Raw genomic sequence first — 71,889 nt, 5'->3', positions numbered from 1 at the left:
GAAAAGAAGGGAAGGTGTTTTTTCGCTTTCGGCTCAAAAAAGATAATTTCGTCCACAACAAAGCACTTCACATACATTAATGGAAGGGTAAGAGCATAATACAAGGTATGAACAGAACTCATTAAAGACAAGTTTAGTTACATTTACAAAAGTTATCTCAAAAGTTTCCTGAATCTGTCTACAGTATACTCCTATTTAATCTTCGAGGGATTTTAGCTTCGGCGTCATTCTTTTTAATCATCGACTTCGGCTTCGTCATCCTACATGAATTAAGTTGTTGTAAGTCAAAATCGAGCTTGAAGGAAGAGGTAAGCACAAGGTATGATTTCTTACTGGTTCAAGATGACTCCGAGCTTCGTCTCCAGCCTTTTCTCGCCCGCCTTTTGTCCATATCATTTTTACAAATCTATTGGAAATACTTCGGGCGAGATCAGGAATGTCATCTAGGATTGATGGTGATAAAGTGAAATTGGGCCTATTGACAATCTTTCCATGATCGCAGCCAGCTTTTAGGAAAGCTGCAGCAGTGCCCCGAGAAGGTACCCAGGCGCAGAAGTCACCATGCCCAGCTATAACTTCGTCAAGCTCATCAATTTCACCTTCGATATGTTCGAAGGTCTTTGGTAAATCTTCAGCTGACGGGGTGAATTTTTCATTGCTAGCTCCAACTGAGTGGAAAATTTTTCTCAGTCGTTGAATGCATTTGTTGCTAAATTCCAAACATTTTTCTTGAAGGATTGCCAATAATTTTTTCAAATCTGAATTTTGTTGAACTTCGGCTTCAAGTTTCATACTAAGTTCTTGTTTTTCCTGTTCAAATTGTTCAGATTGATAGAGAAGCTTCGAATTCAATTCTGCTATTTTAGCTTCAGCTTCTGTCAATAAACCTTCAGTTGTCCGAAGCTCGAAGTCTTTCTTTTCAACAGTAGCTGATTGCTCTTTTATTTTGCTCTCTAAGCTTTCAATTATAACTTCGTGTTTTTTGTCTTCTAAATCTTGCTGCATTTTCAAAGCCTTGCTCAGCAGCATACTCTACACGTAAACAATCTTCGTTAGACATGTATTTATCATTAAAAACAATAAAAGACAAGGGAAAAGTAGTTCACCTTGAAATTAGAATAAAATAAACTACCAACGATATGTTGTCGTCGGTAGCGGCTGATGTCCGTTTCCAGCTTCGGAAAACCGATACTCTTTGATAGAGTACCGATGATCTTAGCTCCAGTTTGGTCTCGGATACAGTTCAATTTTTCATCGTCAATTCCCCCGAAGAGGAGTGCTCCTGGCTTATAACCGCAAGACTTGGCATATTCTTTAAGCTCTTCCACTTCGGCCTCTGACAATTCTTGTCCAACTAAATTTTGGAACATGAAGGCTTCGTCCTCTAAAGCTTCGTCAGCAATTTCCTTTTCTTTCCCAGAAGTTGCGGCCATGGCCTCTTCGGCGGCAGTGGTAGCTTCTTCTGTGGCCATGTCTAGTAGTATTTTATCGATATGCTCAATTGTGCTTTCCAAGTTCAAATCTTCAATTGAGGTAGCTTCGGCAGCCGCGACCTCCGAAGGTGTGACTTCAATATTTGTTATTTCTTCATCTGCTGGTATCTTCTGAGCTGAAGCTCTCGGTGGTGTCTTGTCAATGACTTCTGTTACTGCGATGATTCTTTGTCTTTTAGTTTTAGTTGATTTCTTCGTTTGTTCGGGCTCCTTTTCCTTCTGAAAAAACTTCGTCAGTTGAGGCCCCAATGGACTTATTACCTTCAAAATCTCTTCCACATCAGTGGCAGAGGGTGATGTGGGGGTCTCCTCTTTGTCGGATATCTTTCGCTTCGGAGATAATACTTTCTTTTTCTTCGGAATATTCTTCTTTTTTGCTGGTTCCTTCTCATCTTTATTTGAAGCTTCGGCTACCCTTTTTCTTTTCCGGCCTTCGACACTTTTATTCAGATTTTCGTAGTCAGGGTATTCAAAACCCAAGGCATCCAACACTCGGTTCAATCTTCGCTTCGGACGGGTGCCGAAGGCTGCAGTCATCAACTGATCTTCTTTTTTGGAGTAATTGCCGAGTATTTCATTACACATTACTTCAATTGTATCCAGCCACTCTTGGCAAGGTGTTTTAAAGTATTTCTTGAACTTGAAATAGTAAGGTAATCGTACAAGTTCTCCCTCTTTTTTCTCCCCCTCTAGCTTCGGCATTTCCCATTCTTTTAAACTAGGAAAAACCCTGAAAGCCAAAAACTCCTGTACCAGGTCTCTTGTACTGATATGCTCTGAAATAATTCTGAACTCATCCAACGCTTGTTGGGTTGGACCTTCTGGTGTCATGTTGCAACGAGGTCGGGTTTCTCCGAAGATTAGTTCAAGTGGACTTTGCACGAGCTTCTCCTTGTCATCATCAACCTTGACATAGAACCACTCCGACTTCCAACCTGCTGCCCATTTGCTTCGGTAGCTGATTACAGGAAACTTTGTGGTTTTCCGATAAGCAAAATTATAGCAACCAAAGTTGTCATGCAATCCATCTTTTCTAGCCTTCGTCTGATAGTGCAACTCGTGAACTCGGCAAAAGCTATCCGCAAACGGTTCCACCGCTTGGCTTCGGAGGGCCCAGATATAAACATTGAGCCTAACGATGGCGTTAGGAGTCAGCTGATGAAAGTAGATTCCAAATCTATTCAATATTTCTGCAATAATTCCATTCAGGGGGAATCTCAACCCAGCCTTTAGAAAGCTCTTGAAAATAACTATTTCATCTTTCTCTGGCTTCGGGGTAGTTTCTTCCCCCCCCCCCCCCCCGAAGCGAAGTAACTTCTTCTGATTTTCACTGAAAAAACCCGACTTTACCATCTTGGAGAGATCAGCCTTCGAAACAGTAGACTTTCCGAAGTCCAAGTGGCTGGGCTTACTTGGCATGGCAATACGATAATCGTCTTCGGGATCAGTTTCCTCAATATCTTCTTCTTCTGCTTCGGCAATTGCTTGTTCTGCTTGTTCTGCATCATCACTGGGGATCCTTTCCGAAGTTACCAGTCCAGATCTTTGCATCGCTTCAGAGATGGGAACAGTCTCCGAACCTTCAGTTTCGCCCCCCTCACGCTCAACCCTAGCGGTAGAACGCACTCTGGCCATTTAATTCTGAATTTGTGGAAATTAAATACTTTTTTCCGAAGTTTTTTCTTCTGACGAAGCAGGCTTCAAGTTGGAGCTTCGTTCGATTCCGAGAGTCAAGCTTCGGCGATGGTTAAAAATTTTGGCAGCAAAACAGTGCAAATAGCAATGAATGATGTGGTAACTTCACACCTACTCGTCTGTTTATATAGTACTGCAGGAAAGAAGGCGAAGCGCCAGGATTTTTACACCAGACGGACACCCGCTTGCACTCGCTGCGTGGTGGACCGCAGAGACAAACAATAACTCTGCAAGGTGGGACCGCTACGCGCTGGGAAACTGAATCGTTTCTCGACAACGAGCTCAGGGAAGGTGTTTTTTGGACCTTCGGCTCCCCGAAGCTTAAGAGACTTTTTTCACGGATCAAGCTCGTTACGAAAAACGATCTAGCACCGCGAAAGGGGCTACTGTTGGGACTATGCTTCGTCGCCGAAGGTCTTGTAGGAAGAAGCGGCTTTCGGCTGAAGCTGTTTGTATGGGATGGCCGAAGGTTCCTCTTCATGAAGCTTCGGTATTGCAAACCGACTTAAAGATAGAATGACCTTTTAGTCCATAAGGGTCTGAGTCAATGTTGTAAACTTTTATGAGGGGCATAATTGTAATTCTTCACAGGCTGTGTCCTGTGTCTATAAATAGTGAACAATATTCCTTTACTGTTCACGGATTCTGGTAATTGCAATCGCGTCTTTCGGGAACCAATCTTTGCCAAGGCAGAGGTATAACTGTATTCAATAACTCAATATATTGAATAAATATAATATAATTCGTTTATGATTCATTTACCTTTTTATACCCTTTATTTTATGTTATCTTATACAATCTACTAAAATATAATTACGAAGATTTAACCTTCGTAATTATATTCTCATTAACCTTCGTCCAAGGTTCATTATCCTCAAGGGAATAATGTTTCATGGACGAAGGACGTTAACATTTAACATTTTATGTTGCCTTGTTCTTAATTCATAGCATTTGAGAACAAGTCCCCAACATCTAGGTTTTGTGTGTGCGTATTTGTTGTGATCTTTGTGTCTTGTGTGAGTTGCTAATCCCTCCCTTGCTCAGTGCTTCTTTGTGAACATCTTTTGTAAGGGCGAGAGGCTCCAAGTTGTGGAGATTCCTCGCAAACGGGATTAAGAAAAGCAAAGCAACACCGTGGTATTCAAGTGGGTCTTTGGACCGCTTGAGAGGGGTTGATTGCAACCCTCGTCCGTTGGGACGCCACAACGTGGAGTAGGCAAGCGTTGGTCTTGGCCGAACCACGGGATAACCACCGTGCCATCTCTGTGATTGATATCTTTGTGGTTATTGTGTTGTGTTGAGACTCTCCTCTAGCCACTTGGCGATTATTGTGCTAACACTTAACCAAGTTTTGTGGCTTAAGTTTTAAGTTTTACAGGATCACCTATTCACCCCCCCCCTCTAGGTGCTCTCAATTGGTATCAAAGCCGTTCTCTTCAAGAAGGGACTAATCGCCCGAAGAGATGGATCCTAAGGGAAAGGAGATGGTGGTCAACAACGAGAAGGAGTCTATCTTCAACGAGCCGAAAGATGACAAGCCTACCGACTCGGGCTCGGGCCACAAGCGCAAAGATGGGAGGAAGAAGAAGACAAGACGCATCAAGGAGATCGTCTACTACGACGACAGCGACGAGTCCTCTTATTCCCAAAAGGACAACGACGACAACGACTACGAGAGAAGGAAACCGGTTAATTCGAACTTTTCTTTTGACTACTCTCGTATTCCGCAAAATACAAATGCTCATTTATTATCCATTCCACTTGGTAAACCTCCTCACTTTGATGGAGAGGACTACGGATTTTGGAGTCACAAAATGCGTAGTCACTTGTTCTCTCTCCATCCAAGCATATGGGAGATTGTAGAGACTGGAATGAAATTTGATAGCTCGGATAATCCCATATTTATTAATGAACAGATTCATAAGAATGCACAAGCTACTACTGTGTTGCTAGCATCTTTGTGAAGGGACGAGTATCATAAGGTGAGCGGCTTGGACAATGCCAAGCAGATCTGGGACACCCTCAAGATCTCTCATGAGGGGAACGACGTCACCTTGCTCACCAAGATGGAGTTGGTGGAGGGCGAACTCGGAAGATTCGCAATGATAAGGGGAGAGGAGCCAACCCAAACATACAACCGGCTCAAGACCCTCATCAACAAAATAAGGAGCTACGGAAGCACGTGATGGACGGATCACGACGTCGTCCGCCTAATGCTAAGGTCCTTTACTGTACTTGATCCACATTTGGTGAACAATATCCGTGAAAATCCTAGGTACACCAAGATGTCGCCCGAAGAAGTTCTTGGGAAATTCGTAAGCGGGCGAATGATGATCAAGGAGGCGAGATATGTTGACGACGCGTTGAACGGTCCAATCCATGAGCCTCAACCTATTGCTCTCAAGGCAACAAGGAGCAAGGAGGCGCTACCTAGCAAGGTGGCGCAAATTGAGGCGGCCGGGCTCAATGATGAAGAGATGGCCCTCATCATCAAGCGCTTCAAGACGGCGCTTAAGGGTAGCAAGGGACAGCCAAGCAAGACCAAGACAAAGGGGAAGCGCTCATGCTTCAAATATGGTAAGATTGGTCATTTTATTGCTAACTGTCCTGATAATGAGAGTGACCAGGAACAAGGGAGCAAGAGGGAAAAGAAGAAGGCATATAAGAAGGCAAAGGGCGAGGCACATCTAGGCAAGGAGTGGGATTCGGATTGCTCCTCTTCCGACTCCGACAGTGAAGGACTCGCCGCCACCGCCTTCAACAAGTCATCCCTCTTCCCCAACGAGCATCACACATGTCTCATGGCTAAGGAGAAGAAAGTAAGTACTCGAAACTCTACATATGCTTCTTCTAGTGAGGATGAGTCTAGTGATGATGATGAGATAGATTACTCATGCTTATTCAAGGGATTAGATAGATCTAAAATTGATAAGATTAATGAGTTGATTGATGCTTTGAATGACAAGAATAGATTACTAGAAAAACAAGAGGATCTTTTATATGAGGAGCATGATAAATTTGTTAGTGCACAAAATTCTCTTGCTCTAGAAATTAAAAGGAATGAAATGCTCTCTAGTGAATTATCTACTTGTCATGAATCCATCTCTAAATTAAAAAGTGTTAATGATGATTTGAATGCTAAGTTAGAGATCGCTAGTAAATCCAACTCTTGTATAGAAAATGTTGTAACTTGCACTAGGTGTAAAGACATTAACATTGATGCTTGTAGTGAACACCTAGCTTGCATTTCTAAATTAAATGACGAGGTGGCTAGTCTTAATGCCCAACTTAAGACTAGCAAGAGTGAATTTGATAAGTTAAAATTTGCAAGGGATGCCTACACGATTGGTAGACACCCCTCAATTAAGGATGGACTTGGCTTCAAGAGGGAAGCCAAGAACTTAACAAGCCATAAGGCTCCCATCTCCGCCAAGGAGAAAGGGAAGGCCCCTATGGCTAGTAGTGTGCAAATGAACCATGCTTTTATGTACCATGATAGGAGACAACCTAGAAATGCTTATAGGAGTTGTAATGATGCTTTTGACTCTCATGCCATGTTTGCTTCTAGTTCTTCCTATATGCATGGTAGAAATGTGTTTAGAAGAAATGTTGTTCATCATATGCCTAGAAAAAATGTTGTTAATGTTCCTAGGAAAGTCAATGAACCCTCTACAATTTATCATGCTTTAAATGCTTCCTTTGCTATTTGTAGAAAGGATAGGAAGATAATTGCTAGGAAGTTCGGGGCAAAATGCAAGGGTGATAAAACTTGCATTTGGGTCCCTAAGAGAATTGTGACTAACCTTGTAGGACCCAACAAGAGTTGGGTACCTAAGTCCCAAGCCTAAATTTGCCTTGCAGGTTTATGCATCCGGGGGTTCAAGCTGGATTATCGACAGCGGATGCACAAACCATATGACGGGGGAGAAGAAGATGTTCACCTCCTACATAAAAAACAAGGATTCCCAAGATTCAATAATATTCGGTGATGGGAATCAAGGCAAGGTAAAAGGGTTAGGTAAAATTGCAATTTCAAATGAGCACTCTATCTCTAACGTGTTCTTAGTAGAGTCTCTTGGGTACAACTTGCTATCTGTTAGTCAACTATGCAATATGGGATATAATTGACTTTTTACAAATGTAGATGTGTCTGTCTTTAGAAGAAGTGATGGTTCACTAGCTTTTAAGGGTGTATTAGACGACAAACTTTATTTACTTGATTTTGCAAAAGAGGAGGTCGGTCTAGATGCATGCTTAATTGCTAAGACTAGCATGGGCTGGCTGTGGCATCGCCGCTTAGCACATGTGGGGATGAAGAACCTTCACAAGCTTCTAAAGGGAGAACACGTGATAGGTTTGACTAACGTGCAATTCGAAAAAGATAGACCATGTGCAGCTTGTCAAGCAGGTAAACAAGTGGGAGGAGCGCATCACAGCAAGAATGTGATGACCACTTCAAGACCCCTGGAGCTGCTACATATGGACCTCTTCGGACCCGTAGCCTATCTAAGCATAGGAGGAAGTAAGTATGGTCTAGTTATTGTTGATGACTTTTCCCGCTTCACTTGGGTGTTCTTTTTGCAGGATAAGTCTGAAACCCAAGGGACCCTCAAGCGCTTCCTAAGGAGAGCTCAAAATGAGTTTGAGCTCAAGGTAAAGAAGATAAGAAGCGACAACAGGTCCGAGTTCAAGAACCTTCAAGTGGAGGAGTTCCTTGAGGAGGAGGGGATCAAGCACGAGTTCTCTGCTCCCTACACACCACAACAAAATGGTGTGGTAGAGAGGAAGAACAGGACACTCATAGATATGGCGAGGACGATGCTTGGAGAATTCAAGACCCCCGAGTGCTTTTGGTCGGAAGCCGTGAACACGGCTTGCCACGCCATCAACAGGGTCTACCTTCATCGCCTCCTCAAGAAGACGTCATATGAGCTACTAACCGGTAACAAACCCAATGTATCTTACTTTCGTGTATTTGGGAGCAAATGCTACATTTTAGTGAAGAAGGGTAGAAATTCTAAGTTTGCTCCCAAAGCTGTAGAAGGGTTTTTGTTAGGTTATGACTCAAATACAAAGGCGTATAGAGTCTTCAACAAATCATCAGGTTTGGTTGAAGTCTCTAGCGACGTTGTATTTGATTAGACTAATGGCTCTCCAAGAGAGCAAGTTGTTGATCTTGATGATGTAGATGAAGAAGACATTGCAACGGCCGCAATACGCACCATGGTGATTGGAGATGTGCGGCCACAGGAACAAGATGAGCAAGATCAACCTTCTTCCTCAACAATGGTGCATCCCCCAACTCAAGACGATGAACAGGTTCATCAAAAGGAGGCGTGTGAGCAAGGGGGAGCACAAGATGATCATGTGATGGAGGAAGAAGCACAACCGCCACCTCCAACTCAAGTCCGAGCGATGATTCAAAGGGATCATCCCGTCGACCAAATTTTGGGTGACATTAGCAAGGGAGTAACTACTCGATCTCGATTAGTAAATTTTTGTGAGCATTACTCCTTTGTCTCTTCTATTGAGCCTTTCAGGGTAGAGGAGGCCTTGCTAGATCCGGACTGGGTGTTGGCCATGCAGGAGGAGCTCAACAACTTCAAGAGAAATGAAGTTTGGACGCTGGTGCCTCGTCCTAAGCAAAATGTTGTGGGAACCAAGTGGGTGTTCCGCAACAAACAAGACGAGCACGGGGTGGTGACAAGAAACAAGGCTCGACTTGTGGCAAAAGGTTATGCCCAAGTCGCAGGTTTGGACTTTGAGGAGACTTTTGCCCCTGTGGCTAGGCTAGAGTCTATTCGTATCTTGCTAGCATATGTCGCTCACCATTCTTTCAGGTTGTTCCAAATGGATGTGAAGAGCGCTTTCCTCAACGGGCCAATCAAGGAGGAGGTGTACGTGGAGCAACTCCCTGGCTTCAAGGATGAATGATACCCCGACCACGTGTGTAAGCTCTCTAAGGCGCTCTATGGACTTAAGCAAGCCCCAAGAGCATGGTATGAATGCCTTAGAGACTTTTTAATTGCTAACGCTTTCAAGGTTGGGAAAGCCGATCCAACTCTTTTTACTAAGACTTGTGATGGTGATTTGTTTGTGTGCCAAATTTATGTCGATGACATAATATTTGGTTCTACTAACCAAAAGTCTTGTGAAGAGTTTAGCAGGGTGATGACGCAGAAATTCGAGATGTCAATGATGGGCGAGTTGAAATACTTCCTTGGGTTCCAAGTGAAGCAACTCAAGGACTGCACCTTCATCTCCCAAACGAAGTACACACAAGACTTGCTAAAGAGGTTTGGGATGAAGGACGCCAAGCCCGCAAAGACTCTGATGGGAACCGACGGACACACCGACCTCAACAAAGGAGGTAAGTCTGTTGATCAAAAAGCATACCGGTCAATGATAGGGTCTTTACTTTATTTATGTGCTAGTAGACCGGATATTATGCTTAGCGTATGCATGTGCGCTAGATTTCAATCCGATCCTAAGGAGTGTCACTTAGTGGCAGTGAAGCGAATACTTAGATATTTAGTCGCTACGCCTTGCTTCGGGATCTGGTATCCTAAGGGGTCTAACTTTGACTTGATTGGATACTCAGATTCCGACTATGCCGGATGTAAGGTCGATAGGAAGAGTACATCGGGGACGTGCCAATTCTTAGGAAGGTCCCTGGTGTCGTGGAACTCTAAGAAACAAACTTTCGTTGCCCTATCCACCGCTGAGGCCGAGTACGTTGCCACAGGACAGTGTTGCGCGCAACTACTTTGGATGAGGCAAACCCTCAGGGACTTTGGCTACAATCTGAGCAAAGTCCCACTCCTATGTGATAATGAGAGTGCTATCCGCATGGCGGAAAATCCTGTTGAGCACAGCCGCACAAAGCACACTGACATCCGGCATCACTTTTTGAGAGACCACCAGCAAAAGGGAGATATCGAAGTGTTTCATGTTAGCACCGAGAACCAGCTAGCCGATATCTTTACCAAGCCTCTAGATGAGAAGACCTTTTGCAGGCTGCGTAGTGAGCTAAATGTCTTAGATTCGCGGAACTTGGATTGAATTGTAGCATACATGTGTTTATGCCTTTGATCATGTTCTTTCTGCATTTTGTTGCTTATTATAGTGCTCAAGTTGTACAAACACTCCCCGGACCTCACAAGTCCTTATGCAAGTGATGCAGATATTTAGGGGGAGGTGTGTTACAACTTGACCCTTTGAGACTAACCATGTGCTTGAGTTTGCTTGATTTAGTCTCGAAGGAGAATTGAAAGGGAAAAGGTGGACTTGGACCATGCAAGACTTCCACTGCACTCCAATGAAAAGAGTAACTTTTCCAAGTTCATCTTTATACTCTTATTGCCTATTTGCTCTTCGTTGAAGATTTTGGTGAGGCAATGGGATTAAAGGGCCAAGATTGATCCCGTTTTGGTGCTTGATGCCAAAGGGGGAGAAAATAAAGGCCAAAGCGATAAATGGATCAGCTACCACTTGAGAGATTTTGAAAATAGTAGAATAGAGCTTTTGATTTGTCATAGAGCTTTTGATTTGTCAAAACTCTTTTATTGTCTCTCTTGTCAAAAGTTGGCTTCTTGTGGGGAGAAGTGCTGATTATGGGAAAAAGGGGAGTTTTTGAAATCTTGAATCAATTTCTTTTGGAATGACTCTCTTTATGTCTTAACATGTGTGTTTGACTTAGAGATAGAAATTTGAGTTTGATTTGCAAAAACAAACCAAGTGGTGGCAAACAGTGATCCATATATGCCAAATATGAATCAAAACAAATTTGAGTTCTTATTTGAATTGAGTTTGTACTTGTTCTACTTGCTTTATGTTGTGTTGGCATAAATCACCAAAAAGGGGGAGATTGAAAGGGAAATGTGCCCTTGGGGCCATTTCTAAGTATTTTGGTGATTTAGTGGCCAACACAAGTGCCTAAGTGTAAAATGGTGGACAAAGTACAAATCAAGAACAAAGGTATGTTTCTAGACTTAGTACATTGTTTTATGTACTAATGTATTGTGTCTAAGTGCTGGAAACAGGAAAAATCGAATTGGAAATGAGATGGCCTTGTTCAGCCGAAGTCTGCTCAGTCTGGAAGCACCGGACTGTCCGGTGGTGCACCAGACAGTGTCCGGTGCGCCAGACTGGCTCGGGCGAACTGGCCGCTCTCGGGATTTCACCGGCGACGTACGGCTATAATTCACTGGACTGTCCGGTGTGCACCGGACTGTCCGGTGAGCCAACGGTCGGCCGGGCCAACGGTCGGCCGCGCGATCTGCGCGGGACACGTGGCCGAGCCAACGGTCGGAAGGGGGCACCGGATTGTCTGGTGTGCACCGGACATGTCCGGTGCGCCAACGGCTCTCTAGCTGCCAACGGTCGACTTCGCCGTAGAAGGAAAGAAATCGGGCACCGGACAGTGTCCGGTGCGCCAGACGACAGAAGGCAAGAATGGCCTTCCAGAATTTCTCTCAACGGCTCCTAGCTGCCTTGGGGCTATAAAAGGGACCCCTAGGCGCATGGAGGAGAATACCAAGCATTCCTTGAGCACTCTTGATCACTCACACATCAATCTTGCGCACTTGTTCGACATTCTAGTGATTTGAGCTCCGTTCTAGTGTGCTAGTCTCTTGAGCTCAAGTCTGGGTTTTGTGTGTGCGTATTTGCTGTGATCTTTGTGTCTTGTGTGAGTTGCTAATCCCTCCCTTGCTCAGTGCTTCTTTGTGAACATCTTTTGTAAGGGCGAGAGGCTCCAAGTTGTGGAGATTCCTCGCAAACGGGATTAAGAAAAGCAAAGCAACACCGTGGTATTCAAGTGGGTCTTTGGACCGCTTGAGAGGGGTTGATTGCAACCCTCGTCCGTTGGGACGCCACAACGTGGAGTAGGCAAGCGTTGGTCTTGGCCGAACCACGGGATAACCACCGTGCCATCTCTGTGATTGATATCTTTGTGGTTATTGTGTTGTGTTGAGACTCTCCTCTAGCCACTTGGCGATTATTGTGCTAACACTTAACCAAGTTTTGTGGCTAAAGTTTTAAGTTTTACAGGATCACCTATTCACCCCCCCTCTAGGTGCTCTCAAGCAGTGTTGCCTGTGGAAATAAGTTTAAATGCTGTCAGGTTCGCCAGACAAAATGATCTAACCGTCATTGATTATTATAATTCAATGATGGATAATATTGATGAGGTGATCGACAAGAGGGTGATAGCTTTGGGAGCAATAGAAACAAGATCATGGTAGCCAGGGCCTACAACAAGAAGGTCAAAGCAAAGTCATTTCAAGTAGGGGACCTGGTGTGGAAGACCATCCTGCCTCTAAGGAATAAAGACCGAAAGTTTGGGAAATGGTCGCCGAGCTGGGAGGGTCCTTATAAAGTAAAACAGGTAATGTCTGGTAATGCCTATTTACTACAAACATTACAAGGCAAGGATTTACTCAAGGCTTTGAATGGGCGTTTCCTCAAACAGTACCATCCTAGTATGTGGCAAGATGCCTAAGAGAACCGATGTAATCACATCGAGTTAGTTGCTTTTGGTTTGCTCAGCTCCACCAAAAGGCAGGGGGCATATGTTCAGCACTAGATTGAGCTGGCGGACGGTCCGACCCTGAGACCGGACGATCCGCGGTACGGACGGTCCGCGCCTGTGGGCCGGACGGTCCGCACGTGCGCAGAGCGGTTTAGGGTTCCGAGTTTTGTGCTACGGTTGTTAGCTAGATTCACGAAATTAGCTCGGAAATTAGTTTGTAAAGGGTTCAACCCCCTCCTCTATAAATAGAGAGATATACTGCCGATTTGGAATTATCAATCGAATCAACAACACTTGTATTTCGTATTTATTTCTTGTACAATTAGGAGTAATTCTAGTCTAATTCTAGTTTAGCCTCTCAATCCCCAAATTCTCCGCTTCTATTCGACTCTATGTCGATTAGAGGAGTCTAGGTCGGTCTGCCCGAGCCTAGACATCACCTAGGATCTCTCCTCCCCGACGGGGTCCCTCCCGGGAGCGAGATCCAGGCGCTGCCGGCGATCTTCCGCCGCCCCTGCGCACGCGTGGACCGCCGGCCGTCAGGCAGGAACCCTAACCTCGCGCCAGGCCGTGGACCGTCCGGCCCCTGGCCGCGGACCGTCCGCCCCTGTGCAGAGAGCACCGCCGCTGGTTCGTGTTGAGTGATTGGCGCCCTAAAAAGGTGTCAACACATATATTAGATTTTGTCAGATTTTTGACTTTGTCTATCGGAGTTTTTTTAAATGTTTAGATCCGAAAATCTCTACTATCTATTAAGTAAGCAATAGTAGTCTGCCGTTCTGCCCTCCTCCGTTTCGCGCGCAGAAAAAAAATTAAACCATGGCTGCTCAAGAATCGAACCTTGGATCTATTGAGCAGAATACCTAGCCTTCCACCCTCTAGCCAACATGACTCATGTTAATTGTGTACAACTTCAACTAAGACATCTTTTGTGTTTAACCCGCCGTCCACTCTGTATGCTCACTGAGTCTAGAAAAACATTTATAGCTTAGCCCCTGATCTTTCTGGAATTTGGGACGCAGTCCAGGAAATAAAGAAAATAGGGAAAAGGAATTTAGAAATTGATTTTTAGTTTAAAAATAATTGCAGATTGATTTTTAGTTTAAAAATAATTACAGAAACCCATTTAATTCATGGAAATTTTATATTAAATCCAAATGAGTTCATTCCAATTTCTATAATTCTATAATATTATTTTTATCACATAATACCTCTGTTTTGTCATGAAAACAACAATAAAATTGATTTCCTAATTAATCCTATATCAAATACATAGAAACTTTGGAAATTCGTAACTTCCCCATTTTAATTCCAAATTGAACCGTTCCAGTTGTGTTAGTCTCGTATGAATATTTACTACGCAGTAACAACATTGATTATATCATGTTTCATACTTTTATAATTAGATATTTATTTATCCTATGTTAATTGGGTTAATCTATGTCTATTGGATTAATTTATTTAATATATTAATATAGTATTCTAACTTTATGGTTATACGATGTTTGACCATTAGTCTTGCAAACACACACTTACCTTTTTGTTTAAGCAAAAGCGTATGGTGGTACATGTCCGATGACTAACGATGTACGAGGGAATTTCTTCCGGTATGTGTGAAACGTGCTCTACAATAATGAGACCATGCAAATTGAGACATATATCGAAGTCTGCATGATACTGATGGTTGCAATGTAGTGATGAAACAGATAGATTATAAATAACAAAATTTATGTATGGCCAGAATCACAAATTGATTATGAAACATTTTCTCATAACGGTATAACACATATTTTGTATATAAGTTATCGTAGTATACTGGTATTATATATTCCCGTTGCAACGCACGGGCATTCAGCTATCATGTATAGAAGTCTGCACGGTACTGTTGGTTGCAATGTAATGATGAAATAGTTAGATTGAAATAACAAATTTTATGTATAGCTAGGATCACAAATTAGTTACGAAACATTTTCACATAACAGTATAACACACATTTGTTCATAAGTTATCATGATATTAAATATTTCTGTTGCAACGGACGGGCACCCACCTATATGTGTTTATGTCTACATCTATGACAGGAAACACATCTACTACATCTCTCTCCAAGCTCACATGCTACCATTGTACAATGCGTAGTAGTAGATAAGTATCACCGAGATTCTTGAATTATATTTTTGGATGGAGGTAATATTATTTAAAGAAGAGTTTGCATGCTATTTCTTTTGTTTGAATAATGCATTATACTTAAATTCCCTTTTTTTGCATGTGTGACATTTTTTCTTCGTAATATTTTTTTCCATGGATCAGACTTGTGAGTCATTTTCATAAACCAACGCCAAGCATGAATCCATGTTTCCTACTTCAAACCCCGAACAAACTCCATGAGCAGGAGGCACTCGCGTTGTCATCGCTCATCGATGACGAGAAGAAGCTTGGCGACTGTCAGTTCGATCTCTAAAAGCAGTCTTACGTGGTCGCATGCGCTGCTGTGTACGACAAGTTCCCGCGAAGCCGTCGCTTGGACGCGGTCCAGAGCAGCTGCACCACGTTGTCCATCGTTAAGCAGGGGGGGCTCATGGTTGTCGCCAACATCGATGACTCTCGGGTTGTTCTGGACACCGCATCCGACGACGACGCCATCACGCCGTCCAGCTCATCGTCCACCTAAAGCCCAACCTGCCACGTAAGTCGCTACTGACCGGACATGAATTCTTGTGCGCTGGGAAGATGGACGTTGCTGACGTTGTGTGAGTGTCCTCGAACATGATGTATGTAGTGGAATAGCGCATTTGGTGGTGCAACGGCCAGGGGTACTACCTCGCTGATGAGACCGGGGTGCACTTCGTTTGGCAGCCCAACCAAGAGTCATCGGTACTCGTCATGTCGCGTGCGTTCGATGACTACTATATCAAGGATTGTGGCGTCATCTTGGCGCCGGAGGTGACACAGAGGAGGATCGACAACAGTGACCAGTTCGTCATCCTCGCCACCGTCAGGGTAGCTTTTGTGTCGGCCTGCCTTTAATTCTCTTCGCAAACACATACACACTTACCTTTTTGTTTAAGCAAGAGCATATGGTGGTGCGTGTCTGATGACTAATGATGTACGAGAGAATTTTTCCGGCATGTGTGGAACGTGCTCTCCAATGATGAGACCATACAAATCGTGGCATATATCGAAGTCTGCATGATACTGATGGTTGCAATGTAGTGGTAAAATAACTAGATTAAAATAACCAAATTTATATATGGCTAGGATCACAAATTGATTATGAAACATTTTCTCATAACAATATAACACACATTTTGTATATAAGTTATCGTAATATACTGATATTATATATTCCCGTTGCAACGCACGGGCATTCAGCTAGTTATAGATTATGTATAAAAGAATTGCAAGGACCTTTGTTTAAAAGCGGCGTTCAAAAAAATCCTTGAGCTAGAGAAGACGGAAGACGTGTGCGGCATGACTGTATAGTGAAAAATCGGAAATGTAGTGAAGCATTACTATAATTGTATATGAGATTAGGAGCTCGATCCCTATAAATAGATAAACAGCGTGTCTATCAAATGGGTTGATCATTTCCGAATTTTATATATGATATTATTTCATGTCAACTAAGAGCTTTCGAATGTACATGTCTTTATTATTATACTAGAAAAGGGTGCGCCCTATCGAGCGCCGTACCAATCACTAATGTACAAGATCATCTCAAATTGTATTGTACATTAAAGGGAACCATTTATTATTAATGCGAAATATTCAGATAAAGGAAGGCAATCACAAACAAAATAACGACACGCATATTATCTTGTCTTTTTCTGTAGTATTTTGGAAACTAGTAACTAACTCGCGCCAACGCGAGCGCGAGTATTTGATCGATATGTCTGCACAGTTAAAAGATCTATGTAGTAGATATACAGAAGTAAAATTATATATGAATACATACACGTAGAGAAGTGGATATATACATGCACCAAAGCCATAAATAATGATCTTAGTGACTATAAAATAACGATAAGTTCGAAAAAAATGTAATGAGTTTCTGAAGCTACACAACTAAGAAGGACCAAATTAGATTTGTGATATTTATCTTGAGGTAGAGTGGGAACAAAGGAAGACAATGATGCGTATACACATAAATATACACACAGAGACAACATCCAAAGTTGCAGGTCAACGATCTTAAGTGTAGTACAATTAAAGCTGATATTATTTTATGTGTATTAGATGCATTTGGGTTCAAATTATTATTATTATTATTATTATTATTATTATTATTATTATTATTATTATTATTATTATTATTGTTGTTGTTATTATTATTATTATTATTATTATTATTATTGATAATATGTATAGCACGTACAGACACTAAGACCATCTCCAACAATGACTCAAATTGAAATATGAGACTTTATGTAGGAAAAACTACTTGAACAGTGTCTCATTTTATAAAAATTGGTCAAAAAATTATAGGACACTCTCTCAAGTGTCTCAAATATATTACACTAGAGTGGGCTGCCCTATAATCTAGACTTGAGACTTTACTGTTGGAACAGAATGTTTTGTTGGTGCCCTAAATTCTATAAAATATACTCATTTTTAAATTATATGGTATTTTTATAAGTGTTGGATCTCTAAAAAAGTGCATGGATGAAAAGGTATAGAGGAATATTTTGATTATACCTTTTTTCAAAAGGATGAACTCTGAAAAATTAGTTGTGTCGTTTCTGTACAATGGACCAACTTAAAGCTGAAAGTTTTCTTATGTGTATTAGATGCATTTAAGTTCTACTTATTATTATATTGATAATATGCATAGCACGTACATACATTAAAAAAGTTGCATGGATGAAAAAGTGTAGAGGAATACGTTGATTATACCTTTTTTCAAAAGAGTGAACTCTGAAAAACAGTGGACCGACATGTAGGAGGGTGGCAAGAAAGAGGGATGCATCATGCATCCATCCAAACACCTGAGAGGGGAGAAAAAGGTGCACAAAAAGAAGAGCAAAATACTCTTACTTTAGATTAGCTAACGGCCATCCGTAATTCCGTATGGTAATTTATGTAAGCAAAATACTCTTGCTTATTTTCCTTCTCAGTAAACGATCGGTCATCCATTTACATGGTAATTTACGTAGTAGAAATGTAGAATGGAAGGTGCATATTCTAAGAACATGCATACATTTCTACAGCGACGAAAAAGCCCCCAACCAAATCAAGGACACCCACAGATAAATCTTCCAAAGTAAAGAAGCTAAATCAAGTCTGAAAAAAATAAAGAAGCTAGCGAGGGCCGACATGTACCTTGTGTTAGTGGGGAGGTCGAGGCCGCCGAGCGGGAGGTCGACAGCTGTGGCGGCGGCCGTCGTGGGCACGAAGGGCGTTGGTGTTGGCACCGGCGCCCCCTTCAACTCCGGCGGGGAACTTGTGGCGCACTTGGAAGACGCCCGCAGCCGCGACGCCAGGGTGGAACCAGCCACCAGCAGCAGCAGACGGCGCATCAGCGCATCCTTGCGGCTACACTTGCTTTGGCTTTCGTCGAGTGTGACGGAGGCTCCTCGTCGCAACCTCCAGAACTCTCCCGTCGCTTGGAGGAGCCGAAAAGGCATCCGTATCTGTACGCTGGCTGAAATATGGCTGTAGTCGTTGGACGAGAATCGAACGGCTGAAATTAAAAACACTAACGTGGACAGTTCGAGGAGTGAGCTTTGCGGTCGCGTTTAATATATAGAAACTAGTAAAGTCCGCGTGCCTTGCGCGTGTACTATAACAATGAGTGATGAATCCTGAATCAGCAGCTACCTTAGCACAAACAGAGTAACTTTATTTATTTGATAATAATTTTTAATATATATAAATAAATATGGACCATCTGCTCTTCTAATTGGATAGACATTGATAGAATGAAATTAGTACCGAGATGTCCTAGAAAACGATTCGAGCTCGAGCACAGACAGAGTGCACGCACCTGGACAGTAGACTTGAAGGTCTTTTACCGTTGTGGTCGCCTTCACATTCTTGGAATTGATGTTCTTCATCGCGGATGCTGGGTCCGACTCCGACACTGAGTAACGCCACTTGGGAGCCGGCGAACTCGCCGCAGCTGGCGGCAGGCACCAACGGAGACAGTCCGAGGAGGCCCATGGATGAGGACACGGTAGGGCGAGCGTCGGCATCGATGTCGTTGCCTTCCTTCTGTCCTTCACCACGGGCCATATCACTTTGTCGTAGCGTAGAGAAGGGGACTTTTTTCTTTCTTTCTTTGTAGCAGAGGAAGCGATGCTCGGGTTCCAGAATACTCCATGACTGAGTCGCACGTTCAGCCGGTGACAGCTACGGCAAAGGAAACACAAAACGTTTTCTGCCGTTGAAATGTGATCGTGCGTTCTGGAAAATAGAAGACGACGTGGACACATATGGTGTAAGCTTTGTGTCCAGCTTTAATATATAGAAATATCCCAAACTATGACAAATGCCAAACCGCGCGACAAAATCTCTAACTATCAAATGTTAGCCCATGAAGTAGAGCAATCGCATGCCAAGTGACCTATTTTGATGCAGGTGTGGCACAGTGCCTCATCCTTGCACTCGGTAGCAATGTGCTCAGGCTCTTTGCAGTTCTAGCAAATTGCTTTTGAGGTGCACTCTGCTGCAAAGTGGCTGTAGAAAAAAGGGAGCATAGTTACTGTCCACTATAAACAAAACATTGGAAGAATGAAATCTGCAACAATTATTAAAGTGATACTCTGTACACCAATAAGGGGTGTTTGTTTGGGATTATAATCTGCCCAGATTATATAATCCAACAATTTTTGAACTATTTAAAAATTGTTGGATTATATAATCTGGGCAGATTATAATCCCAAACAAACACCCTTAAATAATAAATGCATCTGATTCCAACAAAAAATGGAACTAGTGCATGCGTGCGGCTATATTATTAGTGTTGCTGGTTTATTTTACCCTAGAAGGTTACAGTTATTGCACGTAACCGCAGATTGGAACACATGCTTCTGTGTTGTGATGGCAGGATGCATGTCCTTCTGTGTCGTATTATGCTCCTCTGCATGACACCTACCAAAACTAACACATAATTAATGATCAAAATAATATTCCACCCTAACAGAATGCCTTTCACTGCCACAGTAAGGTTTTAGTTTTGCACCAGTCTAGGCTATTAATCATTTAGAGCTAGCAAAATTTGGAGTCAGTTCATCGATTTAGAGCCGAAGGCCTAGTACAAGGTGGAGAGTAGCAAAATGATAGTTCAGCAGCAGGCATAGAACCAGGAGAATTCCTTGTGATGTGCACCCGTTGGGTGATTGCCCGATCTTTCGATGAGAGGGTGTGGAATAACTCGATTGGGGGAGGAGACGACGTTCACGGCCCGACTACAGCCTTCCAAAGACGCTGCGCCTTAGCAACCGATACACCACCTCCTATGGCTGTCACGATCTTGTGGAGCGTGACACCCTGGCCACTAGGGCACTCGTCCTGCAAGCAATCGAAGAACTAGCAAGAACAAGTAGAACAAGTACTGAATTACCAGATCTAAATGTAGGTTTAAAAATCAAACTCCAATATGGTGGGGTTCCGAAGACAAGAAGACGGGCGGCTGAACTAGCACGCGCGCTTGCAAGCAAGTAGCGAGAGCTAAACTTGATCTAAACAAAACCCGCTGTTCTTGGTGGCGGCTAGGGGGTTTATAAACATGGGAGGACGACCACAAGGGTATTGGGGTCGTGCTGCAACCCTAGGATGCGTCCCTAATGGACCTAACTTGATATACGACCCATTGGGCCAAAATAGGGTGACGCAGCACCATAGGCAGAAAAGGCAGGAAATGTCTCGGTAAGAAAACAATGATTACGGCGGCCTCAGAACAGATATGACTATAATTCCGGATCCATATGAAAGTAGACTTGATAAGCTTTCCATGTTGTGCTTGAACATTCCAATCCGAGCCCGCATCTGACCGTGGTGACCGTCACAAGTTGGTGTTCTTCTGCAGTCCGAATCCAGCATGTTCAAATCCTTTTCCCTTTCGGTCTTCTCCCTGATTCCTAAGCAAAACAAGAGTGCACGGGTCTCCATGGTCTAAATATGATGGACATGAACTCAAGAGTGTAATCACCTGATGGTTGAGTTGACGAGCACGAGCGCGAGTAATGGGACCAGAAATTGGTACTTGTATTGGTATAGATGCATCAGTAGTGTGGATGTCTTCATCATTCTCCCCTTCTTGCATTTGAGTCGTCCTCGACTCAAGCTCAACTTCCTCTCCCAAGTAGGGCTTTAAATCTGCAATGTTAAATGTGGGGCTAACCCCAAAGTCTGCAGGCAGATCTAGCCTATATGCATTGTCGTTAATTTTCTCTAGCACTTTAAACGGTCCATCGGCTCGAGGCAACAATTTAGATTTTCGTAATTCAGGAAACCTTTCCTTTCTCAAATGCAACCAAACTAAATCTCCAGGTTCAAAATTTATTTCCTTTCTACCTTTATCACTAGCAAACTTATATCTAGCATTCATACGCTCTATGTTTTCTTTAGTAGTTTCATGCAGTTTTAACATCAATTCAGCACGCCTAGTAGCATCAAAATTTAGTTTTTCAGAAGATGGCAAAGGCATTAAATCAATAGGAGCACGAGGCAACAAACCATATACAATCTGAAATGGGCACATCTTTGTAGTAGAATGCAATGATCGATTATAAGCAAATTCAACATGAGGCAAACAGTCCTCCCACATCTTAATATTCTTCTTTAGAACTGCCCTTAACATAGTAGACAAAGTTCTATTCACAACTTCAGTTTGACCATCAGTTTGAGGATGACATGTAGTAGAAAATAAAAGCTTAGTCCCCAATTTTGCCCACAAAGTCCTCCAAAAATGACTAAGAAATTTAGCATCACGATCAGAAACGATTGTGTTGGGCACACCATGCAAGCGAACAATTTCACGAAAGAACAAATCAGCAATATGAGTAGCATCGTCAGTTTTATGACATGGTATGAAATGTGCCATCTTAGAAAATCTATCAACAACCACAAACACACTATCACGTCCCTTCCTAGTCCTAGGCAATCCCAGCACAAAATCCATAGAAATATCTTCCCAAGGAGCACTAGGAACGGGTAGAGGCAAATACAAACCGTGTGGATTTAACCGTGACTTCGCCTTTTGGCATGTCGTGCAACGAGCAACCAATCTCACCACATCTCTTCTCATCTTGGGCCAAAAGAAATGACCAGCAAGTATGTCCTCCGTTTTCTTTGCTCCAAAATGTCCCATTAAGCCACCTCCATGTGCTTCCTGTAACAACAACAAACGAACGGAGCTAGCTGGAATGCATAGCTTGTTAGCTCTAAACACAAACCCATCACTAACGATATATTTGTTCCATCCTTTCCCATCTTTACAATGCAGCAACACATCTTTAAAATCAGCATCATGAACATATTGGTCTTTAATCGTCTTTAATCCAAAGATTTTGTAGTCAAGTTGATTCAGCAAAGTATATCTCCTAGACAAAGCGTCAGCAATGATATTCTCTTTTCCTTTCTTGTGCTTAATAACATAAGGAAACGATTCGATAAATTCAACCCACTTAGCATGTCTACGGTTCAGTTTTCCTTGACTACGAATATGTTTCAAAGATTCATGATCAGAATGAATAACAAACTCTTTGGGCCACAAATAATGCTGCCATGTTTCTAATGTTCGCACAAGAGCATATAATTCCTTATCATAAGTAGAATAATTTAGAACAGACCCACTCAATTTTTCACTAAAATATGCAACAGGTTTGCCTTCTTGTAACAAAACACCACCCAATCCAATTCCACTAGCATCACATTCAAGCTCAAAAGTCTTATTAAAATCAGGAAGTTGGAGGAGAGGTGCATGTGTCAACTTATCTTTCAGCACGTTGAAAGCGTGCTCTTGTACTTTGCCCCAACTAAAATGCACTCCCTTCTTCGTAAGCTCATTAAAAGGTGCAGCAATGGTGCTAAAGTCCTTCACAAAACGGCGATAGAAGCCAGCAAGTCCTAGGAAACTCCGCACCTGTGTGATAGTCTTTGGCATAGGCCATCCATGTATCGCTTCTACCTTGGCTTGATCAACCTCAATTCCCTGTGGAGTCACAACATAACCAAGAAACGAAACTCGATCGGTGCAAAATGTGCACTTCTCAAGGTTACCAAATAAACGTGCATCTCGTAAAGCATTAAAAACAGCACGCATGTGATCAACATGTTCATCCATAGATTTGCTGTAGATCAATATGTCATCAAAGTATACTACCACAAATTTTCCAATGAAGGCACGCAAAACCTCGTTCATTAATCTCATGAAAGTGCTAGGTGCATTAGTTAACCCAAAAGGCATGACTAACCACTCATACAATCCGAACTTAGTTTTGAAAGCAGTTTTCCATTCATCTCCCAATTTCATACGAATCTGGTGGTACCCACTACGCAAATCAACTTTAGAAAAGACAATGGCATCACTCAATTCATCAAGCATATCATCTAAACGTGGAATAGGGTGTCGATACTGTATCGTGATATTATTAATAGCCCTACAATCAACACACATACGCCATGTTCCATCTTTTTTAGGCACTAAAATAACCGGAACAGCACACGGACTAAGAGACTCATGCACGTAACCTTTGTCGAGTAGTTCTTGCACTTGTCGCTGAATTTCTTTTGTTTCCTCTGGATTTGTCCTATATGGCGCACGATTCGGCACAGATGCACCAGGAATAAGATCAATTTGGTGTTCAATCCCTCGTATAGGTGGCAGCCCCTCTGGTATCTCACTTGGAAATACATCAGAATACTCCTGCAAAATGTTAGTAATAACAGGAGGCAAAGAATGCTGCATATCTTGAATTGAAATCAAAGCATCTTTGCATACCAAGGCGTAGGCAACAGTAGTGGAAGCAAATAATTCATTAACATCAGTTTTTGTTGCAAGCAAGCAATGTCCTTTCAATTTTATCCCATCTTTGTTATTACCAACAGCTTTAATATTCTTGTTGTTCTCAGTTTTAGCTTTGGTAGCTTTAGCAACATCATCACGCACAATAGCCTCAGGGGACATGGGAAGCAAAATAATTTTCTTATCATGGTGTATGAGAGAATATTGATTTGATCTACCATGATGCATACAATCTGAATCAAATTGCCATGGTCTACCTAGCAGAATATTACAAGCATCCATAGGCACAACATCACAGTCAACAACATCACGATATGAACCAATAGCAAAATTAATTTATACCAGCTTGGTTACCTTGACCTTACCACTATTGTTGAGCCATTGAATGTGATATGGATGCGGGTGCGGTTTGGTCGTAAGTGCAAGCTTCTCCACCATGTCGCTGCTAGCCAAGTTGTTGCAGCTACCTCCATCAATGATCAAACGACATGAACGCTCCTTAATGACACACTTTGTTTGAAACAACGTATGTCGCTGATTCTGCTCTGCCTTCTCCATTTGTGCACTAAGCACACGCTGTACAATGAGGCTCTCATAATGCTCTGCATCATCTGCACCAATCTGTTCTTCGGGTGGTTCCTTAGTGCCTACATCATCAGCCGCAAGCAAAGCAAGTGTAGCTTCATCCAAATCACTAGCAGAGGAATACCCACCATCGTCTTTTACCACCAAAACACGCTGATTAGGACAATCACGCTGCACGTGTCCATAGCCCTTGCATCGATAACACAGAACATCTCTTGTTCTACCTGTGGAAGCTACTGAAGAGGCACTACCTGCGGGTTTCTGGGCAGATTTGGTTGCTGAATTTGTGGAAGATGCACGTGGTTTGTCGCCGGAGGAAGGCGTGGGTGCTGGTCGACTTGGCGAGGGAGTTGGTGCTGGTGTACGGTCGGTCATGGACGTAGTCGTGCGCTGTTGCCATGGTGTAGATTTTCCTGCAGAAACATTAGACTTTGCACTAGCACGTCGTCCCTGCACTTCCCTTTCAGCTTTGCAAGCAAGATGAAACAATCGGGTTACATTAGCATAATCTTTATAAGCAAGGATGTCCTGAATTTCCCTATTTAACCCGCCCAAAAATCTAGCCATAGCAGATTCCTCACCCTCCTCTATGTTACAACGCAACATACCCATTTGTAATTCCTGATAATATTCTTCTACACTTTTAGTACCCTGTCTCAATTGTTGCAACTTGTTTAACATATCACGTGCATAATAAGAAGGAACAAATCTAGCCCGCATGACCCGTTTCAACGCATCCCAAGTTTGTGGCATGTTATTAGGATTCTTCTTAGAAGAAAAAAAAGAATAGAAAAGAAAAAAAAGGAAAAGAAGAAGAAGGGGGCTGAATCTCTAAATCTGTTGTTTCTCTTTGTGCTGTGCTAGTTGTTCTTTTTCAGTGACTACCTTTGTGCCTAGGCTCATGTCTCTAGCATGGTTTAGCCTAGGACCAGCACAGTACCACCGTTGAACAATTATTCAGCTTGCTTTTGTAACTAACGTGGTACTAGTGTATTCCTTGCTTCAGCCCACCTACAACTCCAACTGATGTGCACCCGTTGGGTGATTGCCCGATCTTTCGATGAGAGGGTGTGGAATAACTCGATTGGGGGAGGAGACGACGTTCACGGCCCGACTACAGCCTTCCAAAGACGCTGCGCCTTAGCAACCGATACACCACCTCCTATGGCTGTCACGATCTTGTGGAGCGTGACACCCTGGCCACTAGGGCACTCGTCCTGCAAGCAATCGAAGAACTAGCAAGAACAAGTAGAACAAGTACTGAATTACCAGATCCAAATGTAGGTTTAAAAATCAAACTCCAATATGGTGGGGTTCCGAAGACAAGAAGACGGGCGGCTGAACTAGCACGCGCGCTTGCAAGCAAGTAGCGAGAGCTAAACTTGATCTAAACAAAACCCGCTGTTCTTGGTGGCGGCTAGGGGGTTTATAAACATGGGAGGACGACCACAAGGGTATTGGGGTCGTGCTGCAACCCTAGGATGCGTCCCTAATGGACCTAACTTGATATACGACCCATTGGGCCAAAATAGGGTGACGCAGCACCATAGGCAGAAAAGGCAGGAAATGTCTCGGTAAGAAAACAATGATTACGGCGGCCTCAGAACAGATATGACTATAATTCCGGATCCATATGAAAGTAGACTTGATAAGCTTTCCATGTTGTGCTTGAACATTCCAATCCGAGCCCGCATCTGACCGTGGTGACCGTCACAAGTTGGTGTTCTTCTGCAGTCCGAATCCAGCATGTTCAAATCCTTTTCCCTTTCGGTCTTCTCCCTGATTCCTAAGCAAAACAAGAGTGCACGGGTCTCCATGGTCTAAATATGATGGACATGAACTCAAGAGTGTAATCACCTGATGGTTGAGTTGACGAGCACGAGCGCGAGTAATGGGACCAGAAATTGGTACTTGTATTGGTATAGATGCATCAGTAGTGTGGATGTCTTCATCACCTTGTGACCTAGCACCATGTCGTGTTTCTGCGCTCAATGATGTTTTGTAGTGTGGCCTGATATGGTTTGAGTTACACACTGTCCATATATGTAGTATCTAGTATAGACATACTTGTGCTCACAAATTTTGGGTGAAGCAACTCATAGGTTGTTATATCATTGTGATTGAAAATCATCATCAGTTGACCTAGTGTTGGGGAGGAGGTTGTACAGGAAAGGTGTTTTAAATTTGTTGTTATTCCGCTAAAGCCTAATTGAAAGCTCCTTGGTAGCTATGACAAAGGTCAGGTAAGGTGATTCTACAACAATAATTCGTAAATATGCTCAAATATCTGTTAGAATGTCATAGATATTAGATAGTGGGGTCCTGTTTTGATCAAATGAATGAATCTATAAGTGATTTTATACCAAGAAGCACATACTAAAGATCAAAATTCACTGAAATCATGGAATGCAGCTACCTTCTCTAGCTATTGATTGTTTCTTCCATTGACTGGACAACATCCTTGAGCAATGACAGACTCACCATAGCCTTTTAGAACAAAACCCTCCAAATCATCAGGCCACTCCAGAAAACGAACCTAAACAGAACATTTTTCCATTATTTAAAAAAACAAAGCAATTCAAAAGCATTAAGAAAACAAGTTAATTTAAAGTATGTAAACATGAGCTAGGAAGCACAATAACATATTTGTTAAGAAAAAATGCTAAACCTAACGTGCATGTCAGGAACTTGTCATATGTTCTGTTCAGACACATTTTTATGTAGCACTCCCGCAATCAGTGCACAGATTGGATTCAGTGGAGTTTTCTCTCAACCAACCAAATAATTAATGGAACAACGAATTCCAGACGAGGAATGACTGAATGAGAATATTTTATTGTATACCAAATAGGGAGGTTTTATTGTATGGATAATTGAGCAGCATAAACTGCTTTACTAAGAACTTTGAATGCACCAAATAACTCATCAACATACAACTATTAGAAACATGTAAAGATCATCTATATTTTCCAAAATATAATAGCCAACACCACCTCATGAAGATGATACATTATTTGAAAATGCAATAAACATGACAAAAATGAAAACCATGAACATGTTCCCTGATGGTTTATGTATTTATAGTTCCACGGGCACTTCCCTTTCAATAAGATACACATTATAATCCTTATTGACTGCACTGAGAAGCTTTTTCCTATTTTAAGGATAAATCAAGCTGTTGCAAAATTCTAAATGTAATTACCCCTGCTCACAAATTTCAAAAAAATCAAGTAGAATTTCTAACAAAGTAATAATGGATTTGATTTTATAACTGCTTGTAACTTCAACTTTGCATGTTAGTTTGATTCTCTAATTAGCCAAACTCAAACACCTGATCTGACACATTTGGAAACAACAAACTGAGCACACGTGCAATACAAAATTGGAGGACATGTACAAAAGTTTGTTTCCTAAACAGTACAAAGGCTTGATATACCGAATATGGAATCTTTGTGTCATCTTCACCTGTTTGTTTATTTGCTCCTATTGGCACAGAAGATTCCACGTCAACGTCTTCAGTCAAAATTTGTTGTTCTTCACTTTTTATATGCCCAACATTTGCACAGATAGTTGTAAGTATGGAAAACAACAAAAAATGATAAAATACTTCAAGCATTGCAAGTTCCTTTGCCAAATGAAAGTAAAAGATAGTACATCATTTATATTTCTACAGAACTGGGGGCTTGTAATTTTTGAACAGGTCTGGGACTCACATTAGTGTCGTCATATGTTAAGGTGCCAAGACAAGATACTGTGGAGCAGAGTGCTTGAATAGTGATTATCCATCAATTCTGTTCAAGGCCACATACATGTGAGGCTGAGGCTATGTGAATGCAGGAGATATTTAAAAAATCATTGAGTAGACGCTTCCTTGAAATCCAGAGATGCACCATAGGCTGCTGCCCCTTTTGCTAAGGCCACACCAAGCTTGCTGGTCAGAACTCCCATAACAGCCTCTGTCATAGTGGTTGTACTTGCTTGTTTGGGGCTAAGTAACACGAGATTAAGGATGTACTTGGCCTCAAAACCCAGATGTCATGTGTCAATCAAAGAGATCTTGTTTTCAGGTGAAGAATCTGAATTTCAGAACCAACATTGAACAAATTGTGAACTGAAGAACATGGATACCTGAATATGGCAACGTGAGAAAACAAGGATGCTCTGCAGGGCCTAGCTGAAGACACCTAAAACACTTGACAGAAGCAGAGTGGTTACTGCACTGATGCTGCAAGACCCTAAGAACAGTGACCAACAAGTCAACAACCATGAAGAGTTGTAGTTCTTGCAGCTCCATGTAAAAAAAGGACGAACAAAAATATCTTCATAATATGGGTCCAGCACTGATGCTACTATGATTAATTAGCATCTTGTCCTTTGGGTGCTGACAGTAACAAGCAACACTGCACTCTACCAGTAGTAGAGAAATAAGCAAGAAACAATAATGACAAGATTTCTTTAACAACAATAAGGTAGTTTTAAACAAACTGTAGGTGATGCACCATATGAGTAGAAGCGCCATACTATGAATGATCAAAAAATGGTTGCAAATTCAATGAGGCAAGAATGCAAGACATCGACACATACCATAGTTCAGTTCACATCTAATGTATAATGAGAGTGTCAAAATTTAAAACCTACTGGTTGTAGCTAAAAGAAGTGCATAAAACGTTGCCTATTTGTGAAGATGTATAAATAGGACATATGAACACACCGTATAAGTTCCTACTTCAAACAAAATAATTTTTAACAGGTTTCATTAGCAGTTTCAGGTACGTGCAACATTTGCGCTTGCACATGATAATTAATATTTTCCTCTGAGCGTGGTGTCGGTCCAAACTTCACCAGGTGGCCCAAGGTGTAGCATGTTCTTGTATTTTACAAACTTCATAAGCTAACCATCGAAACACATGACTGTTTTCAATAAGTAATAGGTCAACAAGCGGGGTGGCCTCCTAATAAGGTAGAAAAAATAATGGAATAGCATATCATCAATGAACATTAAACCTAACTGATTAAATGAAGCAACACCAAAACCGCCCTTCTAGATCTACCGACGCATGGTTTCAATCTGGGCACAGACATAATCGATCTTACTCACCTCAGACCTCACGTTCGTGAGGTTCTCGCGTAGGCCCTGGAGCCGGTTGATGAGGTCAGTACACGCCACGACGAACACCTAGACGTAGTCGTCGACCTAGTAAACCTCCGTGTGCGCACCTCTATGTGGGCCGCCTGGTCGGTCAGGGCTGGCACCTCGTCCTCCTGCTCGGTGCGCGCCACGGTGGCAACGATGCAGACCATCCAGATCTCGTGTTGTGCTGCAATAAGTTGCTAAGTTGGAGACATGGCCTAGATCTTGGCGCTGTTGTGGCCTAGCTGGGCGTGGTAGGGCTTGAGGAGAGGGCTCGGGGGAGACTTGCAGGACAACATCATGAGATTGAGGAGGAGGTCGCCGAGGTTTACAGGAAAGGTGATGGGTGGACGGTGGGTGAGGTGGTGGCGCGTGGCGAGGTCGTCGGAGGTGCTCAGGTCGCCCATCACCATGTGGAAGGCCCGGAGCAGGAACGCCAGCGGCGACCGCGAGCCACGAGGGGGAAGAGGGATGCGCTGGCATTGGAGGGAGAAAGGGACCAGAAGGAGAGGAGACATGTACGACGTTGGAGAGTGTTCGGTGGGACAGACCCGTCTACCTGCGCTCAGAGCTGAAGTTTAGGAAAATTTCGGGTCCGGGCGACCGCCAGGCGTCACGCGACGAATGGCGGGGAGGCCGCCGAATGCGGCGGGCGCAGCAAAACGGGGGAGGTTTTAATATCTCCGATATCTTTTGTTACTTTTTCATATCTGAAGCTTATACAACCTTATACCATCTATTTTTTCATGCATTCATTGCTTGCCTTTAAGATTGCTCTCCCTGTAATGATTATCTTAGGAATAAAATTGAGAGCATATTATCCTGCTTAATAATCAATAAAAGAGAGAAAAAGATACTTACATCATTTTCTCTCTCTCAAATACGAAAGGAGAGTAAGAATTAACAGTGTGTTTGGTTTGAGTAATGAGATATTCCATTGTTTTCTCACTTCTCATTTTTTAGTTATATAATAGAATAAGTTGATCCATCGCCGTCTCACTCTTTACAATTAATTAGTTAGTATTAATATTAAAATAACAAATTTATAGAATAGACATATGATGCACCGTCTTATTTTATATTAAATAATTCTTTAAACCAAACATCCTTTTAAAAATTAATTATGTTACTCTGTTTTTTTTTTAGAATTACTATAGATCCCAACACAGCCGAATCTGTCCCTGTCAGTAGAGCTACCCAGAAGCTTCCTTTGTCTCTGTCGATGCTGACTCCTTCACCCCAACAGCTCCCAATCTTCCCAACGCTGCTTCCTTTCCCAGCGAGCAGTCAGCAGCACCATCGGTCTCCTCCACGACAAAAAACAGATATTCTATCGTCAGGAATCAATCAGCAATCCTGCGTTGCCTGCCCGACGGAGCTGCTTCCCTCGTTGCTGCATTGCACTGCGGCGGCCTCGCGCTTGTTGTCGATTCCAGCTCCATGCGCCCATGATTTACTTTACTTGTGTAAGATCACCAATCTCGACTGCTATTTCCCCTTTGCGTTGCTGCCTTGCTGGAAAATAATTGGTTTGTCCATTTAGATTCACTAATTTTATGCGTCTTTCCAATTCTAGGTTTTCTCGAGTCTGTAGCGGTTTTTATCAGCTGCTTGCCTTCTGCAGAAGAAAAAAAAAACAGCCTTGTTACTACTTCCCATCGTTCATCCATTCATTTTTTTTTCTTGGTTCACAAAGTAAGAGGAAGCACAAACTACTCCAACTTCATGGCGGACTTGGCGCTAGTTGGCTTAAGGTGGGCAGCATCGCCGATTGTCAAGGAGCTTCTTACTAAAGCTTCAGCTTACCTCAGTGTGGACATGGTGCGTGAGATCGAACGACTACAAGACACTGTCCTGCCACAGTTCGAGTTGGTGATTCAAGCGGCCCAGAAGAGCCCCCATAGGGGCAAGCTGGAATCCTGGCTTCGGCGTCTCAAAAAAGCCTTCTATGATGCCGAGGACCTGCTGGACGAGCATGAGTACAACGTCCTTAAGGCCAAGGCCAAGAGCGGAAAAGGTCCCCTGCTCCGAGAGGATGAAAGCTCCTCCACTGCAACCACTGTCATGAAGCCTTTTAATTCTGCTATAAACATGGCACGCAACTTGCTCCCTGGGAACAAAAGGCTAATTACCAAGATGAACGAGCTCAAAAATATTCTGGAAGATGCCAAGCAGCTTCGAGAACTTCTTGGCTTGCCACATGGCAATATCGCAGAGTGGCCAACTGCAGCACCTACCGGTGTTGCCACAACCACATCACTTCCCAATTCCAAGGTTTTCGGTCGCGACGGGGATCGTGATCGTATAGTAGATTTTCTTCTCGGCAAGACAACAACTGCTGAGGCAAGCTCAGCTAAGTACTCGGGTTTGGCCATTGTTGGATTGGGAGGAATGGGGAAGTCCACCTTAGCACAGTATGTCTATAATGACAAAAGGATAGAAGAATGCTTTGATATCAGGATGTGGGTGTGCATCTCACGCAAACTTGATGTGCATCGTCACACAAGGGAGATTATGGAGTCTGCAAAAAAGGGAGAGTGCCCACGTGTTGATAATCTCGATACTCTCCAGTGCAAATTACGTGATATACTACAAGAGTCACAGAAATTCCTGCTTGTCTTGGATGATGTTTGGTTTGAAAAATCTCATAATGAGACAGAGTGGGAGTTATTCCTTGCTCCATTAGTCTCTAAACAGTCAGGGAGCAAAGTTTTGGTGACTTCTCGAAGTGAAACACTTCCGGCCGCTATTTGTTGTGAACAAGAACATGTCATTCAATTGCAAAACATGGATGATACTGAGTTTTTGGCTCTTTTTAAACACCATGCTTTCTCTGGAGCAGAAATCAAAGACCAACTGTTACGCACGAAGCTGGAAGACACTGCAGAGGAGATTGCTAAAAGGCTTGGACAATGTCCTTTGGCAGCAAAAGTTCTGGGTTCTCGATTGTGCAGGAAAAAGGATATTGCTGAATGGAAAGCTGCTCTAAAGCTTGGAGATTTAAGTGATCCCTTCACATCTCTGTTGTGGAGTTACGAGAAGTTAGATCCACGTCTGCAGAGGTGCTTCTTGTATTGCAGCTTGTTTCCAAAAGGTCATAGATATGAATCTAATGAGTTGGTTCACCTCTGGGTGGCAGAAGGATTTGTTGATTCATGCAATTTGAGTAGGAGAACATTGGAAGAGGTTGGGATGGATTACTTCAATGATATGGTCTCTGGATCTTTCTTCCAATTGGTTTCTCAAATGTATCGTGGTTCGTACTATGTCATGCATGATATCCTTCATGATTTTGCAGAGTCACTCTCTAGAGAAGACTGCTTTAGATTAGAAGATGATAATGTGACAGAAATACCATGCACTGTTCGACATCTATCTGTTCATGTTCAAAGTATGCAAAAGCATAAGCAAATTATCTGCAAGCTATATCATTTACGCACTATTATCTGCCTCGATCCGCTAATGGATGGCCTAAGTGATATTTTTGATGGCATGCTACGGAACCAAAGAAAACTGCGTGTATTGTCTCTGTCATTTTACAACAGCAGCAAGTTGCCAGAATCTATTGGTGAGCTGAAGCACCTCCGGTATTTGAACCTCATCAGGACATTAGTTTCTGAATTGCCTACATCATTATGTACTCTCTACCACTTACAATTACTTTGGTTAAACCACATGGTGGAGAATTTGCCTGACAAACTATGCAATTTAAGAAATCTACGACATCTAGGAGCGTACTCATCGGACGCTTATGATTTCGTGAATGAAAGGCCTATTTGCCAAATTCTGAATATAGGTAAGTTAACATCGCTACAACACATTTATGTCTTTTCTGTACAGAAGAAGCAAGGTTATGAGTTGCGACAGTTGAAGGACTTGAATGAGCTTGGTGGCAGTTTAAGAGTGAAAAATCTTGAGAATGTCATTGGAAAGGATGAAGCCGTAGAGTCGAAGCTATATCTGAAAAGTCGCCTTAAAGAGTTGGCACTTGAGTGGAGTTCCGAGAATGGAATGGATGCAATGGATATTCTAGAAGGTCTGAGACCGCCACCCCAACTGAGTAAGCTCACAATCGAAGGTTACAGATCTGATACATATCCTGGGTGGTTACTAGAGCGATCCTATTTTGAGAATTTGGAAAGTTTTGAGCTTAGTAATTGCAGTTTGCTAGAAGGCCTACCACCAGATACAGAGCTCCTTCGGAATTGCTCTAGGTTGCGTATAAACTCTGTTCCAAATTTGAAGGAACTATCTAATCTTCCAGTAGGCCTTACAGATTTATCAATTGATTGTTGCCCACTGCTTATGTTTATCACCAACAATGAGCTAGGACAGCATGATTTGAGGGAAAATATAATAATGAAGGCAGACGACCTGGCATCTAAACTTGCATTGATGTGGGAGGTGGATTCAGGAGTTATTAGGAGAGTACTGTCGAAAGACTATTCATCTCTGAAGCAGTTGGTGACATTGATGATGGATGATGATATATCAAAGCATCTTCAAATTATTGAAAGTGGTCTGGAGGAAAGTGAAGATAAAGTATGGATGAAAGAAAACATCATCAAGGCATGGCTCTTTTGCCATGAGCAGAGGATAAGATTCATTTATGGAAGGACCATGGAGATTCCATTGGTTCTACCGTCAGGACTCTGTGAACTTTCTCTTTCTTCATGCAGTATTACAGATGAAGCTTTAGCTATTTGCCTTGGTGGCCTCACTTCACTGAGAACTTTACAATTGGAATATAATATGGCATTAACTACACTTCCATCAGAAAAGGTGTTTGAGCATTTGACAAAGCTTGACAGGTTGGTTGTAATAGGTTGTTTGTGTCTCAAATCACTGGGGGGCTTACGTGCTGCTCCATCTCTTTCCTGTTTTAACTGTTGGGGTTGTCCTTCTTTAGAGCTAGCACGGGGAGCAGAACTAATGCCGTTGAACCTTGATATGGAGCTCAGCATCCTTGGCTGCATTCTTGCAGCTGATTCGTTCATTAATGGCTTGCCACATCTGAATCATCTTTCCATTTATGTCTGCAGAAGCTCCCCATCCTTATCGATTGGCCACCTGACCTCCCTTGAATCATTATGTCTAAATGGCCTCCCTGATCTTTGCTTTGTTGAAGGCTTGTCTTCCCTGCACCTTAAGCACCTAAGTTTAGTAGATGTTGCAAACCTCACTGCCAAGTGCATCTCACAGTTTCGTGTCCAGGAATCGCTCACGGTTAGTAGCTCTGTATTTCTCAACCACATGCTAATGGCTGAAGGGTTTACAGCCCCACCATATCTTACTCTTTCAGATTGCAAGGAGCCGTCAGTTTCATTTGAAGAACCTGCAAATCTCTCATCCGTCAAGCACCTGAACTTTTCATGGTGCAAAACAGAGTCCCTGCCTAGAAATCTAAAATCTGTCTCAAGTCTGGAGAGTCTTTCTATAGAACATTGCCCCAACATAACATCTTTACCAGATCTGCCGTCCTCCCTCCAGCGCATAACTATATTGTATTGCCCCGTCTTGATGAAGAATTGCCAAGAACCTGATGGAGAAAGCTGGCCAAAGATTTCGCACGTTCGTTGGAAGAGCTTTCTACCAAGACCGCACCACTTTGAAATAAATGAGAAGGTACAGGTTCTACTAATTCATTTTTCCAGCACAATTGATGAGTTTCTCAATATTTAAAACATTTCATGTTCTAAACAGGCACCTTGACGTCACCCCTCTTCTCTTGAAGCTCCAGAGTTCAGGCTCAAGTCAGAAGCCAATCCGTCGTTAATTCTGCCGTCCCCGCGGTTCCCTGTTTTTGCCGCTTGTATTGCTCCGCTATTTCAGTTGCTATATCATTCATTCCTTGGTTGTGCACAATTGCCAATATGTATTTCTCTGACAGAATGGAGTAATAACTGTGGCCAGAGCTTTTGTTTTCATGTGCACAATTGCTATATCATTCATGTGGCAATTAGTATAAATACTCCAGGCAATGCAATAGAGAAGATAGCTCATTTTCCTACACTTGTGCTTGTGGATGGTGTGGCAGAGAAGTTCACCATGGAACCAGTTCCAGTAATGTGTGTGCTACAGTCAAAATAGGTCTTAATTCTCTGCTACGTACAGTCAAAATGTGTCTGCTACAGTCCGAGTGTTTCTGGAGATTCGTTGTTGGCGGATGATGAGCTACATTTGTACAGTATGGATTGAGCTCGAGGACTTGTTCATCTCCTTGCTCTATTACCAGTTAAAAGGTGATTGCTTGTTCTCTAGTACCAATTGGATTCGTTGTTGGCGGATGAGGTGCTTGCTGGTGTAAGAGATGAAAAGGCCTTGTATTTTAGTGCACCAAAACTGAAGGTTTTTTGGTGGTAAACCCTACACACAAAATGTAAACCCTACACACAAACTGATTGCACGGCGCTTCTGCAGCACCTATCTGCTGCTGCTGATGCTGATCAACCGCTGTGCTGTTCAACAGCAACGTGTCCGCACGGGCGTCAAAGCTATTCTGACTGAGCAGGCTACCATAAACATCGACATCCATCTGTTCTTGCAATGCTGATTCAGAAGAGAATCGGAAGGGATTAAATTTCTTTCTATTCAATTTTAACTAAGAGATAATTTAATTCTCTCTAATCCCTTTTTGGATTGCTCTAACCGAACAAGCCTAACACATTCGAGTAGCAGTGACGTGTTGCCGCCACTAGCTCCTCTTTCTTCTCCCGGTCTCAGTTTCCATAACTGCCTACACCACCGGCCCACCGCAAAACCCCAACCCTCTCCGCGCAACTCCAGGTCTCTCCGCCGACTCCGCCCTCTCCGACGACTCCGCTCCATCCGTCGCTCGCAGTCGATCCAGGCGCAATCGGTGATAGAGCGGCGCCTCCTTGTCGACCCCAATCCGAGCTCCTCTTTCCTCGCGTCTGCAACTTGAGATGAGAGACCAGACCAGAGAAAACCCTAGTTTCTCCGCCGACGCGACTGCTTCCACATTCTCCGTCGTCGTTCCACATTCTCCGCCGTCAACGGGTGCCGCTCCAACGGGTAGCCCTTCCCCAACCATCTACGGTGGGTTCTTCCAAACCCTAGCTTGTCGCATTACCTGGGATCGTCGTCGACCGTCAACAAAGTTAGCAAACCCTAAAAAGGTAAATCGATCTCCTGAAGTACAAATGTGTTGTTTTTTCATACTGCATTCTAATGATTACGGCAGGTGACAAATATTTATGCAGTTGCATTAATACATTTACACACATTTACACAGATGGTTACACACATTAGAATACATGTTTATGCATCTCAGTTAAAGTTATTTTTTACATAGATGATGTTCAAGTGGTAATGGAGCGGTCAACTAGTTGTTTTTTGTAGAGTATATGATTCATTCAAAAGTTCATATATTTTTAGTGACTGCATACATTTATTTATTCCATTAGTTTATAGTTAATACATTACTGTTTACAACATGTATTGTTTTATTGAATCATATCCAGTTTTTTATGATTATAAAACAGGATATTATTTATTCCATTAGTTCACAGTTAATACATTAATGTTTACAACAAGTTTTGTTTTGTTCAAACATATTCAGTTTGTTATGATTATAAAACAGGGCAGAACATGTATGCAAGTGATTTTTGTAAAGGAGCAGTCAATTAGTTGTTTTTGGTAGAGTATATTATTTATTCAGAATTTCTTATATGGTTGGTGATATGCATTAATTTATGTATTCATTAGTCTATAGTCAATACATTACTGTTTACAACAAGTTTTGTTTTATTGAAACATATTCAGATTTTTATGATTGTAGAACAGGACAGAACATGTATGCAACTGTTTTTAGTAAAGGAGCAGTCAATTATTTGTTTTTGATAGAGTATATGATTTATTCAAAATTTCATATATGTTTAGTGCATACATTTATTTATTGCAGATGTTTATAGTTAATACATTATTGGTTACAACAAGGTCTATTTTTATTGAAACATATTCAGATGTTTATGATGATAGAACATGACATTATATGTATGCAAGTGTAACTAGAGAACAGTACATTCAGATGTTTACTGAAACATATTATAAGTACCATGCAAAATTTTACAGATTGTTTTTATGCTTGGTATTTAAAACAATTAGGTTCATTGATTCAATCACCACACAATCAATACATCTGCATATTCAACATATTAATGTTTACAGTATTGTGTATTATGCATGCAGTTTTGACTTTAAAAAATGAAGCACGTGGACCGTCCTCCGAATAATCCCAAACGTATAACAATTCAATCAAGCCAGGAGTGTTTCAGTGTTGACATTCCGTGCGCGGAATAGTCTAATCCATCTACAGAAGTGGGAAATCCTCCAAATGTTGACAGTCAAACTTTGATCAATGAAACAGTACAACTGAATTCTGATGAAGATGACTTCATGCCAGCTGTTAAGAAGCGTAATATTTCTGAAAGCCATACAAGAGTTCTAAGAAAAGTTGTGACAAAGAGGATAAAAGCTGAGGATCTTCCCCGACAGGTTACTTTTATGCATACTCAACAAACAATTTCTTATTCGTAAGCTTCTGAATATTATTTTGTTTTTGATAATAACAAAATTTTTTCCAGTTCTATATTTTATAACAGAGGCTCAATGTCCGGTGCAACCCATAAGATGTCATTGCAAGCATTAACATATTGAATGAAGGACAACGTCAGGCCATAAGACGTAAAGGTTTCTCTAACATTCTTGATATGACAGTAGATGCGCTGTGTAGTAGATCACACATTCAATGGTTGATGGACAAGCTTGACCACAAGGACATGACAATTCGTCCTGGTCCAGGAAAGGAACTAAAAATCACAAAGGACATTGTGCATCTTATCCTTGGTGTACCAAATCATGGCGATGGAAAACCATTGGGGATTGACGAAGCAGTTGCAGCAAGCAACTTGAGGGCAGAGCTTGGTTTGGCTAAAGACGAGTTCAATGTGACATTGCTACATGATCGTTTAAGGAAAGGCGAGGATGATGACCTTACCATCAGATGTTTCTTCCTCATCTTATTCAACCGTCTATTGTTTCCAACTGCTAGCTGGGGCATAACAAACCATGAAGTGCTTCTGACAGAAGAAATGCACCGTTTCCACGAGACCGATTGGTGCCAGCTTATTTTTAATGATCTTTGTGAAGCCGCGAACAAGTGGCATAACTGAAGCACCACAAATGTCTCCACGACTATATACGGATGCTCAATTGTTGTCCTTGTAAGTATAGAGTTTCTCTTATGTACATATATTGCAATTTTGGTTGCTCATTGTGGGGCATGATATAACATGTTTTATGATGTTTGTTATGTTTACTTACACATCCATTGCACATTGAAATTTTTTATGTAGTTGTATTACCTGGATCACCTGCATGCAACCTCTGCCCCTCAAAATAAGCTTGCTACACCTCTCATAAAATTCTTTGATAAGAATATCATAAAAGCTTTGACTAAAGCCGACAAGAGGAAGGCACGCCATGGGGCCGAACCTTTCGGATATTGTGAAGTAAGTTATTCATATTTAACCAAGTGTATTTTATGACAAATTTTATGTCAAATATATGTGCTTTGTTTTGAGTACCATTGTTTGCATTACAAACTCATGATCCAGTTCAACTTTCACTTAAATTTTATATTTTAGTTTCGAAGCTCGACCGAGACATGCTATTCAGTTGTACCTAAGCTCGATCGCCAATCCGAGGCAAGTTTTTGTTGTATTATATACATCTATTTAAGATTTATGGAACAAATGGAATATGAGTGTGGTGAGGGATTCTTATTATTTTTGTTGAACAACCAACCGAAGTGCAGGACCAACATTTTTGATGCACCGCGCCCTGCCCCTACTCCTCGGCCCACTTTTAACATCCAACTTCCATCGATCAAGGAGATGATGTCAAGTAAGATCAACGAGCTCCCACCTCGTCATCGATCTAAATTCATAGAGAAACTTGTTGCATATGACTTGGATGTTGACAAGGCATGCTTAGCCATAAAAGTCAACATTGATAGAATTATTGAGAAGCAATATGACATAGCAGACAACTTTATAGAGCTGATCGACGAGGTACTACGTGCCGAGTCTGATAATTTAGAAAACGAGACAGATGAGCCACAGCAATCGAGGAATTCGGCTGATTTAGTAGGTCAGTCATATAATTATCACTTTCCATACATTCAGAACCTTACACAGACTACATGTGCATAGGGTTTTTCTTATATGTACAGTAAACAACATTTTGTTATTTTTAGTATATGCAGCAACATTTGATCTATAATGCAAGTTTTGACATACATTATTTTCAATATAATTTTGTATAAGGACACACTGTCCATGCCACCCAACCCACACCGGATCTATCATCCCAAGCATCGCAGTTTGAGACCCAGCTGGGTGGTACTCAGTTTGAAGAAATTTATGAAAGACAACAACATATTCGTAGAGTACTAGAGACTTGTCCTGATGAAGCGGACGTTGATACAGGACATCAGGTAATATATCCAACCCCATGAGCTATTTTACGCATCATACGTACATTGTTTGCATATTTCTTTTTAGCTGGATACGAACCACACTATTTGTCAACAGGATTTCTGCTTTGATGTTCGAAACAACATGTTGAGGAACACAAATATCACACCTCAACCCACACCAGCTTGCACCCGTTTGTCGAAATTTGACGTGACACCGCAAAAAATGTTTGTTTAGCAATCCTTGTCTCATGTTATAATTCCATTTTACGATTACATGAGTACAATACATATTACATAATTTTACTAATCATATACCTTTGTGTAGAGAGGTGAAATGGCAACAGATGAAATGGAACACAATGACAGTGGACCAGTCTTTGATCAGACCCCAATGCCTCATGTCAGTATAATAACATACATCTTCTATAATGCACTTTATGCCATTAAACTAATTATTCTAATGTTCAAACACTTATAACCAGGTTGCATCTCAGGATGATACACTAAAAGGGACAACACTTTCTGGAACTTCTCCACTCCTTACAGAGCTTGATTGCGTTCGTGCTCTGTGGGATTTACTCTGTTCCAAGGACATTGACCAAAGCAGGTACACGTTACACAAATTACGAAGACCGTATTTATTAGTTTGTTTCATGTATGTAATATGAATATATAACTATATTTTTCATACAAGGTTGTCATAGATTACGGTGAATACAGTGGAAACTGTCTCGATATTTATGAATCTTTCATAGAGGGGAAGTGTCTTGAGAATGTCTTCATGCAGTGCTTCATTGAGTGTGTTCGTGATGATTCCAAAAATCATCGTCGAACTATGACTTCTAATAGATTATTACTTGATGTCAATGTTGAGGTATGTTCTTCTTCACAGTTTTTGTAATTATTCACAGAATATACTTACACACTCTCTATGTTGTTTCTAGGCTCTGCTAAATTTTGAAGAGCAGGAACATCATAGTAAGAATCCTCAGCCGTTTGATCAAAATGTGTTACAGAATTGCTTACATAACACACTGCCTTCGTTGGTAAATCTGGATAAATGCAAGTCGGTAAGCCTCAGTATTCTTTTTTCAAAGGTTCATTAGTATATTAACTGTACTTTTTACTCATCATGGCATTGTAACATCAACATGTTACTTATTTACATTTTTTCATCAACAGATATTGGTACCTATGCTTAGTAGGGGACATTGGACACTGTATGTAATCAACCTACAACATCGGTGTATACACATTTTAGATTCGAATTCGTATGGTATAGAACTCGGTGGCACCACATGGAAGGACTACCATTATGACCCAATCTATTTAGGTGGAAGGAAATTCCCATGGGCTAGGGTTATAATGAGTAGGTTGAGCAAAGTGTTACAACATGTTTGCCCCAATGCATCCTTCCCCAAATTTGGTAACTTTCCAATGGATATGCCATCAAATTGCCCAACAATGAGAATAGGGTCAAACGACTGTGGCTTTTATGTAATGAGTTACATGAAGTATTATGATCACAATTCAGGTGTCATCACTTCTTACACTCAACCAGTAAGTGATTATGCTAAATATTTATCTTCCGGTTGCCATCGTTGTACATGTTAGCTATATACGTGTATAATTAATGCTATGCTTGTATTGCAGGACAATTCTCGAGACCTACGTGCTCATGCCCTATATCATCTCACATTCCATCGCATGAACAAGGCGCTGCCACTACCAATAGAGATCCAAAGATTTATGTTTGCGCGCAAGTGAGAGCACCTAGAGGGGGGTGAATAGGTGATCCTGTAAAAACTTGAAACTTAAAGCCACAAACTTGATTAAGTGTTAGCACAATGAAATCAAGTGGCTAAGGAGAGCTCTTGTGAACCACAATTGACACAGTGAGAACAAGCACAAGAGACACAAGGATTTATCCCGTGGTTCGGCCAAGTACAATACTTGCCTAGTCCACGTTGTGGCGTCCCAATGGACGATAGTTGCACTCAACTCCTTTCAAGTGATCCAATGATCAACTTGAATACCACTGTGTTCTTCTTTCCTTACTCTTTCCCGTTTGCGAGGAATCTCCACAACTTGGAGCCTCTCGCCCTTACAATGAGATGATCACAAAGAAGCACAAATGTAAGAGTGGGAAGAGCAACACACACAAGCCTCAAAGCACGAGCACAAACACGCACACAAGTCACAACTTGAGCTCTAAGGTCACACACGGAGTTCTCAACTCAAGAGGAGCTCAAATTGCTATCACAACGAATCAAATGCGCTAGATAGATGTCTTGGTGCTAAGAGATGATCAAAGAATGCTTGGTGTTCTCCTTCATGCGCCTAGGGACCCCTTTTATAGCCCCAAGGCAGCTAGGAGCCGTTGAGAGCAATCCAGGAAGGCAATTCTTGCCTTCTGTCGACTGGTGCACCGGACAGTCCGGTGCACCACCGGACACTGTCCGGTGCATATTTCTTTCCTATTCTGGCGCAGCCGACCGTTGATGATTTGGAGCCGTTGGCGCACCGGACACTGTCCGGTGCACACCGGACAGTCCGGTGCTCCCATCAGACCGTTGGCTCGGCCACGCGTCACGTGCGGATTGCGCGGTCGACCGTTGGCTCACCGGACAGTCCGGTGCACCACCGGACAGTCTGGTGAATTATAGTCGTACGCCGCCATCGAGTTCCCGAGAGCGGCCAGTTGACCAGCACCAGCCTGGCGCACCGTACACTGTCCGGTGCACCACCGGACAGTCCGGTGCACCCAGACAGAGCAGAGTCTTGGCTGCTTCAGCCAAGACATTTTCCTTTTGTCTTTTCTCTGATTCTAGCACTTAGACAAATATGTTAGTACATAAAAACCAATGTACTAAGTCTAGAATCATACCTTTGTGTTGATTTGCACTTCATTCACAACTTGGCACAGTTTAACACTTAAACCATTTGTGTTGAACTTAATCACCAAAATCCTTAGAAATGGCCCAAGGGCACATTTCCCTTTCAATCTCCCCCTTTTTGGTGATTTATGCCAACACAACAAAAAGCAACATATAGAAGTGCAACATCAATGCAAATGAGAACACGAATTTGTTTTGATTCAAATTTGGCATAATTCGATCATCCTTTGCCACCACTTGGTTTGTTTTTGCAAATCAAACTCAATTTCCTATCTCTAAGTCAAATTCACTTGTTGAGGCATAGAGAAAGGTATTCCAAGAGAAATTGATCAAGGATTAAAAAACTCCCCGTTTTCCCATAATCAACCATTCTCCCCACAAGAGACCAACTTTTGATAAGAAGAGACATTAAGAGGTTTTTGACAAAACAAAAACTCTAACTCTACTATTTTCAAAATTTTCAAGTGGCAGCTGATCCATTTCTTGCTTTGGCCTTATTTTCTCCCCCTTTTGGCATCAAGCACCAAAACGGGATCAATCTTGGCCCTTAAACCCCATTACCTCACCAAAATCTTCAACTTAGAGTAAAGAGGCAATAAGAGCATGGAAATGAACTTGGAGTTAGTTACCCTCTCATCGGAGTGCAGTGGAAGTCTTTCATGGTCCAAGTCCATCTTTCCCTTTCAATCCACCTTTGAGACTAAATCAAGCAAGCTCAAACACATGGTTAGTCTCAAAGGGTCAAGTTGTAGCACATCTCCCCCTAAATATGTGCATCACTTGCACACGGACTTGTGAGGTCCGGGGAGTGCTTGTACAACTTGAGCACCATAAATAAACAAAATGCATAAGGAACGTGATCAAGGCATAAAACACATGTATGCTATAAATCAATCCAAGTTACGCGAATCTAAGACATTTAGGTCACTACGCAGCCTGCAAAAGGTTGACTCATCTAGAGGCTTGGTAAAGATATCGGCTAGCTGGTTCTCGGTGCTAACATAAAACACTTCGATATCTCCCTTTTGCTGGTGGTCTCTCAGAAAGTGATGCCGGATGTCTATGTGCTTTGTGCGGCTGTGTTCAATAGGATTATCCGCCATGCGGATAGCACTCTCATTATCACATAGGAGTGGGACTTTGCTCAGATTGTAGCCAAAGTCCCGGAGGGTTTGCCTCATCCAAAGTAGTTGCGCGCAACACTGTCCTGCGACAACATACTCGGCCTCAGCGGTGGATAGGGCAACGGAAGTTTGTTTCTTAGAACTCCAAGACACCAGGGACCTTCCTAAGAATTGGCACGTCCCTGATGTACTCTTCCTATCAACCTTACATCCAGCATAATCGGAGTCTGAATATCCAATTAAGTCAAACGTAGACCCCTTTGGATACTAGATCCCGAAGCAAGGCGTAGCGACTAAATATCTAAGAATTCGCTTCACTGCCACTAAGTGACACTCCCTTGGATCGGATTGAAATCTAGCACACATGCATACACTAAGCATAATATCCGGTCTACTGGCACATAAGTAAAGCAAGGAACCTATCATAGACCGGTATGCTTTTTGATCGGACTTACCTCCTTTGTTGAGGTCGACGTGTCCGTCAGTTCCCATTGGAGTTTTTGCGGGCTTGGTGTCCTTCATCCCAAACCGCTTGATCAAGTCTTGCGTGTACTTCGTTTGGGAGATGAAAGTGACGTCCTTGAGTTGCTTCACTTGGAACCCAAGGAAGTAGTTCAACTCGCCCATCATCGACATTTCAAACTTTTGAGTCATCACCCTGCTAAACTCTTCACAGGACTTTTGGTTAGTAGAACCAAATATTATGTCATCGACATAAATTTGGCACATAAATAAGTCACCATCACAAGTCTTAGTAAATAAAGTTGGATCGGCTTTCCCAACCTTGAAAGCATTAGCAATTAAAAAGTCTCTAAGGCATTCATACCATGCTCTCGGGGCTTGCTTAAGTCCATAGAGCGCCTTAGAGAGCTTACACACATGGTTGGGGTACCATTCATCCTCAAAGCCAGGGGGTTGCTCTACGTACACCTCCTCCTTGATTGGCCCGTTGAGGAAAGCGCTCTTTACATCCATTTGGAACAACCTGAAAGAATGGTGAGCGGCATAGGCTAACAATATGCGAATTGACTCTAGCCTAGCCACAGGAGCAAAAGTCTCCTCAAAGTCCAAACCTGCGACTTGGGCATAACCTTTTGCCACAAGTCGTGCCTTGTTCCTTGTCACCACCCCGTGCTCGTCCTGTTTGTTGCGGAACACCCACTTGGTTCCCACAAAGTTTTGCTTGGGACGTGGCACCAGTGTCCAAACTTCATTTCTCTTGAAATTGTTGAGCTCCTCCTGCATGGCCAACACCGAGTCCGGATCTAGCAAGGCCTCTTCTACCCTGAAAGGCTCAATAGAAGAGACAAAAGAGTAATGCTCACAAAAATTAACTAATCTAGAGCGAGTAGTTACTCCCTTGCTAATATCACCCAATATCTGGTCGACGGGATGATTCCTTTGAATCGTCGCTCGAACTTGAGTTGAAGGGGCATGTTGTGCTTCTTCCTCCATAACATGATCATCTTGTGCTCCCCCTTGATCACACGCCTCTTCTTGATGAACCTGTTCATCGTCTTGAGTTGGGGGTTGCACCATTGTTGAGGAAGAAGGTTGATCTTGCTCCTTTTGTTCCTGTGGCCGCACATCTCTAATTGCCATGGTGCGTATTGCGGTCGTTGGAACGTCCTCTTCATCTACATCATCAAGATCAAAAACTTGCTCTCTTGGAGAGCCATTAGTCTCATCAAATACAACGTTGCTAGAGACTTCAACCAAACCCGATGATTTGTTGAAGACCCTATACGCCTTTGTATTTGAGTCATAACCTAACAAAAACCCTTCTACAGATTTGGGAGCAAACTTAGAATTTCTACCTTTCTTTACTAGAATATAACATTTGCTCCCAAAAACACGAAAGTATGACACATTGGGTTTGTTACCGGTTAGGAGTTCGTACGACGTCTTCTTGAGGAGGTGATGAAGGTAGACCCGGTTTATGGCGTGGCAGGCCGTGTTCACGGCTTCCGACCAAAACCGCTCGGGGGTCTTGAACTCTCCAAGCATCGTCCTTGCCATGTCAATGAGCGTCCTGTTCTTCCTCTCTACCACACCATTTTGTTGTGGTGTGTAGGGAGCGGAAAACTCGTGCTTGATTCCTTCCTCCTCAAGGTACTCCTCCACTTGAAGGTTCTTGAACTCGGACCCGTTGTCGCTCCTTATCTTCTTCACCTTGTGCTCAAACTCATTTTGAGCTCTTCTTAGGAAGCGCTTGAGGGTCTCTTGGGTTTTTGTTTTATCCTGCAAAAAGAATACCCAAGTGAAGCGGGAAAAATCATCAACTATAACAAGACCATACTTACTTCCTCCTATGCTTAGGTAGGCGACGGGTCCGAAGAGGTCCATATGAAGTAACTCCAGAGGTCTTGACGTGGTCATTACATTCTTGCTGTGATGAGCACTTCCCACCTGTTTACCTGCTTGACAAGCTGCACAAGGTCTATCGTTTTCGAAAGTCACATTTGTTAGTCCTAACACATGTTCTCCCTTTAGAAGTTTGTGAAGGTTCATCATCCCCACATGTGCTAGACGGCGATGTCATAGCCAGCCCATGCTAGTCTTAGCAATTAAACATGCATCTAGATCGGCCTCCTCCTTTGCAAAATCAACTAAATAGAGTTTGTCGTCTAGTACACCCTTAAAAGCTAATGAACCATCACTCCTTCTAAAGACAGACACATCTACATTTGTAAATAAGCAATTATACCCCATATTACATAATTGACTAACGGACAACAAGTTATATCCGAGCGATTCTACTAAAAACACATTAGAAATGGAATGCTCAGATGAAATTGCTATTTTTCCTAGTCCTTTAACCTTGCCTTGGTTCCCATCACCGAATATGATTGAATCTTAGGAATCCTTGTTCTTGACGTAGGAGGTGAACATCTTCTTCTCCCCCGTCATGTGGTTTGTGCATCCGCTGTCGATAATCCAGCTTGAGCCCCCGGATGCATAAACCTGCAAGGCAAATTTAGGCTTGGGTCTTAGGTAACCAACTCTTGTTGGGTCCTGCAAGGTTAGTGACAATAGCCTTAGGGACCCAAATGCAAGTTTTATCTCCCTTGCATTTTGCCCCTAATTTCCTAGCAATCACTTTCTTATCCTTTCTACAAATTGCAAAGGAAGCATTGCAAGCATGATAAATTGTAGAAGGTTCATTACTTGCTTTCCTAAGTACATGAACAACATTTCTCCTAGGCATATGATGAATAACATTTTTCCTAGGCATATCATGCACAATAGAAGAACTAAAGCAGGCATAGCATATGAATCATAAGAATAATTCCTATAAGCATTTCTAGAGAATTTTTTATCACTATAAATGAAAGTATGATTCTTTTGAACACTATTAGCCATAGGGGCCATCCCTTTCTCCTTGGCGGAGATTGGAGCCTTATGACTTGTTAAGTTCTTGGCTTCCCTCTTAAAGCCAAGCCCATCCTTAATTGAGGGGTGTCTACCAACAGTGTAGGCATCCCTTGCAAATTTTAGTTTATCAAATTCATTTTTGCTAGTCTTAAGTTGGGCATTAAGACTAGCCACTTCACCATTTAGTTTTGCAATAGAAGTAAGGTGCTCAACACATGCATCAACATTAAAGTCCTTACACCTATTGCAAATCACTACATGTTCTACACAAGAACTAGATCTATTTGCTACTTCTAGCTTAGCATTTAAATCACAATTAACACTTTTTAAACTAGAAATAGTCCCATGGCAAGTAGATAAATCACAAGAAAGCATTTCATTCCTTTTAACTTCTAAAGCAAGAGATTTTTGGACATCTACAAATTTATCATGCTCTTCATACAAAAGATCCTCTTGCTTTTCTAACAATCTATTCTTGTCATTCAAAGCATCAATTAATTCATTGATTTATCAATTTTAGTTCTATCTAAATCTCGATACTCTCCAGTGCAAATTACGTGATATACTACAAGAGCCATAGAAATTCCTGCTTGTCTTGGATGATGTTTGGTTTGAAAAATCTCATAATGAGACAGAGTGGGAGTTATTCCTTGCTCCATTAGTCTCTAAACAGTCAGGGAGCAAAGTTTTGGTGACTTCTCGTAGTAAAACACTTCCTGCTGCTATTTGTTGTGAACAAGAACATGCCATTCATTTGGAAAACATGGATGATACTGAGTTTTTGGCTCTTTTTAAACACCATGCTTTCTCTGGAGCAGAAATCAAAGACCAACTGTTACGCACGAAGCTAGAAGACACTGCAGAGGAGATTGCTAAAAGGCTTGGACAATGTCCTTTGGCAGCAAAAGTTATGGGTTCTCGATTGTGCAGGAAAAAGGATATTGCTGAATGGAAAGCTGCTCTAAAGCTTGGAGATTTAAGTGATCCCTTCACATCTCTGTTGTGGAGTTACGAGAAGTTAGATCCACGTCTACAGAGGTGCTTCTTGTATTGCAGCTTGTTTCGAAAAGGTCAGGGATATAAACCTAAAGAGTTGGTTCACCTTTGGGTGGGAGAAGGATTTGTTGGTTCATGCAATTTTAGTAGGAGAACGTTAGAAGAGGTTGGGATGGATTACTTCAATGATATGGTCTCTGTATCTTTCTTCCAATTGGTTTCTCAGATGCATTGTGATTCGTACTATGTCATGCATGATATCCTTCATGATTTTGCAGAGTCACTCTCTAGAGATGGCTGCTTCAGATTAGAAGATGATAATGTGACAGAAATACCATGCACTGTTCGACATCTATTTGTTCATGTTCAAAGTATGCAAAAGCATAAGCAAATTATCTGCAAGCTGTATCATTTACGCACTATTATCTGCATCGATCTGCTAATGGATGGCCCAAGTGATATTTTTGATGGCATGCTACGGAACCAAAGAAAACTGCATGTATTGTCTCTGTCATTTTACAACAGCAGCAAGTTGCCAAAATCTATTGGTGAGCTGAAGCACCTCCGGTATTTGAACCTCATCAGGACGTTAGTTTCTGAATTGCCTACATCATTATGTACTCTCTACCACTTACAATTACTTTGGTTAAACCACATGGTGGATAATTTGCCTGACAAACTATGCAATTTAAGAAAGCTACGACATCTAGGAGCGTACTATGAGTCTGCTCATGATTTCATCAATAAAAAGCCTATTTCCCAAATTCTGAATATAGGTAAGTTAACGTCGCTACAACACATTTATGTCTTTTCTGTACAGAAGAAGCAAGGCTATGAGTTGCGACAGCATGACTTGAGGGAAAATATAATAATGAAGGCCGACGACCTGGCATCTAAACTTGCATTGATGTGGGAGGTGGATTCAGGAAAAGAAGTTAGGATTGTACTGTGGATAGACTATTCATCTCTGAAGCAGTTGATGACATTGATGATGGATGATGATATATCAAAGCATCTTCAAATTATAGAAAGTGGTCTGTTGGAAAGAGAAGATAAAGTATGGATGAAAGAAAACATCATCAAGGCATGGCTCTTTTGCCATGAGCAGAGGATAAGATTCATTTATGGAAGGACCATGGAGATGTCATTGGTTCTACCGTCAGGACTCTGTGAACTTTCTCTTTCTTCATGCAGTATTACAGATGAAGCTTTAGCTATTTGCCTTGGTGGCCTCACTTGACTGAGAACTTTACAATTGGAATATAATATGGCATTAACTACACTTCCATCCGAAAAGGTGTTTGAGCATTTGACAAAGCTTGGCATATTGATTGTAATAGGTTGTTTGTGTCTCAAATCACTGGGGGGCTTACGTGCTGCTCCATCTCTTTCCTGTTTTAACTGTTGGGATTGTCCTTCTTTAGAGCTAGCAGTATGGATGGAGCTCGAGGGCTTGTTCATCTCCTCACTCTAGTAACAGTTGAGGGTTAAACATTTAAGTCGAGGTTGGTTGTTCTCAGTTAAATGGTGACTGCTTTTTAATCTGGTTTTAGAGGGTATGGGTGGGTGGGTGTTGTATGGGTTCTTACACTTTTTTCCTTATTATGTAATGATTTGCAACTCTGTTATATGCTGTGTTAGCAGAATTAACAAATAAAATGAAGTAGATCAACCAACAAACCGCAGAGCATGACACACAGATTTACGTGGAAAACTCTTCAATGTGAAGGGAAAAACTATGAGCACCAGCCATACGAAACCTTCACTATATGTGGAGTGTTTACAGATTGTCGTTCTTAGACGACGGCTTATAAGAGGAGTAAAACTAATAACGCACAACAAACCCTAATTAGGGTCACCAATATATACCGCGGGTTACAAGAGATGGTGCATGGTTGTCGTCATCTCGTGTCGTAAGGTGTTGGGTTAAGTCTCGCAACGAGCGCAACCCTCGTGTTTAGTTGCCACTATGAGTTTGGAACCCTGTTAAGCCAGAGGAAGGAGAGGATGAGGCCAAGTCATCATGCCCCTTATGCCCTGGGCGACACACGTGCTACAATGGGCGGGACAAAAAGTCACGATCTTGTGAGGGTGAGCTAACTCCAAAATTCTGTCATTTGGATTTGTAGGCTGCAACTCGCTTGCATGAAGCAGGAATCGGTAGTAATTACTGGTCAGCCGTACGACGACGGGCTTCGGATCCACTTGCCAACACAACCTTCATATAAAGAATTTGGATCTCAAACTCAATATGCTAGAGAAAAAATATATCTTGGAAGCAAGGGTGGCGACAGGGAGCAGAGGTGTGGTACCTAGACTCGGGCTATCCGCTGTCGTTGCATCATCATCTTCAAGTGCCAGAACAACGAGCATCAGGCGCTGACAGATGTGTATTATCCTGAGGCTTTGCCCAAGCATTGTTAGCATCGCGCAGATGGACGAAGGCAGGTGCCAAGTCCTCGACAGTAGCATCATCAATTCATCATATGCATCCACGGTTACGAGCATATTCTCCTCGCCAAGATAAAGTGCTCCAAGAACCGCCTGTACCTGGTTGATCTGAACATTGTGCAGCTAGTGTGCTTGGTGGCGTGGCACAACGAGGAGCCGTGGTTGCGGCATGCCCACTTTGAGCACCTGAGCTTCGACGTGCTCGGGTGGATGGCAAGGTAGCAGATACATGGTTGGTGGGGAAGCAGAGGAAGCTCCTTTCCTAAGGCAGCAAGCAAGTATCTCGCTGGAGCTCGTCCACGGCCACCTTTGCAGGCTAATCACTCCACTGACGCACAGAGGGCAACGATATTTCTTGCTGCTAGCCGATGACTGTATCTACTTCATGCGGTTTTAGGATTTCCAGGATTGCCAAATTTAGACGAATGGGTTGCAAGAGCTGCTATATTTGACACCCTTCATGGCACTGTTAGTTCCATGCAACTAACGGTGATTATCTTAGGTGAGGATTGCTATGGTTGGGAAGTACACACTGTCTTATCAGATTATTCGTACCTCTCCGTGTTGAAAGTGAGCTTGCCAGCTTGTTCAGTGCAGTGATGTTTTTTTATGTTTCGAAATGTGAATGTTGCTGTCTAATTAACGTGTCATGCAAAAAAAATTGCAGGCCCTCTTGCACACATCTGTTGATTGTCGCTCCAAACCAAATTTTGTTGCTAAGTTTCATATCAACCCCATAAAGCCACTGTGTAAATAAATGATCAATGCTCCTAGGAGGTGAAATATTAAACACAACTTGAATACAACGCCAAACACATTTAGCAATATGGCAATCGAAGAACAGATGTTGAATGGATTCATTTAACATACATGCTACACATCGTAGGCAACCTTTCCATTGTTTCTTCACTAAATTATCAGTTGTTAGGGCTAAATTATTTATAAGGTACCACATAAAGATTTTAATTTTAAGAGGAATTTTGATTTTCCAAATGGGATGATTTCTTGTAACCACTTGTGGCCTAACCAGAGACCTATACATAGAACACACTGTGAACTTCCCATGCTGATGTAAGGACCAAATAAAAATATCCCTTTGATCGTTTAGTTGAGTATTGGTAATCAAGGCTATGAGCTGCTGCCAAGCCATAAGATTATTACCCACCAAGGATCGATAAAAGGCCACATTTATTGTATTTGATCTTAAAACAGAAGCAACATAAGCTCTCTTTTTGCGGAGTATATCATAGAGTCCAAGGAAAAGTTCCTTAAACGTTGCGTTACCACGCCATTTGTCCTCCCAAAAACGAAATTGAGTCCCATCCCCAATTTTAAAAAGGCCTAGGCGAAGAAAGATATCCTTAACACCTAACAGACCTGCCCAAAAATGCGAATCTCCAGGCATGTGTTCCACCTGGGTGATTGTTTTATTTATCAGGTACTTATTACGAAGAATTGACTGCCACACACCCTCTTCATTAATTAACTTGAAAAGCCATTTACTTAGTAGACATTTATTTTGAAGATCAAGGTCTATAATTCCTAATCCTCCCATGTCTTTTGGTGTGCAAACTATACTCCACTTAGTTAATCTATACTTCTTTTTATGCCCCTCTCCTTCCCAAAAGAAACGGGATCTTATTTGATCTAATTTCTCTAGAACCTTCCTTGGAATTTCGAAGAAGGACAACATAAATGTCGGGGACCATAATTAGGGGTACCCTCAAGGCTCCTAAATCTCAGCTGGTAACCCCCATCAGCACAAAGCTGCAAAGGCCTGATGGGTGCGACTAAGTCAAGGATCGGTCCATTCGAGGGACGCGATCACGCCTCGCCCGAGCCCAGCCTCGGGCAAGGGCAGCCGACCCCGGAGGATCTACGTCTCGCCCGAGGCCCCCCTCCAGCAACGGACACACCCTCGGCTCGCCCATGGCCCAGTCTTCACCAAGAAGCAACCTTGGCCAAATCGCCACGCCAACCAACCAAATCGCAGGGGCATTTAATGCAAAGGTGGCCTGACACCTTTATCCTAACGCGCGCCCTCCAGTCGATAGAGCCGAAGTGACCGTAGTCACTTCGCCGCTCCACTGACCGGTCTGACAAGAGGACAGCGCCGCCTGCGCCGCTCCGACTGTTGTGCCACTCGACAGAGTGAGGCTGACAGCAGCCAGGCCCGGCCTCAGGCGCCATAGGAAACTCCGCTTCGCCCGACCCCAGGGCTCGGACTCGGGCTCAGCCCCGGAAGACGACGAACTCCGCTTCGCCCGACCCTAGGGCTCAGACTCGGGCTGAGCCCCGGAAGACGACGAACTCCGCTCCGCCCGACCCCAGGGCTCGGACTCGGGCTCAGCCCCGGAAGACGACGAACTCCGCTTCGCCCGACCCCAGGGCTCGGACTCAGGCTCAGCCCCGGAAGACGACGAACTCCGCTCCGCCCGACCCCAGGGCTCGGACTCGGGCTCAGCCCTGGAAAACGACGAACTCCGCTTCGCTCGACCCCAGGGCTCGGACTCGGGCTCAGCACCAGAAGACGACGAACTCCGCTTCGCCCGACCCCAGGGCTCGGACTCAGCCCTGGCCTCAGCCGACGGTCTCCGCCTCGCCCGACCCAGGGGCTCGGACTCGACCTCGGCCTCGGAAGAACAGACTCGACCTCGACCTCGGAGGAGCCTCCACATCGCCCAACCCAGGGCACGGACCGACCACGTCAACAGGAGGCGCCATCATTACCCTACCCCAAGCTGACTCAGGCTACGAGGAACAAGACCGACGTCCCATCTGGCTCGCTCCGCCAGACAAGTAATGATGGTGCCCCGCACGCCCTATGACGACGGCGGCTCTCAGCCCCCTTACGGAAGCAAGAGGACGTCAGCAAGGACTCGACAGCCCCGACAGTTGTCCTTCCGCCAGGCTCCAGCGCTCCTCCGACGGCCACGACACCACACGAACCGGGTGCCAAAACCTCTCCGGCTGCCACGATGGCATGTACTTAGGGCGCTAGCTCTCCTCCGCTAGACACGTTAGCACACTGCTACACCCCCCATTGTACACCTGGATCCTCTCCTTGCGCCTATAAAAGGAAGGACCAGGGCCCTCTTACAGAGGGTGGGCCGCGCGGGGAAGGACGGGACAGCGCTCGTGTGAGGCCGCTCGCTCCCTCCCGCGTGGATGCTTGTAACCCCCTACTACAAGCGCACCGACCTGGTCGCGGGACAAACACGAAGGCCGCGGGATTTCCACCTCTCACGCCCGTCTCCCTCTGGCTGCCTCCCCCCTTCGCGCTCCGTCTCGCGCCGACCCATCTGGGCTGGGGCACGCGGCGACAATTCACTCGTCGGTCCAGGGACCCCCCGGTCTCGAAACGCCGACAGTTGACGCGCCAGGTAGGGGCCTGCTGCGTGTTGACGAACAGCTTCCCGTCAAGCTCCAGATGGGCAGTCTCTAGCAACCTTTCCAGCCCGGGACGGTGCTCCGTTTCGGGAGTCTTGAGTTCATGTCCCTTGACGGCAGCTACGACATGATACTCCTTCCCCGCCGTGCGACAGCGACAATGGCGGCCGACGGCCCGCCCGCCGGCGGCGGAATCGACGACGTCTTCCCCGCGTGGTGGAAGAACAACGTTCGAGGTCACCCCGTCCCCTCCCCCGTCGACGGAGGAGGAGGCGGGGCAACCAAGGCCAAGCAGGAGGCGACACCTCGTCGGCTGTCGAGCGGGTCGACGGCGCCGGCGCCCCAACGGGGGGCACGTCGGGCATCGACCCCGCGTCTGAGACGAAGACGAGCGCCCTCTCCCCGCAACACGCCAATCCCAAGCAAACGGATGACGCCAGCACACTCGCGAAGGACTTGCTGGGCGTCACCCTCGTACCTGAGACGACGGTGCAGTCAGTCCCTGATGTGACTTCGTCACCGCCCGTCGACTAAGAGGTACCCACCGATTCCCATCTCATGCCTTTCGGATTCAGCCTCGACCCGCCAAGCGACTTCGCTTTGGTGGGCGCTCTCGTAGAGGCGAGTCCAAACCCTCTAGGGTATCGTATGCGGTCACCCTGGGACCGGCTGACGGACGTCTCGACCTACGGACCCTCGGGGTCCGAGGAAGATGACGAGCCCGACTTCTGTTGGGATTTCTCCGGACTTGGTGACCCCAGTGCCATGCGGGACTTTATGACCGCGTGTGACTACTGCCTTTCTGACTGTTCCGACGGTAGCCGCAGTCTCGGCGACGAGGACTGTGGCCCAAGTCGTGAATGTTTCCACGTCGATCTAGGGGGTCCCTGAAAGTCGCCTAGAGGGGGGGTGAATAGGGCGAAACTGAAATTTACAAATATAAACACAACTACAAGCCGGGTTAGTGTTAGTAATAAAGAAACGAGTCCGCGAGAGAGGGCGCAAAACAAATCCCAAGCGAATAAGCAAGTGAGACACGAAGATTTGTTTTACCGAGGTTCGGTTCTTGCAAACCTACTCCCCGTTGAGGAGGCCACAAAGGCCGGGTCTCTTTCAACCCTTCCCTCTCTCAAACGATCCACGGATCGAGTGAGCTTTCTCTTCTCAATCACTTGGAACACAAAGTTCCCACAAGGACCACCACAAGTTTGGTGTCTCTTGCCTCAATTACAAGTGAGTTTGATTGCAAAGAAAGAATCAAGAAGGAAGAAAGCAATCCAAGCGCAAGAGCTCGAAAGAACACAAGCAAATCACTCTCTCTAATCACTATGGCGTTGTGTGGAATTTGGAGAGGATTTGATCTCTTTGGTGTGTCTAGAATTGAATGCTAGAGCTCTTGTAGTAGTTGGGAAGTGAAAAACTTGGATACAATGAATGGTGGGGTGGTTGGGGTATTTATAGCCCCAACCACCAAAAGTGGCCGTTGGGAGGCTGTCTGGTCGATGGTGCACCGGACATGTCCGGTGCCCCCGCCACGTCATCACTGCCGTTGGATTCTAGCCGTTGGAGCTTCTGACTTGTGGGCCCGCCTGGGTGTCCGGTGCACACCAGACATGTACTGTTTGCTGTCTGGTGTGCCAGTATGGGCGCGCCTGACTTCTGCGCGCGCTGCGCACGCATTTAATGCGCCGCAGGTAGCCGTTGGCGCCGACTAGCCGTTGCTCCGGAGTTGCACCGGACAATCCGGTGCACACCGGACAGTCCGGTGAATTATAGCGGACTAGCCGTTGGAGTTTCCCGAAGCAGGCGAGTTCCTGAGGCCGCTCCTCCTTGGCGCACCGGACACTGTCCGGTGTACTCCGGACAGTCCGGTGAATTATAGCGCGAGTGCCTCTGGAAATTCCCGAAGGTGGCGAGTTTGAGCTGGAGTCCTCTGGTGCACCGGACACTGTCCGGTGGTGCACCGGACACTGCACCGGACAGTGTCCGGTGTACACCGGACAGTTCGGTGCTCCCAGACCAGAGGGCCTTCGGTTCCCACTTTGCTCCTTTGTTGAATCCAAAACTTGATCTTTTTATTGGCTGAGTGTGAACCTTTAGCACCTGTATAATCTATACACTTGGGCAAACTAGTTAGTCCAATTATTTTGTGTTGGGCAATTCAACCACCAAAATTAATTAGGGACTCGGTGTAAGCCTAATTCCCTTTCAATCTCCCCCTTTTTGGTGATTGATGCCAACACAAATCAAAGCAAATATAGAAGTGCATAATTGAACTAGTTTGCATAATGTAAGTGTAAAGGTTGCTTGGAATTGAGCCAATATAAATACTTACAAGATATGCATGGATTGTTTCTTACTTATATAATATTTTGGACCACGCTTGCACCACATGTTTTGTTTTTGCAAAATCTTTTGTAATTCCTTTTCAAAGTTCTTTTGCAAATAGTCAAAGACAAATGAATAAGATATTGAGAAGCATTTTCAAGATTTGAAATTTTTCTCCCCCTGTTTCAAATGCTTTTCCTTTGACTAAACAAAACTCCCCCTAAATGAGATCCTCCTCTTAGTGTTCAAGAGGGTTTTGATATATCCTTTTTGAAATACTACTTTCTCCCCCTTTTGAACACAATAGGATACAAATTGAAAATATTCAACACTTAAGAAATTGGTGGTGGTGCGGTCCTTTTGCTTTGGGCTCTTACTTTCTCCCCCTTTGGCATGAATCGCCAAAAACGGAATCATTAGAGCCCTCGAAGTGCTATCTTCTCCTTTGGTCACAAATAAATGAGTTAAGATTATACCAAAGACGAAGTCCGATCTTTTAGCTTTGGGCTCTTACTCTCTCCCCAAAGTCCTTTTCTTTGATGCTCATGCTTGTCTCCCCCGAGAATGGAGAGTTGCTTGGAGTGACGGCGAGGGATGAGTTACGGAGTGGAAGCCTTTTTGTCTTTGCCGAAGACTCCAATCCACTTTCAATACACCTATGACTTGGTTTGAAATAGACTTGAAAACATATTAGTCATAGCATATGAAAGAGATATGATCAAAGGTATATGAATGAGCTATGTGTGCAGTCTAGCAAAAGAAGTTCCTAGAATCAAGAATATTGAGCTCATGCCTAAGTTTGTTAAAAGATTGTTCATCAAGAGGCTTGGTAAAGATATCGGCTAATTGATCTTTAGTATTAATGTAAGAAATCTCGATATCTCCCTTTTGTTGGTGATCCCTAAGAAAATGATACCGAATGGCTATGTGCTTAGTGCGGCTATGCTCGACGGGATTGTCGGCCATCTTGATTGCACTCTCATTATCACATAGCAAAGGGACTTTGGTTAATTTGTAACCGTAGTCCCGCAGGGTTTGCCTCATCCAAAGCAATTGCGCGCAACAATGACCTGCGGCAATGTACTCGGCTTCGGCGGTGGAAAGAGCGACCGAATTTTGCTTCTTTGAAGCCCAAGACACCAAGGATCTTCCCAAGAACTGGCAAGTCCCCGATGTGCTCTTCCTATTGATTTTGCACCCCGCCCAATCGACATCCGAATAACCAATTAAATCAAAAGTGGATCCCCTAGGATACCAAAGCCCAAACTTAGGAGTATAAGCCAAATATCTCAAGATTCGTTTTACGGCCGTAAGGTGAGCTTCCTTAGGGTCGGCTTGGAATCTTGCACACATGCATACGGAAAGCATAATATCCGGTCGAGATGCACATAAATAGAGTAAAGAACCTATCATCGACCGGTATTCCTTTTGATCCACGGACTTACCTCCCGTGTCGAGGTCGAGATGCCCATTAGTTCCCATGGGTGTCTTGATGGGTTTGGCATCCTTCATCCCAAACTTGGTTAGAATGTCTTGAGTGTACTTCGTTTGGCTGATGAAGGTGCCCTCTTGGAGTTGCTTCACTTGAAATCCTAGAAAATACTTCAACTCCCCCATCATAGACATCTCGAACTTCTGTGTCATGATCCTACTAAACTCTTCACATGTAGACTCGTTAGTAGACCCAAATATAATATCATCAACATAAATTTGGCATACAAACAAGTCATTTTCAAGAGTTTTAGTAAAGAGTGTAGGATCGGCTTTACCGACTTTGAAGCCATTAGCAATAAGAAAATCTCTAAGGCATTCATACCACGCTCTTGGGGCTTGCTTGAGCCCATAAAGCGCCTTAGAGAGCTTATAGACATGGTTAGGGTACTCACTGTCTTCAAAGCCGGGAGGTTGCTCAACATAGACCTCTTCCTTGATTGGTCCATTGAGGAAAGCACTTTTCACGTCCATTTGATAAAGCTTAAAGCCATGGTAAGTAGCATAGGCCAATAATATGCGAATTGACTCAAGCCTAGCTACGGGTGCATAGGTTTCACCAAAATCCAAACCTTCGACTTGGGAGTATCCTTTGGCCATAAGTCGAGCTTTGTTCCTTGTCACCACACCATGCTCATTTTGCTTGTTGCGGAAGACCCATTTGGTTCCTACAACATTTTGGTTAGGACGTGGAACTAGATGCCATACCTCATTTCTAGTGAAGTTGTTGAGCTCCTCTTGCATCGCCACCACCCAATCCGAATCTTGGAGTGCTTCCTCTACCCTGTGTGGCTCAATAGAGGAAACAAACGAGTAATGTTCACAGAAATGTGCAACACGAGATCGAGTAGTTACCCCCTTATGAATGTCGCCGAGGATGGTGTCGACGGGGTGATCTCGTTGGATTGCTTGGTGGACTCTTGGGTGTGGCGGCCTTGGTTCTTCATCCTCCTTGTCTTCATCATTTGCATCTCCCCCTTGATCATTGCCATCATCTTGAGGTGGCTCATTTGATTGATCTTCTTCTTCATCAACTTGAGCCTCTTCCTCATTTTGAGTTGGTGGAGATGCTTGCATGGAGGAGGATGGTTGATCTTGTGCACTTGGAGGCTCTTCGGATTCCTTAGGACACACATCCCCAATGGACATGTTCCTTAGCGCGATGCATGGAGCCTCTTCTTCACCTATCTCATCAAGATCAACTTGCTCTACTTGAGAGCCGTTAGTTTCATCAAACACAACGTCACATGAGACTTCAACTAGTCCAGTGGACTTGTTAAAGACCCTATATGCCCTTGTGTTTGAGTCATAACCAAGTCAAAAGCCTTCTACAGTCTTAGGAGCAAATTTAGATTTTCTACCTCTTTTAACAAGAATAAAACATTTGCTACCAAAGACTCTAAAATATGAAATGTTGGGCTTTTTACCGGTTAGGAGTTCGTATGATGTCTTCTTGAGGATTCGGTGTAGATACAACCGGTTGATGGCGTAGCAAGCGGTGTTGACCGCCTCGGCCCAAAACCGATCCGAAGTCTTGTACTCATCAAGCATGGTTCTTGCCATGTCAAGTAGAGTTCGATTCTTCCTCTCCACCACACCATTTTGTTGAGGGGTGTAGGGAGAAGAGAACTCATGCTTGATGCCCTCCTCCTCAAGGAAGCCTTCAATTTGAGAGTTCTTGAACTCCGTCCCGTTGTCGCTTCTGATTTTCTTGATCCTTAAGCCGAACTCATTTTGAGCCCGTCTCAAGAATCCCTTTAAGGTTTCTTGGGTTTGAGATTTTTCCTGTAAAAAGAATACCCAAGTGAAGCGAGAATAATCATCCACAATAACTAGACAGTACTTACTCCCACCGATGCTTATGTAAGCGATCGGGCCGAATAGATCCATGTGAAGGAGCTCCAGTGGCCTGTCGGTCGTCATTATGTTCTTATGCGGATGATGAGTGCCAACTTGCTTCCCTGCTTGGCATGCGCTACAAATCCTGTCTTTCTCAAAATGAACATTTGTTAATCCTAAAATGTGTTCTCCCTTTAGAAGCTTGTGAAGGTTCTTCATCCCAACATGGGCTAGTCGGCGGTGCCAGAGCCAACCCATGTTAGTCTTAGCAATTAAGCAAGTGTCGAGTTCAGCTCTATCAAAATCTACCAAGTATAGCTGACCCTCTAACACTCCCTTAAATGCTATTGAATCATCACTTCTTCTAAAGACAGTGACACCTACATCAGTGAATAGATAGTTGTAGCCCATTTGACATAATTGAGATACAGAAAGCAAGTTGTAATCTAAAGAATCTACAAGAAAAACATTGGAAATAGAATGGTCAGGAGATATAGCAATTTTACCCAAACCTTTGACCAAACCTTGATTTCCATCCCCGAATGTGATCGCTCTTTGGGGATCTTGGTTTTTCTCATATGAGGAGAACATCTTTTTCTCCCCAGTCATGTGGTTTGTGCACCCGCTGTCGAGTATCCAACTTGAGCCCCCGGATGCATAAACCTACAAAACAAGTTTAGTTCTTGACTTTAGGTACCCAAATGGTTTCGGGTCCTTTGGCATTAGACACAAGAACTTTGGGTACCCAAACACAAGTCTTGGAGCCCTTGTGCTTGCCCCCAACATATTTGGCAACTACCTTGCCGGATTTGTTAGTCAAAACATAAGATGCATCAAAAGTTTTAAATGAAAGACTATGTTCATTTGATGCAGTAGGAGTTTTCTTAGGCAACTTGGCACGGGTTGGTTGCCTAGAACTAGATGTCTCACCCTTATACATAAAAGCATGATTAGGGCCAGAGTGAGACTTCCTAGAATGAATTCTCCTAATTTTGCTCTCGGGATAACCGACAGGGTACAAAATGTAACCCTCGTTATCCTGAGACATGGGAGCCGTGCCCTTAACAAAATTGGACAATCTTTTGGGAGGGGCACTAAGTTTGACATTGTCTCCCCTTTGGAAGCCAATGCCATCCTTGATGCCCGGGCGTCTCCCATTATAAAGCATGCTACGAGCAAATTTAAATTTCTCATTTTCTAAGTTGTGCTCGGCAATTTTAGCATCTAGTTTTGCTATATGATCATTTTGTTGTTTAATTAAAGTCATATGATCATGAATAGCATTAACATCAACATCTCTACATCTAGTGCAAATAGATACATGCTCAACAATAGATGTAGAGGGTTTGCAAGAATTAAGTTCAACAATCTTAGCATGAAGAATATCATTTTTATCTTTAAGATCGGAAATTGTAACTTTGCAAACATCAAGATCTTTAGCCTTAGCAATTAAATTTTCATTTTCTACTCTAAGGCTAGCAAGAGAAATGTTCAATTCTTCAATCCTAGCAAGCAAATCATCATTATTATCTCTAGGATTAGGAATTGAAACATTACAAACATGTGAATCAACCTTAGCATTTAAACTAGCATTTTCATTCCTAAGGTTGTCAATCATCTCACGGCAAGTGCTTAGCTCACTAGATAATTTTTCACATTTTTCTACTTCTAGAGCATAAGCATTTTTAACCTTAACATGTTTCTTGTTTTCTTTAATTAGACAATCCTCTTGGGAATCCAAAAGGTCATCCTTTTCATGAATAGCACTAATTAATTCATTTAACTTTTCTTTTTGTTCCATGTTAAGATTGGCAAAAAGGGTACGCAAGTTATCCTCCTCATCACTAGCATTTTCATCACTAGAAGTTTCATATTTAGTGGAGGATCTTGATTTTACCTTCTTCCTTTTGCCGTCCTTTGCCATGAGGCACTTGTGGCCGACGTTGGGGAAGAGAAGTCCCTTGGTGACGGCGATGTTGGCGGCGTCCTTGTTGTCGGAGGAGTCGCTTGAGCTTTCGTCGGAATCCCATTCCCGACAAACATGGGCATCGCCGCCCTTCTTCTTGTAGTACCTCTTCTTCTCCTTTCTTCTCCCCTTCTTGTCGTCGCCTCGGTCACTGTCACTTGATATAGGACATTTAGCAATAAAATGACCGGGCTTACCACATTTGTAGCAAACCTTCTTGGAGCGGGACTTGTAGTCTTTCCCCCTCCTTTGTTTGAGGATTTGGCGGAAGCTCTTGATGACGAGCGCCATCTCCTCATTGTCAAGCTTGGAGGCGTCTATTGGTTGTCGACTTGGGGTAGACTCCTCCTTCTTTTCTTCCGTCGCCTTGAATGCGACGGGTTGAGCCTCGGATGTAGATGGATCATCAAGCTCGTTGATCTTCCTCGAGCCTTCGATCATGCACTCAAAACTTACAAAATGCCCGATTACTTCCTCGGGGGTCATTTTAGTATATCTAGGATTACCACGAATTAATTGAACTTGAGTAGGGTTAAGGAAGATAAGAGATCTTAGAATAACCTTAACCACCTCGTGGTCGTCCCACTTTATGCTCCCGAGGTTGCGCACTTGGTTCACCAAGGTCTTGAGCCGGTTGTACATATGTTGTGGCTCCTCTCCTTTGCGAAGCCGGAACCGACCGAGCTCCCCCTCGATCGTTTCCCGCTTGGTGATCTTGGTGAGCTCATCTCCCTCGTGCGCGGTTTTGAGCACATCCCAAACTTCCTTGGCACTCTTCAACCCTTGTACTTTGTTATACTCCTCTCTACTCAAAGAGGCGAGGAGTATCGTTGTTGCTTGAGAGTTGAAGTGCTCGATTTGGGCCACCTCATCCTCATCATAATCCTTATCCTCTACGGACGGTACCTGTGCACCAAACTCAACAACATCCCATATACTTTTGTGGAGTGAGGTTAGATGAAATCGCATTAAATCACTCCACCTAGCATAATCTTCACCATCAAAAGTTGGTGGTTTGCCTAATGGGACGGAAAGTAAAGGTGCATGTTTAGAAATGCGAGGGTAGTGTAGGGGGATCTTACTAAACTTCTTACGCTCTTGGCGTTTAGAAGTTACGGAGGGCGCATCGGAGCCGGAGGTTGATGTTGATGAAGTGTCGGTCTCGTAGTAGACCACTTTCCTCATCCTCTTTTGCTTGTCCCCGCTTCGATGCGGCTTGTGGGAAGAAGATTTTTCCTTCTTCTCTTTGTGATGAGAAGAAGATTTCTTCTCCTTCCCTTTGTTGGAGGAGATCTTCTTCTTCTCCTTCCTCTTGGTGCGGGACTCTTCCGATGAAGTGCTCCCGTGGCTTGTAGTGGGCTTTTCGCCGGTCTCCATCTCCTTCTTGGCGTGATCTCCCGACATCACTTCGAGCGGTTAGGCTCTAATGAAGCACCAGGCTCCGATACCAATTGAAAGTCGCCTAGAGGGGGGGTGAATAGGGCGAAACTGAAATTTACAAATATAAACACAACTACAAGCCGGGTTAGCGTTAGTAATAAAGAAACGAGTCCGCGAGAGAGGGCGCAAAACAAATCCCAAGCGAATAAGCAAGTGAGACACGAAGATTTGTTTTACCGAGGTTCGGTTCTTGCAAACCTACTCCCCGTTGAGGAGGCCACAAAGGCCGGGTCTCTTTCAACCCTTCCCTCTCTCAAACGATCCACGGATCGAGTGAGCTTTCTCTTCTCAATCACTTGGAACACAAAGTTCCCACAAGGACCACCACAAGTTTGGTGTCTCTTGCCTCAATTACAAGTGAGTTTGATTGCAAAGAAAGAATCAAGAAGGAAGAAAGCAATCCAAGCGCAAGAGCTCGAAAGAACACAAGCAAATCACTCTCTCTAATCACTATGGCGTTGTGTGGAATTTGGAGAGGATTTGATCTCTTTGGTGTGTCTAGAATTGAATGCTAGAGCTCTTGTAGTAGTTGGGAAGTGAAAAACTTGGATACAATGAATGGTGGGGTGGTTGGGGTATTTATAGCCCCAACCACCAAAAGTGGCCGTTGGGAGGCTGTCTGGTCGATGGTGCACCGGACAGTCCGGTGCACACCGGACATGTCCGGTGCCCCCGCCACGTCATCACTGCCGTTGGATTCTAGCCGTTGGAGCTTCTGACTTGTGGGCCCGCCTGGGTGTCCGGTGCACACCGGACATATACTGTTTGCTGTCCGGTGTGCCAGTATGGGCGCGCCTGACTTCTGCGCGCACTGCGCACGCATTTAATGCGCCGCAGGTAGCCGTTGGCGCCGACTAGCCGTTGCTCCGGAGTTGCACCGGACAGTCCGGTGCACACCGGACAGTCCGGTGAATTATAGCGGACTAGCCGTTGGAGTTTCCCGAAGCAGGCGAGTTCCTGAGGCCGCTCCTCCTTGGCGCACCGGACACTGTCCGGTGTACTCCGGACAGTCCGGTGAATTATAGCGCGAGTGCCTCTGGAAATTCCCGAAGGTGGCGAGTTTGAGCTGGAGTCCTCTGGTGCACCGGACACTGTCCGGTGGTGCACCGGACACTGTCCGGTGTACACCGGACAGTCCGGTGCTCCCAGACCAGAGGGCCTTCGGTTCCCACTTTGCTCCTTTGTTGAATCCAAAACTTGATCTTTTTATTGGCTGAGTGTGAACCTTTAGCACCTGTATAATCTATACACTTGGGCAAACTAGTTAGTCCAATTATTTTGTGTTGGGCAATTCAACCACCAAAATTAATTAGGGACTCGGTGTAAGCCTAATTCCCTTTCAGTCCCTCCGAAGGCAACCATCTTGGTATGCCGGAGAACGGTGACCTCCCTAGGCCTGTGCCTCGCGTTGACATCCTACGGAAGCTAGCTGTGGTCCCCGTTCCGGCGGGGGGTCATGACCCACAGCTCGAGCAAATCCGCGGGGTGCAGGCCAGGCTCGACGAGGGAGCAGGCACACTTGAGCCGATCCGCCGGGACGTCGGGCAGGATTGGGCGGGCCAACCTCCGGCCGGAGAAGTGCGTCATCTCCCCCAGGTCTTCCAGCACCGCATCGCCGACGATGTCAGGATGAGGCCGCCACCCGCTTCCAGTGGAGTCGGCCAGAACCTGGCTGCAGCGGCAATGCTCCTCCGCGCGATGCCGGAGCCATCAACCACCGAGGGGCGGCGTATCCAGGGAGAGCTCAAGAATCTCCTGGAGGACGCCGTGGTCCGACGGGCCGAAAGCTCCGCCTCCCGAAGGCAGGGGTACCCCTCGGAACATCGCGTTGCGACTTCCCGATTCATGCGGGAAGCCTCGGTCCACACCGGGCGCACGCGCAACACAGCGCCTACGGCCCCAGGTCGCCTCGGAAACGAGCACCATCACCGCAACCGTCGGGCCCACCTCGACGAGAGGGTGCGCCGAGGCTACCACCCCAGGCGTGGGGGACGCTACGACAGCGGGGAGGATCGGAGTCCCTCGCCCGAACCACCCGGTCCGCAGGCTTTCAGCCGAGCCATACGACGGGCGCCGTTCCCGACCCGGTTCCGAACCCCGACTACTATCACAAAGTACTCGGGGGAGACGAGACTAGAATTGTGGCTCGCAGACTACCGGCTGGCCTGCCAACTGGGTGGAACGGACGATGACAACCTCATCATCCGCAACCTCCCCCTGTTCCTCTCCGACACAGCTCACGCCTGGTTGGAGCACCTGCCTCCGGGGCAGATCTCCAACTGGGACGACCTGGTCCAAGCCTTCACCGGCAATTTCTAGGGCACGCACGTGCGCCCTGGAAACTCCTGGGACCTCCGAAGCTGCCGACAGCAGCCGGGAGAGTCTATCCGGGACTACATCCGGCGATTCTCGAAGCAGCGCACCGAGCTGCCCAACATCACCGATTCAGATGTCATCGGCGCGTTCCTCGCCGGCACCACCTGCCGCGACCTGGTGAGCAAGCTGGGTCGCAAGACCCCCACCAGGGCGAGCGAGCTGATGGACATCGCCACCAAGTTCGCCTCTGGCTAGGAGGCGGTTGAGGCTATCTTCTGGAAGGACAAGCAGCCCCAGGGCCGCCCACCGGAAGATGCCCCCGAGGCGTCAACTCAGCGCGGCTCCAAGAAGAAAGGCAAGAAGAAGTCGCAAGCGAAACGCGACGCCGCCGACGCGGACCTTGTCGCCGCCGCCGAGTACAAGAACCCTCGGAAACCCCCCAGAGATGCCAACCTCTTCGACAAGATGCTCAAGGAGCCGTGCCCCTATCATCAGGGGCCCGTCAAGCACACCCTTGAGGAGTGCGCCATGCTTCGGCGCCACTTTCACAAGGCTGGGCCACCCGCGGAGGGTGGCAGGGCTCGCGACGACGATAAGAAGGAAGATCACCAGGCAGGAGAGTTCCCCGAGGTCCGCGACTGCTTCATGATCTACGGTGGGCAAGCAGCGAACGCCTCGACTCGGCACCGCAAGCAAGAGCGTCGGGAGGTCTGTTTGGTAAAGGTGGCGGCGCCAGTCTACCTAGACTGGTCCGACAAGCCCATCACCTTCGACCAAGCCGACCACCCCGACCGCGTGCCGAGCCCAGGGAAATACCCGCTCGTTGTCGACCCCGTCATCGGCGACGTCAGGCTCACCAAGGTCCTCATGGACGGAGGCAGCAGCCTCAACATCATCTACGCTGAGACCCTCGGGCTCGTGCGTGTTGATCTGTCCTCGGTCTGGGCAGGCGCTGCGCCTTTCCACGGGATCATCCCCGGGAAGCGCGTCCAGCCCCTCGGACAACTCGATCTTCCCGTCTGCTTTGGGACGCCCTCCAACTTCCGAAGGGAGACCCTCACGTTCGAGGTGGTCGGGTTCCGAGGAACCTACCACGCAGTACTGGGGAGGCCATGCTACGCGAAGTTCATGGCCGTCCCCAACTACACCTACCTCAAGCTCAAGATGTCGGGCCCCAACGGGGTCATCACCGTCGGCCCCACGTACCGACACGCGTTCGAATGCGACGTGGAGTGTGTGGAGTACGCCGAGGCCCTCGCCGAATCCGAGGCCCTCATCGCCGACCTGGAGAGCCTCTCTAAGGACGTGCCAGACGTGAAGCGCCACGCCGGCAACTTCGAGCCAGCGGAGACGGTTAAGTCCGTCCCCCTCGACCCCAGCGGCGACGCCTCCAAGCAGATCCGGATCGGCTCCGAGCTCGATCCCAAATAGGAAGCAGTGCTCGTCGACTTTCTCCGCGCGAACGCCGACGTTTTCGCGTGGAGTCCCTCGGACATGCCCGGCATACCGAGGGATGTCGCCAAGCACTCGCTGGATATCCGAGCTGGAGCCCGACCCGTGAAGCAGCCTCTGCGCCGATTCGACGAAGAAAAGCGCAGAGCCATAGGCGAGGAGATGCACAAGCTAATGGCGGTAGGGTTCATCAAAGAGGTATTCCATCCCGAATGGCTTGCCAACCCTGTGCTTGTGAGAAAGAAAGGAGGGAAATGGTGGATGTGTGTAGACTACACTGGTCTAAACAAAGCATGTCCGAAGGTTCCCTACCCTCTGCCTCGCATCGACCAAATCGTGGATTCCACTGCTGGGTGCGAAACCATGTCTTTCCTCGATGCCTACTCAGGGTATCACCAAATCAGGATGAAAGAGTCCGACCAGCTCGCGACTTCTGTCATCACACCCTTCGGCATGTACTGCTATGTCACCATGTCGTTCGGCTTGAGGAATGCGGGTGCGACGTACCAACGGTGCATGAACCATGTGTTCGGCGAACACATTGGCCGGGCGGTCGAGGCCTACGTCGATGACATCGTAGTCAAGACGAGGAAAGCCTCCCAACAGTTCTGATCCAACCGGAACTCTGGACCATGTTCTTCGATGGGTCGCTGATGAAGACAGGAGCAGGCGCAGGCCTGCTCTTCATCTCGCCCCTTGGGAAGCACCTACGCTACGTGCTACGCCTCCACTTCCCGGCGTCCAACAATGTGGCTGAGTACGAGGCTCTGGTCAACGGGTTGCGCATCGCCATCGAGCTAGGGGTCCGACGCCTCGACGCTCGCGGTGACTCGCAACTCGTCATCGACCAAGTCATGAAGAACTCCCACTGCCGCGACCCGAAGATGGAAGCCTACTGCGATGAGGTTCGGCGCCTGGAAGACAAGTTCTACGGGCTCGAGCTCAACCATATCGCCCGACGCTACAACGAGACTGCGGACGAGCTGGCTAAAATAGCCTCGGGGCGAACAACGGTTCCCCCGGACGTCTTCTCCCGAGACCTGCATCAACCCTCTGTCAAGACCGACGACACGCCCGAGCCCGAGAAGGCCTCGGCCGAGCCTGAGGCACCCTCGGCTCAGTTCGAGATACCCTCGGCTCGGCCCGAGGCACCCTCGGCCCAGCCCAAGGCACCCTCGGTTCGGCCGAGGTACCCTCGGCCCCCGAGGGTGAGGCACTGTGCATCGAGGAGGAGCGAAGCGGGGTCACGCCTAATCGAAACTGGCAGACCCCGTACCTGCAATATCTCCACCGAGGAGAGCTACCCCTCGACCGAGCCGAAGCTCGGCGGTTGGCGCAGCGCGCCAAGTCGTTCGTCTTGCTGGGAGAGGGGAAGGAGCTCTACCACCGCAGCCCCTCAGGCATCCTCCAGCGATGCATAGCCATCGCCGAAGGTCAGGAGCTCCTACAAGAGATACACTCGGGGGCTTGCAGCCATCACGCAGCACCTCGAGCCCTTGTTGGAAACGCCTTCCGACAAGGTTTCTACTGGCCGACGACGGTGGCCGACGCCACTAGAATTGTACGCACCTGCAAAGGGTGTCAGTTCTACGCAAGGCAGACCCACCTGCCCGCTCAGGCCCTGCAGATGATACCCATCACCTGGCCTTTTTCTGTGTGGGGTCTGGACCTCGTTGGCCCCTTGCAGAAGGCACCCGGGAGCTATACGCACCTATTGGTCGCCATCGACAAATTCTCCAAGTGGATCGAGGTCCGACCCCTAAACAGCATTAGGTCCGAACAGGCAGTGGCGTTCTTCACCAACATCATCCATCGCTTTGGGGTCCCGAACTCCATCATCACCGACAACGGCACCCAGTTCACCGGCAGAAAGTTCCTGGATTTCTGCGAAGATCACCACATCCGGGTGGACTGGGCCGCCGTGGCTCACCCCATGATGAATGGGCAAGTAGAGCGTGCCAACGGCATGATTCTACAAGGACTCAAGCCTCGGATCTACAACGACCTCAACAAGTTCAGCAAGCGATGGATGAAGGAACTCCCCTCGGTGGTCTGGAGTCTGAGGACAACGCCGAGCCGAGCCACAGGCTTCACGCCGTTCTTTCTAGTCTATGGGGCCGAGGCCATCTTGCCCACAGACTTAGAATACGGTTCCCCGAGGACGAGGGCCTACGCCGACCAAAGCAACCAAGCTAATCGAGAAGACTCGCTGGACCAGCTGGAAGAGGCTTGGGACATGGCCTTACTACACTCGACGCGGTACCAGCAGTCCCTGCAAATTGACGCTACCACGCCCGAGGGGTCTGGTCCCGAGACCTCCAGGTGGGCGACCTGGTGCTTCGGCTGCGACAAGACGCCCGAGGGTGGCACAAGCTCACGCCTCCCTGGGAAGGGCCGTTCGTCATCGCCAAAGTTCTGAAGCCCGGAACGTACAAGCTGGCCAATAGTCAAGGCGAGGTCTACAACAACGCTTGGAACATCCAACAGCTACGTCGCTTCTACCCTTAAGATGCTTTCAAGTTGTTCGTATACCTCGTTCCCACGCAAAGTTTAGTCATCAAGGAAGGGTCAGCCTTGCCTCGGCAAAGCCCGACCCTCCCTCGGGGGCTAAAAGGGGGGAACCCCCTCTGCGTCGAAATTTTCCTCGAAAAAAGATCCTTTCTGCCAGAATGTCTTTCGCGCTTTTCGACTACTTCGAAAGTGGATCCTGAAAACGACGGAGTACACGTAAGCAGCCGAGGGACTCCTATGCCTCCGGGATACGGATACCTCACTCATCACCTTCTGCGATAAGTAACTCGCGTTCGGATAAGTGATTCCGCGGACCGAACAAGTCTTCACGCTCGAAAGCTCCTCTGTCGAAGCGATTCTTCGGGCCTTCTCGACTGCGTCGGTGACAGAAACCTATGGACGGGCAAGAGTGCGCGTAAGCGGCAAGGCCGACCGAGCTGAGGGATTCCTACGCCTCCGGGATACGGATACCTGAAAGGGAAATGTGCCTTTGGGCCATTTCTAAGTATTTTGGTGATTGAGTGTCAACACAAGTGCTTAAATGTAAATCTATGCCCATGGATGAACAAAGTGCAAATCACAAGTAAAGGTATGTTTCTAAGCCTTAGTACATTGGTTTTGTGCACTAATATACTTGTCTAAGTGATAGAAACAGAGAGAAGAAGAAAGAAGAAGAGTTGGCTGTGTACAGCCAAAAGACTGCTTCGGTCTGGGGCACCGGACTGTCCCGTGGTGCACCGGACAGTGTCCGGTGCGCCAGGCTGCCTCGGGCGAAGACGCTGCTCTCGGGAATTTGCCGACGGCGTACGGCTAAAATTCACCGGACTGTCCGGTGTGCACCGGACTGTCCGGTGAGCCAACGGTCGGCCCGAGCCAACGGTCGGCCGCGGAATCTGCGCGCGACACGTGGTCTGGCCAACGGTCGGAAAGTGGCACCGGACTGTCCGGTGTGCACCGGACTGTCCGGTGCGCCAGATCTGCAACGGTCGGCAACGGTCGGCTGCGCTGTTTAAGGAAATAAATCGGGCACCGGACAGTGTCCGGTGTGCACCGGACTGTCCGGTGCGCCCGACGACAGAAGGCAAGGATGGCCTTCCAGATTTGTTCTCAACGGCTCCTAGCTGCCTTGGGGCTATAAAAGGGACCCCTAGGCGCATGGAGGAATAAACCAAGCATTCCTACAACATTCCTAAGCACCAAGACATCGATTCCGTGCATTTGATTCATTGTGATAGCATCTAGAGCTCTTGTTGAGTTGTGAACTCATTGAGTTGTGTTGCGAGCTCTTGTTGCGACTTGTGTGCGTGTTGTTGCTCTGATTTTGAGTCTTGTGTGCATTGCTAGTTCCTCCCTTACTCTGTATTTCTTTGTGAATCTCAAGTGTAAGGGCGAGAGGCTCCAAGTTGTGGAGATTCCTCGCAAACGGGATATTGAGAAGAAAAGCATAACACTGTGGTATTCAAGTTGATCATTGGATCACTTGAGAGGAGTTGAGTGCAACTCTCGTCCGTTGGGACGCCACAACGTGGAGTAGGCAAGTTTTGTACTTGGCCGAACCACGGGATAAATCACCGTGTCCTCTCTGTGTTGAACTTCTTGTGATTATCATATTGTGCAAAATCCTCGCTCTAGCCACTTGGCATTAACTGTGCTAACACTTAATCAAAGTTTTGTGGCTTAAGTTTTTAAGATTTACAGGATCACCTATTCACCCCCCCTCTAGGTGCTCTCAATTGGTATCGGAGCCGTTCTCTTCAAGAAGGGACTAATCGCCCGAAGAGATGGATCCTAAGGGAAAGGGTATGGTGGTCGACAACAACGAGAAGGAGTCTATCTTCAACGAGCCGAAGAATGACAAGTCTACCGACTTGGGCTCAAGCCACAAGCGCAAAGATGGGAAGAAGAAGAAGACAAGGCGCATCAAGGAGATCGTCTACTACGACAGCGACGAATCCTCTTCTTCCCAAAAGGACGACGACAACGACTACAGGAAGACGGTCAATTCGAACTTTTCATTTGATTATTCTCGTATTCCACATAGTTCGAATTCGCATTTGCTTTCCATTCCTCTTGGCAAACCTCCACACTTCGATGGGGAGGACTACGGATTTTGGAGTCACAAAATGCGTAGTCACTTATTCTCTCTCCATCCAAGCATATGGGAGATTGTAGAGAATGGAATGAAATTTGATAGCTCAGATAGCCCTATGTTTATTAATGAACAGATTCATAAAAATGCACAAGCTACTACTGTGTTGCTAGCCTCTTTGTGCAGGGACGAGTACAATAAGGTGAGCGGCTTGGACAATGCCAAGCAGATATGGGACACCCTCAAGATTTCTCACGAGGGGAACGACATCACCATGCTCACTAAAATGGAGTTGGTGGAGGGCGAGCTTGGAAGATTTGC

General features: G+C 45.0%; 2 protein-coding genes, 1 long non-coding RNA gene and 2 pseudogenes across 5 annotated transcripts; 3 read left to right on the top strand and 2 right to left on the bottom strand.

Moving 5' to 3' along the window:
- Positions 1 to 16,536: 16,536 nt before the first annotated feature.
- On the bottom strand, positions 16,537 to 18,846 carry LOC100502485 (uncharacterized). The gene is made up of 3 exons (NM_001196963.1): positions 18,704 to 18,846; positions 18,040 to 18,361; positions 16,537 to 17,705 (listed from the first exon to the last, which is right to left on the bottom strand). Exons 1-3 carry the CDS (start codon positions 18,771 to 18,773, stop codon positions 17,564 to 17,566), a joined length of 534 nt encoding a protein of 177 aa, NP_001183892.1. The 5' UTR covers positions 18,774 to 18,846; the 3' UTR covers positions 16,537 to 17,563.
- Positions 18,847 to 25,839: 6,993 nt separating this feature from the next.
- Positions 25,840 to 29,890, bottom strand: LOC100273807 (LOC100272540-like pseudogene; annotated as a pseudogene). Its single transcript, NR_158617.1, has 6 exons — positions 29,370 to 29,890; positions 28,400 to 28,455; positions 27,985 to 28,291; positions 27,737 to 27,810; positions 26,688 to 26,807; positions 25,840 to 26,282 (listed from the first exon to the last, which is right to left on the bottom strand). The product of NR_158617.1 is annotated as a protein-like pseudogene (transcript).
- Positions 29,891 to 30,601: 711 nt separating this feature from the next.
- On the top strand, positions 30,602 to 35,414 carry LOC103640712 (disease resistance protein RGA2). Of its 2 annotated transcripts, none has more exons than XM_008664200.4 (3): positions 30,602 to 30,868; positions 31,099 to 35,027; positions 35,106 to 35,414. In XM_008664200.4, exons 1-3 carry the CDS (start codon positions 30,625 to 30,627, stop codon positions 35,112 to 35,114), a joined length of 4,182 nt encoding a protein of 1,393 aa, XP_008662422.1. In that variant the 5' UTR covers positions 30,602 to 30,624; the 3' UTR covers positions 35,115 to 35,414. The 2 variants fall into 2 exon arrangements, with proteins under 2 accessions (XP_008662422.1, XP_008662421.1); XM_008664199.4 differs by having other exon boundaries at positions 30,979 to 35,027.
- A 4,345-nt stretch (positions 35,415 to 39,759) lies between these two features.
- LOC103640713 (uncharacterized) lies at positions 39,760 to 41,722 on the top strand. The gene is made up of 7 exons (XR_002265613.1): positions 39,760 to 39,921; positions 40,229 to 40,303; positions 40,386 to 40,510; positions 40,598 to 40,777; positions 40,848 to 40,973; positions 41,086 to 41,463; positions 41,557 to 41,722. It is a non-coding gene; the product is annotated as an uncharacterized lncRNA (long non-coding RNA).
- Positions 41,723 to 41,922: 200 nt separating this feature from the next.
- Positions 41,923 to 49,769, top strand: LOC109943067 (putative disease resistance protein At3g14460; annotated as a pseudogene).
- Positions 49,770 to 71,889: the final 22,120 nt, after the last annotated feature.

Source organism: Zea mays, chromosome 10, assembly GCF_902167145.1.
Source record: "Zea mays cultivar B73 chromosome 10, Zm-B73-REFERENCE-NAM-5.0, whole genome shotgun sequence".
NCBI classification, from domain to species: domain Eukaryota; kingdom Viridiplantae; phylum Streptophyta; class Magnoliopsida; order Poales; family Poaceae; genus Zea; species Zea mays.
Note: the sequence above shows the minus strand (reverse complement) of the source record. Positions and strands in the feature narration are given on the sequence as shown.

Coding starts and splice junctions, on each gene's coding strand:
- LOC103640712 (XM_008664199.4), top strand. CDS start 30,625: ATGCTGACTCCTTCACCCCAACAGCTCCCAATCTTCCCAACGCTGCTT. Junction 30,869..30,978: donor CCATGATTTACTTTACTTGT/GTAAGATCACCA, acceptor TTCCAATTCTAG/GTTTTCTCGAGTCTGTAGCG.
- LOC100502485 (NM_001196963.1), bottom strand. CDS start 18,773: ATGAAGAACATCAATTCCAAGAATGTGAAGGCGACCACAACGGTAAAA. Junction 18,362..18,703: donor CCTTCAAGTCTACTGTCCAG/GTGCGTGCACTC, acceptor GCCATATTTCAG/CCAGCGTACAGATACGGATG. Junction 17,706..18,039: donor GACCTCCCCACTAACACAAG/GTACATGTCGGC, acceptor CTCCCCTCTCAG/GTGTTTGGATGGATGCATGA.